The sequence below is a fragment of the Hibiscus syriacus genome, unplaced genomic scaffold (assembly GCF_006381635.1).
Source record: "Hibiscus syriacus cultivar Baekdansim isolate YM2019G1 unplaced genomic scaffold, ASM638163v2 tig00116959_pilon, whole genome shotgun sequence".
Taxonomy (NCBI): Eukaryota; Viridiplantae; Streptophyta; class Magnoliopsida; order Malvales; family Malvaceae; genus Hibiscus; species Hibiscus syriacus.
In genome coordinates, this window is record NW_024063485.1 from 2647453 (window position 1) to 2719541 (window position 72089).

The window sequence follows — 72089 nt, forward strand, 5'->3', positions numbered from 1 at the left end:
AAAAAAAAGGCATTTGTGGCAGCTTGGAGTGATGAAGATGACTCAAATGATGAAGATGAAGTAGTCAACCTATATCTCATATCAATCCAAGAATATTCAAAGGTATCATATAACTCAAATGAATTAAATTCATATTCTTTTGATGAGTTACAATATGCTTATAATGAGTTGTATTTGGAATTTGAGACCATGAATTCCAAATATAAGAAATTAATTTCAAAACTTAAAGTTGAAAATGATTTGGTTTTGAAAGAAAAAGTTGATTTTGAAAAACAAAATGAAACTTTGAAAAATGATTTAGAAAAAGAAAATTTTGATTTGAAATTTAAGCTTGAAAGCTTAACAAAAGAAAAATAATTAATTTCTAAAAACTACTCATTATGTTTAAAAATGGCAAAATGCTCACATTGCAATTTTCATGGTCATTTGGAACATACTTGTCCTTTAAAAAAAGGAAAACGTTTTTAAATTAAACAAGTATGGGTTCCAAAGGGAACAAGGGGCATTGAAACTAACGTCCAAGGATCCAAAGCGATTTGGATACCAAAATCTACTTAAATGTCTCTTGTAGGTGTGTGGGAGTAATGGTGATGAAAGTGAAGATATTCAAATGCTCTAGCCACACTTGAAAAGGAATGTGTAACCTCTAAGCTTAAAGTTTTTTAATTTTGTATAATTTGTTGCTCATTTAGTTTTAAGCATGCATGAGTTTTGATCTTAAATGATTATGTTTTGTTTTTCATGTCATGTATGTTGAAAATATGTAATGATGAACATTTTCTAAAGTTTTAATGATTTTTCATAAATGTTTGTTCATCATAATGAATTTTGGTCAAAATTGGTTTTAAATGCTTTGTTTTTACAAATTTTAATTTTTTGACCTTAATTGAAATGTTTATGCATATAATTTATTACAAATGATATCTCTCTAACAATTAATATGAAAATTTTCAAATGCATAACATTTTTATATAGCTTTATGCACAAGCACTTAATACAACAATTAATATTGCATAAAGTATCTCAGACTTGGATATATTGAATTTCATGTATTACTAACTTGTTTGTTCATCTTTGTTGAAATTCAATTTTGTTTAAGTGTCAAGCTTTTAAAGTAATTTTTAATGCATTTATCGAGGGGGAGCTTTTTGATTTTTTAAATGATTTTTTTAAATTTACCACTTACTCTCCATTGTTGTTTTGAATTTTAAAGATGAATTATTTTTTATATAACAGAAAGGGGGAGAAGTATGGGTTTGAAAAATTCAATTTCAAGAATGTAAAAGGGGGAGCTTTAACATTTTCCAAAATATGTCACTTTTTCATTAAATATTTTATTAAGGGGGAGTTTTTCGAAAACAATTTTCAAATGTTTTGTTATATCAAAAAGAGGGAGATTGTTAAACCACTTTTTATAATATTTTGATATAACAAATTAATGCAAAATGTTTTTGGACTTGAATTGAATTTGTTCAAAGTTTTTCAAAAATAATTCAAAGTCCATAAAACTAGAATTTGAGCACAAAATGTTTTTTTGTGTACGAAGTACCGATACTGTTCTTTCAGTATCGATACTGCATGAAATTACTGATATTGTTCCTGTGGTACCGATACCAGAGGTAAGAGAAGTATCGATATTCTCTAGGTAGTATCGATACTACCAGTGTTGCTCAAATTCCAGAATGCAAAATAGGCACTGATACCAATGAGGGTACCAATACTCTTTTACATAGTAGTATCGACACCAATAAGCATAATATCGATACTGTCATGCCCAACGGCTAGTAACAACTAATTTTAATTAAAAATAGTAAAGGAAGTACCAATACTCATTAAAGGAGTACCGATAGTCCCTGTACTGGACATTTTTATTTTGCATAGAAAACATCCCTAACGGCTCCAAATCATCCCAACGGTTAGAAACGACCACAAACACATTCCAACATATAAATACAAGTTCAGGACACTTGAAGAAGGGTTAAAACACCTATCCAAGCAATCAAACACAAGAGAAGAGCTTTTCACTCTTTATTTCTTTTCTCTTGTAAATAGTTGTGTTTTTGTGAGCTTAAAATTGTAAACAACTACCTTGTAAGGGTTTTCTTGTTTACACATTTTTCCTTTTTGTAAAAGGACTTTTGGTTCTATCTTAGCCAATTGGAAAGATAGGGAATTGTAAAGGTTACTCTTGATCGTTGAAAAAGAAAGAACAAATTAGTGGATTTGTTGGAAAATCCTTAGTGAGGAGCTAAGGTAGTGGATGTAGACTTAGTTGAGAAGTCAAACCATTAAAAATCTTTGTGCAAAATTGTCTATATTTTCTTTTTTCCTTACTCCCTAAACACAATTTGCCAATTCACCCCTCTTGGCATAATTTTCGGTTAATCTTTGAGCTTCGTAAATCCCAACACATACCTTAAAATTAGACTTAATATAAAAATAAATGCTTAAACTATACTCAAATTTAATTTTTGGTATCTAAAGAATTTTTCACTAAAATCTTATATGCAGATTTTATGTTATTTGTATCATCTGTTTCTTCTGCTTACAAGACAGAAAAAGGTAAACCCAAAATCTCCTTAAAAAGGCAACCATCCTCCCTAGATCTAAAGGGTTCCAGTGCTTACCTTCGATTGCCAGAGGATCAAGGAGGCTTTGAAGAAAAATCAGGTGGTTTATCTCCTTCCTCTCTATTTTCCTATTGGTCCTCGATTTGCTTTTGAGATTCAAATTTTACTTTGTGTGTTTGGGATTCAAATTTTAAACCAAATTTACCATTTTTATTAGAATTTTCTTGGTTAATTTGGATGTTACGTATCATTTGAAATTCTGGTTACTTGTTTTCCCCTCTTTACAGCAGTTTTGAGATCCAGATTTGTAGCTAATTGAAAATTTTGAAGATATTTTTTTGCTGACCTAATTCCCTTAGTGCTAATTGGATTTAGGGCTACTTGTTGTTTAATCTATTAGAAACAGACATTGGCAGTAAAGCAAATCTAAACCCTCCTCTATCTCTCTCACTTGTTTATAACCTTTGAAGTTGTCCAAAACCTGACACCCGTTTCACTATGGAGCATTGAGTAACCCGATTTTCATGATTTCTGGATTATTTAAGTAAGTTATAAATCCAATCATTGGTTTCTAGCTGTTGGCCTTAAGTTAAGTAAGATAATGTTAATTTGTCTTAAAATCCTATTAAGTAACCAACTAGGCTTCTTAGTACCCCTCAATTCTCTAGCGTTTTATTGGTGCATCTTCTGTCTTCTTTGGATTCCTTTTTCATAGTTCCTCATAGCTTCGGCTATATATGATTACTTGAGGTCATGTCCTTCTTTTAGATCCCATAGGGCGTATAAGGGGAGGGCTCGACAGAGTGGTGACAAGGAGATTAGACTTAGAGTTTGTTCGTTGAATGTAGGCACATTAAATGCTAGGCTGTTGGAGCTGACCGATGTACTTAGTAATAGGAAAATAGATTTTGCATGTATTCAGGAGACTACGTGGAAAGGAGCTCGCGCCAGAGAGTGTAATGGGTACAAGTTGTGGTATTCAGGCGTAGATAACGCTAGAAATATGGTGGGTATCTTGGTATCATCTAGGATCAAGGAAAATGTAGTTGAAGTTTGTAGATACCGGGATAGGATCATGATGTTTAAGGTTATTATAGAAGCAGAAGTGGTCAATGTCCTTTCAGTGTATGCCCACTCGTTGGCCTAGGGGAGGGGGAGAAACGTTGCTTCTGGGATCAGTTAGATGATGTACTTAGGAGCATTCTGGAGGACCAAAGAGTTTTCATAGGGGGAGACTTCAATGGTCATATAGGTAGTACAACCGATGGGTATGATGGTGTTCATGGGGGTTTCAGTTTTGGTAGTAGGAACGAGGAGGGGCGTACGTTGCTTGAATTTGTTACTGTACACGATATGGTGGTCATAAACTCCTTCTTTAACAAGAGAGATGTGAACTTGATTGGGTTCCATAGCGGGGGACATTGTACCCAAATCGACTACATCCTGGTTCAAAATCGGGATCGATGGGCTTGCATTGACTGTAAGGTGTTCCCTGAAGAGGCATGTGCATCACAACACAGATTGTTGGTTTTGGTGTTCCGCGTACGCCACGGGCGGAGCACTTATAGGAGGGCTAAACTTGGTAAACCTAGGATCCTTTAGAAGAACTTACATGGAGCGACAGCTGATGACTTTAGGAGTAAGGTTTTGTCTAAGGTTTTGGAACTACAAACTCAAATAATGCAGATATGTTATGAAAAAATATGGCAAATTTCATCAGAGATGTGGGAAAAAGCACCCTTGGATCGTAGACAGGGAAGGTCAAGGAACATAAAGAATCGTGGTAGTGGAACGACGAAGTCCAAACTAAGGTGAAGAAAAAGCAAACTTGCTTCAAGGAGTTTCTACAATGCAATGACGACGAAGAAAGATCGAGAGCTAAACAAAGATACAAGGAGGCAAAGCGGAAAGCCAAGAAAACGGTGGCTAAAGCAAATGATAAGGCATACGAGGAAATGTACAAGAGATTAGACACCAAGGAAGGACAAAACGACATCTTCAGGCTAGCAAAATCCAGGGAGAATAGGAAAAAGGATCTAGGTAGCTTTAGGTTTATTAAGGACAACAATGGTGTTCTTTTAGTGAAAGATTATGAGATTAAGAGGGTTTGGGGTAGTTACTTTTTTGGCTTATTTAATGATGGTGCCTCTCGCTGTAGAGATAGTACCGTTGATGGGACAACCAACCATCATACTACGGCCAATGATTGCCCTACAAGTATGATTGGGTTTGAGGAAGTCAAAATGGCTCTTAAAAAGATGGGGATGGACAAAGCAGTCGGTCCAGATCAAATTTCTACCACTGTGTGGTTGGCCCTAGGAGAAGAGGGAGTTAAGTGGTTGACCAACATCTTTAATATTACTTTTGAGACTTCCAAGATGCCAGAGGAGTGAAGAGAGTCTACGGTGATACCAATCTATAAGAATAAAGGATATCCCCAACATTGTGGCAACTACAGAGGTATTAAACTACTCAGCCATACCATGAAGCTATGGGAAATGATGATAGAGGCTAGGTTGAGACAGGTTACTAGGGTTTTGGAAAACCAATTTGGCTTTATGTCAGGCAGGTCTACTACGGAGGCGATCCATCTACTTCGACAGCTTATAGAGAAAAATAGGGAAAAAATAGAGATCTTCACATGGCGTTCATTGACCTTAAGAAGACGTATGATAACGTTCCCCGCGATACGATCTGGAAGACCTTGGAAACGAGATGGATCCCAGTTGCTTATATCCGGGTGATTCGTGATATGTACTGTAGATCTACTACATACGTCAGGACTACAGTTGGTGACACCAAGGCATTCTCGGTGGAAATCGGACTCCACCAGGGGTCGGCTCTTAGCCCTTACATCTACGCCTTATTTATGGACGACATCTATTGTGCGACACCAGACGGTGTTCCATGGTGTATGCTTTTCACTGATGACATTGTCCTAGTTGCTAAAACAAAAACTGAGCTGAATAGTAGACTGCTAACTGGAAGACTGCTTTGGAAGAAAAAGGTATAAGGATCAATATTGAAAAGACAGAGTATTTATGTTCAAACTTTAGTGGGAACCAAAATGATGTAGATGTAGAAGTATGCATAGAAGGACACGTTCTCCCCTCAAAGTGGAGGGTTGCTACTGGAGTTTTGTGTGATAAGAAGGTGCCTCTAAAACTTAAGGGAAAATTTTATAGAATGGCAATAAGACTAGCGCTGTTGTATGGATCAGAATGTTGGGTAATCAAGAAGGATCACGTAAGGAGGATGGAGGCCGTAGAAATGAGAATGATTCGATAGGCATGTGGTAGGACTCTGTGGGACATGACACCAAACACTGCTATTAGGATGTCCTTGGGGGTGGTGTCTATATCTGAAAAATTAAGGGAGGGAAGACTACGGTGGTTTGGACATGTCCTTAGGCGAAAACCGTCGGATGCGGTCAGGAGGGTAAAGTCGATTACAGTCGACGGTGCCAGAAGGAGATGACGACCAAGGCAGAAGTGAGAAGACTGCTTGAGATCTGATTTGAAGGATTTAGCCCTTACCGAGGACATGACCTCTGATAGGAAAGTATGGAGTCTTAAGACCATGGTAGCCGAGTAGTGCGGGTCACATTCATAGGGTGTATCATCTCTATCTTATTTTAATGCCTTTATAGAAATTTCCATGACTTCTACTTTTTATATGTTTATGTCATTGGAATTTATGAAGGCTTATAACTAGGGTAGCAGAGTAGTGTTGCCTTAGGTTAGGTTTTAACCCATTTGACTTTATTCTTTCTCGTAGCTTGCTATCGTTGACTTCTGCGTATACTGCTCTTCATGTTTCCTCTTTTTAAATTTAGTTGGGTCTTATGTTTCTGTCTATATGCAGAGATTTTTACTTAGAGATTTATTTGCAGGGATTACTTCCCATTACAGATGCACATATGAAGACTGCATATGAAAACTGTTCAACTATGTATTTATTTATTTATTTATTTATTTATGCATGCATTGCATTTTATCTTTATTTTTAATTTTCTGACTGCCGGAGGTCTTCCACGAAAGCTGCTCTCAACCTGGCGTTGGGGGTAGCCTACTACTCTACCTCCCCCTTACCCCATTGCATATGAGAATAGGGTTTTGTTGTTGTTGTAAAGAATTTTTCACTAAAAATAGGTGCATCAAGTTTTCTCTATTACGCTTTTAGGTGAATACCATTAAAAAAATCCATTAGGTGACAAATATGACGTCTAAATTTAAAAAAAAATATATATTTTTAAATAATATTTTAAGTATACGTTTAGGCATTAAAACGTTTTTCGAGACATTCTTTAGACAATTATTTTTATATTAAACCAAAAACTTATCATCTCATTCAATGATAAATCTAAATAATATTTGGATCGGAATTATAACAAAAATAAGAACCAAAGGATTTATCCATTAATTATGATTTATTTTTATGTTAATAAAATTTATTTTAACTTATATTCTACGTAAAATTTTTGTGTGCAAGTATAATAAATTTTTTGTTGACTCAAATGCCCCAACAATCGACTTTTAGGTGGGGTTTATTTTTACTGTACAAGCTCTTCAAACTACTTATGTCTGCGTCGCGCAGACCACGCCCAGACATTAGGCTTCGCAGACTGTTTGATTTTTAGAAGACATAAGCTCTTCAAACGTCAGCGCGAGCTCTTCTTGGTGCAGACTTGGTTTTATGTCTTCAAAGGTCTTCAAACCTCTTCAAGAACAATTATAAAATATAATTATTTATTAAAATAATTTTAAATAACTTAATAAGGTTATTTATTATAAAATAATTTATTTTAAAAATAATTTATTATAAAATAATTTATTTTAAAATAATTTATTATAAAATAATTTATTTTAAAATAATTTATTATAAAATAATTTATTATAAAATAATTTATTTTAAAATAAATTATTATAAAATAGGATTGATTTATTTTAAAAAATTTATTTTAAATAATTTATTAGTATGTGATTTATTTTAAAATAGGATTGATTTATTTTAAATAATTTATTAGTATGAATTGATTTATTTTAAAATATGGATTGATTTATTATTATAGTTGTATAAATTGATTAATTTTAAATAATTTATTAGTATGGATTGATTTACTTTAAAATATGGATTGATTTTTTAAATAATTTATTAGTATGGATTGATTTTTAAAATATTGATTTATTTTAAATAATTTATTAGTATGGATTGATTTATTTTAAATAATTTATTTGTATGGATTGATTTTTTAAAATATGGGATTTATTATTGTAGTTGTATGATTTATTTTAAAATATGGATTGATTTATTTTAAATAATTTATTAGTATGGATTGATTTATTTTAATAATTATTTGTATGGATGATTTATTTTAAAATATGGATTGATTTATTGTATTGTATGGATTGATTTAAAATATGGATTGATTTATTTTAAATAATTTATTTGTATGGATTGATTTATTTTAAATAATTTATTTATTTGTATGGATTGATTTATTTTAAAATATGGATTGATTTATTATTGTAGTTGTATGGATTGATTTATTTTAAATAATTTATTAGTATGAATTGATTTATTTTAAAATATAGATTGATTTATTTTAAATAATTTATTATTGTAGTTGTATGGATTATTTAAATTTCAGTATTGTAAAACTAAAATTATTTAAATCTCAGTATTGCAAAACTCTTTTAAGTTTAAAAAATCAGTTTATTTATATTTCAGTTCATTTTAGCAGTCTGCAGACATTAAAAAACAAACAATCTTCTTCTTGCAGACTGCAGACTTTTGGTCCACCTCTTCTACTGCAGATGCCTGCAGATGTGGTCCGCAGACTACAAACATTTTACCTCTGCAAAAACAAACACCACCTTAGTGATATTGAGGGCGACTATAACAAAAGTTAATCGGTCAATTAGACCAGGATCTTAGCTATTATTTGTTGATTTTTTTAACCCATTATTTGTTGATTCCATTGTGCATTTGTGGGACCAATTAAATGCTTCAAGATTAATAGAAACATCACAATTTTTTTTTTGATAGAAATTGGATAGGCCTCGTTAAAAACCCCCTTCTTAACCTCCATGTTACAACAATAACATGAAGGGCATAGGAAGGAGGAAAAGAGTGCCTAAAAATTCATTAATACCAGAATAATACATATTCATCCTAAGAAGTTTTGTTACAACATAAAACTTAAAAACCAAACACAGAACATAAAACCAACTCAATAATTGTGCAACCTAGCCAATAATCTAATATTCATCCTATTCCTTCTTTAGCTAGTTTATCCGCTTCACAATTAGCAGCTCTCAAAATATGCCTAACAATTACCCCTCTACTCCACTAATGCAGCAATGTCTTCACACCAACGGCTGGAACATAGTACATACACCCAGATTTTTAATCCATTTCAGTGCATTAAGGGAATCTGATTCCAATATGACCCTTGGAAATGAAACCAAAGATTTCTCCTCAATATATATCAGCCCTATTTTTATAGCTAATAGCTTTGAAAGTATAGGAGGAGCCCCCTAATCCTTTCGGAAAACGAACCCTGCTGCAACCCTTGAGCATCCCTTAATAATCCACCAATGCCTCCTTTATCCCACTCCTTAGACATCGCACCATCAACATTTAATTTAACGTAACCTAAGGGAGGAGCAGTCCAACACGAGGAAGAAATATAATCCTTCTTCATTCTTACCCCCAAATCAGCTATTTTAATATCACCCACTAGAGAATCAAAATTTATTTGCACATCATTGAATCTCGCGACAAACCATGATGCAATTCTAAAACGAACAAGGAAGAACAACAACGGGCCATCCACCTTTCCTTTCCCAAAAATAATATCATTTCTACATTTCCAAACCATCCAAAGCACCGCCCTAGGGATGAACTTCTAAATGGTGGATTTCGGGATTAAATCATTCCAAACGATTATGAAATCCAACAAAGTCTGAGGTGGCACAAAAGATACATTCCAAGATGACAAGAATCTATACCACAGGCCTCTGACAACCTCACAATGAACAAATAGGTGAGAAACCGACTCCACACACTTACCACACAAAGGACATAACGAGTCTTCAATCCTTGAAACTCCTCGCTTTATCAATTCCTCTCTAACTGCCACTCTCTGATGAGCAGCCTGCCAAACAAAAGTTTCGACTCGAGGAGGAGCAACCCCTGTCCATACAATATTGTCCCAAGTACCATCATCTTCCTCATTACCAGCCCAATCAAAATAGCACTTCACACAAGATTTAGCTGAAAAACAACCCTCACCATTCCCTGTCTAGACCCAACAGTCATCTTGCAAAGATGATAGAGAGGTAGAATTCAACAAGGACATAAGCTGCATCCACTATTCAACCTCCCAGTCCACCAAATTCCTCCTTGATTTAATGTCCCAGAAGCACCCTGAAGAAGAATTTTCCATGAATTCTGCAACTTTGCCCCCTTTATTCAGTGATAGAACAAAGATCCTTGGGAACCTAACTTTTAAAGGGAACGAACCCAACCAAGAATCATGCCAAAATTACACTGTCTCTCCATACCCCATCTTCAAACACAAATTCTTCCTTATACAGTCCCCGAAATAATCATTAGAAAAGAAATTATTAATTATTCCTTTCCAAATCCAAGATGCCCGATTAGACAAAGAATTCGTAATTAAGCATGTATTAAAGTCTAAATTATACACGCAACACACAACTTTTTTCCACCACGAATTCTTCTCTGATGCAAATTTCCATACCCATTTACCCAAAAGAGCTCTATTTAGAAGTGCCAAATTCGGAATTCCCAAACCCCCCAACCTCTTCGGCTTGCATACTAACTTCCAATTCAGCCAATGAATATTCCTCTTATCTGCCGAACCGCCCCAAAGAAAGGCTGCCATTATGGAATTCAATCTCTTAACCACACCAATTGGAATTCTAAAAGGGAGAGAAAATAAGTCGGAAGAGAGCACAAAACTGACTTCACTAAAACTGACCTACCAGCTAAAGATAAGGATTAGCCTTCCAACCAGCCAATTTAGAATAAAATCTCTGGACTATTGGTTCCCACAATACTGCAGAATTCCTCTTAGATCCCAAGGGTAATCCTAAATATTATGTTGGAAAAAATCCCACTGTGCAGCCAATTTCCACTGCCCAACTTGCTAACTCATCTAGATCCACATTAATACCAAAGATTTTACTCTTAGATAAATTCAATTGCAAACTTGTCATCAATTCAAAAATTAACAGCACCCTTCTGACATTCTTCAAGTCTCGAACAGTAGCCTTGCTAAAGATAATGAGGTCATCCGCAAATTGCAAATGTGATAGCATAAACAACCTCTATTGATTTCCTAACTCAAAGCCCGAAAACAGCCCTATCTCCACTGCTTTAGCCAACATCAAATGAAGCAACTCTCCAACCAAATTAAACAACATTGGAGATAATGAACATCCATGTCGGAGACCTCTTGCTGTTTTAAATTTTTCTGTCGGTGACCCATTAACGAGAAATGAAATTATGGCTGTTGAAATGCATTGATTAATCCACGAAGACCACTTATCCCTAAACCCCATTTTGCACATTATTTTCATCAATATAGCCCAATCCACATAATCATAAGCTCTTTTAAAATCTACTTTAAATACGACCCCCTTCAACCCCTTTTTCCTCCAATAATCGATACCCACATTTGCAATAAACGAGCAGTCCATAATCTGTCTTCCCGGTATAAACGCAAATTGCGAGGGGCTAATAATTTCATTTATACAAAGGCTTAACCTTATAGCTAGAACCTTAGAAAGAATTTTATATAATCCTCCAACAAGGCTAATTGGCCTAAAATCTTGTAGCTCCTCCGGATTCACCCTCTTTGGAATGAGAGAGATAAAAGAATGGTTTACCTCCGAGTCTCATACCTTCCCTTGATGAAAATCTCTAAAAAACAGCACCAAGTCTTCTTTCAAATTTCCCCAAAACTTCTTGAAAAATCCTAAATTCAGACCATCTGGGCCTGGTACTTTATTGCTGTCCAAATGCGCAATTGCTTACCAAATTTCTTCTTCAGAAAATGTATTTTCAAGAGCCCTGTTTTGATCTAATGAAAGTTTTAAAAACTCCAAATCCAATTCCTTCACAACCAAGGTATCTTTTTGGTTGAACACCCATTGGAAAAAATCCTTCACTGATTTTTTAAGTAAAATAGGATCCGAAATAACATTATTGTTCACAATTAGAGACTTGATCCTATTCATCCTTCCTCTCGCTCCTGCAATTTGGTGGAAAAATCTTGTGTTCTTATCTCCTTCCAAACCCCACTTCATTCTTGATTTCTGCAACCAAATCAATTCTTCTTTCTTGTACAAATCCCATAATTCTTTCTTCGCTTCCACTAAAACCTTCATAGAAACCAAAGAACTACCTTTTTGTAAATCCAATTCCATCTCCTGAATTTCATTCTCAAGGCTGTTAATCTTTGCAGGAAACTGAAGATAACTTTTACTAGACCATCTTTTGACTGCCCCTTTGACTCCCATCAACAGATTAGTAATGTCATTATTTTTTCCCTGTTTTCAAAAATTCTGCAATTCCTCCTCCATCATCTCGCTAAAACCAGCCTCTTCCACTACATAATTAAACAGCCTAAATGGTTTGTGACCCCAGTTAATTTCATAATTTTCCAGCAGAATCATATTGTGGTCCGAAATAGACCTCGGCTATAAGGTTTGAATAATCTTGGGAAACATTGATAGGAACCTGTGATTAACCAGAAAACGATCCAATCTGATATACGTAGGTTCTTCCCTGTTATTGCACCAAGTATAACGACCTCCTGACAACGGTAAATCAACCACATTTTCTTTATACACAAAATCTCTGAATAATCCCAATGAAACCGAATTTACAGCACCACCTACTTTCTCCTCATGTGCTAGAACTGCATTAAAATCCCCTCCTAAACAGACCTGGCCATTCACAGTCTCCACAAAGTCCAAAAGCTCTCTAAAAAATTGCTCCTTTTCTGACTCCACACTTGGACCATACACATTTATAAAACAGCAAGCCTCTGAATCCCCTTCAAAAGAGCCCATAATTGCCGTGAATCTCTGTTGTGTAAATTCTTGCTGCACTACAAACTCTTTCTCATTCCATAATGTTATTATTCCTCCAGCAGAACCTTCAGCTAGAGAAACTAACGAACCTGTTAAGAATTTTCCTCCCATTTTCCTCAGGACAGAATTCCTCACGACTTCCAATTTCGACTACTGTACAAATAAAATTAAAGGTTTCTTCTCATCAATAAACTTCCTAACAGCTCTAGCTTTTTACTCCTACCCAAACCCCTAACATTCTAAGACATTATCTTCCAATTAATCATCATTCTCAATCAACAACCTTATTAGGCTTATCCCCTTAACTTCCCCCATTCAACTCTCTCCCCTTTACTGAGGAAACTGCCTTTTTCATGAATGCTTTCCCCCCCCCTCTGAATGTAACTCCCATTAACTTACTCACATTCCAACACTCTAATGCCTCTACCTCTCCCTCAATCTCATCTTGACATACATGATCTGAAGTTGTACTAGCACAACTCTTCACTCCCCCCTTCTTGATCTCGAATAGACATGATTACATAATCCTCTTTCCGATTTACTGACGGCAACATTCTTGCTGGAAATTCTGGGTTGGAACGAGAGGACAGTCCCTGACTGAACAGCAGGCTGAAACTTCTCTGCTATATTATTTGATACTGAACCATGAGAAACAATACTAGTTCTAATACCCTCTTTATTCAGCCCATTCTTCCCCATAGTTTGCAGGCATGTTTGCAGCCCATTATCCCTGTCAACATTGTCAAGCTCTATAAATCACCTAACCTTCGTTGAATTCCTGGCTCAATCGGTGGGTGGGGACAACTCCTACAGTTTGTCAAACCCTCACATAAGTCAACAAAAGACATATTTTTTGAATCTTTATTCAAATTCAAACGCTCCTCAAAAGCTGAGCTTTTTCGTAGTGGGGAATCTTGTACCCATGCCTCCACCCTTTCTTGTGAATCTGACAAATCCTGAAATCCCACTTGTTCTGCCTGTCTCGAATGAATATTTTCCTGGCTCCGAAAGAATTATCTTTCCATGGATCTTCTTCAGAAATATCTCCACCAAGTCTGTTAATTCAGGGAAAAAATCCTCAGAATATTCAACCTTTATTTTGGTACAAAACTTCCTCCCATACGTATTAATAATAACATGTTCTGGAATATCAAATGGACTTTGGACCCTAAACAGTATCTGAGCAACTCTACAGTCCGCTCTTTGAGCAGTTTCTTCCTTAATCTTCACTAGCTTGCCCCATTTGGATGCCAAACTGGAAAAGAAAGGAACTGACCAATAGTTTAGAGGCACTCCTATCATGGAGATCGCACAATAAGCTAAGGGAATAATCCCATCATCCGAAACAGGTTCCAGTCTTTCAAACCAGAAAGACAAAGCATCCCACCTCTCTTCCAGCGCAGTTTTCATCTCCTTCTCCGACGGAAAAACTACCAGGCAAGCGTTCTTTGCAAAACCCCACCTTATCACCATATCTTTGAAACCATCATTCCAAATGACCTTTTGCACGAACTCCACTTTAAAAAGTTCCTTGTGAATCCCAGTCAGGGAAGATTTCAGCCAAACCCTTTCCTCCACCGTCATAAAAAATTCCAAAGGCTTTCTAACCTCCTTCAAGTTACTATGATTGTTCTGTTTAACACCCTCTTGATCTTTGTTCACCCCTACTAGCGTCTCTTTATATGTCCTTCCATCAAGAAACCTTTTTAACAGATCTGTCTTCCCCACCACTTCCACTGAAGATGGATGCATTCCTCCCTTCACCACTCCTCCTTCAGCACTATCAACACCCTCTCTTCTAACACCTACCCGACTCCTCGACCCAGATACCTTCTCATATTTTTCTACTACCACTGTTATTCTTCTCCCATCCAGCATAACATTGTTCATCTTATCCACTGCATTGTGCAGATCCTCCTTACTTGCAAAATGAACAAATGCAAAAGTACACACTTTATATTTTGGTCTCTTATTAATAAAAGGAATGAACACCTTAATAACTTTGCCATGATAACTAAAACATTTCCATAATGCAGTTCGATGCACTCTCCTACTGAGATTATCAACGAACGCTGACCATGGACCTCCTCCTTGGACTTCACTGACTTTGCCTACAGAAAACTTGCCTTTCGAAATCTCACTCTCTCTCTAACTAACTCTCTCTCTCATATTTCTAATATGACTACAATTAAATTGCTCGACGGATCACTTCAGAAACATCACAATTATATGCCCGTTCTATGCTTATCTACTTTACATAGTTATATATCACCAAAAAATATGAACTACGTAGTTATATAATTTTTCAATTAATTTTTTTTTTTTTGCAAAAAAATAACTCTTGAGTTTTTATAAAGATGTATTATGATTATAAAGTACTATGATAATAAATAGAAACAAACACAAAATTTAATATTAAAAAGTGAATTTATAAAGTTTTAAATGGTAAAATTAATTATTAATAAAAATATAATTAAAATATATAAAAATTTAAAAATTTTAAAAGAATCGGTTGTTTTTATCCATCCATTTGATCCATCGTTGATGTTGGAATACTTAGGCCAATATATATATGATTTACTAAACATATTTAATTTGAAATTAAACTCAAGTTTATCGACACCATATTACCAAAAAAATTGAATTAATTAGAATTATGTTATCTCCCATATTCATATAGATGTGAGAAATGAAGATTGCCAAACAACGTATTAATTATGTCTTTGACAAATAACATTGGAAAGGAATATTTCTGGTTGGTCAAATACAACCTGGGTTTTAGTCAAAGGAGGGAGGGATACAGATACAGTCAGACAGCAATTGCCAATTGATTTGGGATTGGTCGATTGGGTTGAAGAAAATTAACGGTCTTATCCACATCTTTCCTAATTTAATCCTTTTTAGCCATCAAATCTAATCCTAATCCACTTGAGATGTTAGGTTGTTCATGATTAAACTTATAAGAGCAATTAATTAGCTATATGACACTCAATATTATCAGAAAAATCTATTATTGTGTAATAAATACCAATACAATAAGACTTAACTAGAGTGTTAAAAAATACCCGATCCGACCCGACTATCCAATTTAAAATTACCGAATATTTATATTGAAAATACCTGAATTTACGGGTCGGGTGCCCGGCCCGATTAACAACTTGTGAGAAGTAAACAAGTTAATGCATTGGAGTTCTAGAAATCAATGATTTTGCATTGTGGTTCTTGGTAAATGTTGTGAATGGTTGATAGTAGTTTTTTTTTTTTTTGTGTGCTGTCAATCAATTAATTAATTAAATTGCAAGTTTATTCTTCAGTCTGTTGTGAAGTCTACTAATTCATGCAAAGTTTATTTTTTAAGTTTATAATTTGAATTTTATAATCGGGTATCCGGTTACTACGGGCCCAAAATTTAGTACAAAAAATTTCGGGTATCCAGAATTTCAGATACCTGAAAAGACGGGAGCCCAAAATTTCAAATAACCGAAAGTACGGTTGCCCGGATATGAACACCTAGCCATAACCCATGATTAGGGATGGCAAGCAGGTACAATTTCGTGGATTCCGCACCGTATCCGCTCTAATTGGGGCGGGATAGGTATAATTTTAGTGGGTAGTGGGCGGGTGTGGATTTAGAAAGTGGTACCCATCGCGGGTAGTGGGCGGGTAATGGGTTTGAGACCTTACCCGCCCCGCATCCACCCGCCCCGCATCCGCCCTCCCCACATCCGCCCGCCCAACTAAATATCCATTAAATTTTGGACCATTCTGAATTTAGGTGTAATTTTAAGAGACTAATTTATAAATCCTAATTTGTATAAGATATAACTTGTAATTTAACCAAGTATTAGGGATAAGTTTATGCATAATTTTTTTTCTTTCAAACCTCTTGTCTTCACTCTCCAGCTTTTTCATGTATGTTTCTTCCCTTTTACTTGAAATTTATTTTGTAAGAGTCATTTCCGTAGTATTTTCGTTTAAAAGCTCCTCTGCATTAGTTTTAAGAGTTTAATTTTTATTTGCTCATAGCAGGTACAATTTCGTGGATTCCGCACCGTATCCGCTCTAATTGGGGCGGGATAGGTATAATTTTAGTGGGTAGTGGGCGGGTGTGGATTTAGAAAGTGGTACCCATCGCGGGTAGTGGGCGGGTAATGGGTTTGAGACCTTACCCGCCCCGCATCCACCCGCCCCGCATCCGCCCTCCCCACATCCGCCCGCCCAACTAAATATCCATTAAATTTTGGACCATTCTGAATTTAGGTGTAATTTTAAGAGACTAATTTATAAATCCTAATATTGTATAAGATATAACTTGTAATTTAACCAAGTATTAGGGATAAGTTTATGCATAATTTTTTTTCTTTCAAACCTCTTGTCTTCACTCTCCAGCTTTTTCATGTATGTTTCTTCCCTTTTTACTTGAAATTTAATTTTTGTAAGAGTCATTTCCGTAGTCATTTCGTTTTAAGCTCCTCTGCATTTAGTTTTAAGAGTTTAATTTTTATTTGCTCATACTGATTTTATTTTTTTTAGATTCATCTTAATGTTTGTTTTAAGCTTAATTTCTTAATGTTCTACAAATCAATATCTTGTGACTGAGCACCCACGTTTTTGGCTAACAGAGTCAGATCGTTGCTTCTCAAATCTCTATTTTTAACGCCACTGAATAGAATTAAGTGTTTCACATGTGCTTCACAAACCTCCATTTTTAACGCCATTGAAACTGACTTTTTCAAATTCAAATTTCAACCGAGTATTTTGTAATACTGGTGTTTTATTATGGTGTTTTATGAGAATGATGATTGTAATACTGGAGTATCAGATGTCACAAGTATTGCTTGAAATTTTAGAATGTTGTGCCAAAGAACAAAAACATTATGTGTTTGTCATTTATGTTTCTAGACTTTAATTATGTCTTTTATTATGATGTTTTATGTACTTTAAGATCTATATTAACACTTAACTCAGATAATCATTAGTTTATTTTATTATGTTTCTTAATAGATGTGTTTGTTTTATGTTTGTTGCTTATGTATAACTTAAGTTTGTTGTCAGGCGGGTTTAGCCGGGTACTTCTCCAGTGGGTAGTGGGTGTGGGGATGGATTTGAGAATGTACCCGCGTGGACGGGTGTGGATTTGAAAATTTTTACCCATCATGGGTGGTGGGCGGGTGGTGGATTGAAAAATATTAGGTGGGTATGGGGATGGGAGGGAGTATCCGCACCCGACCCACCCGTTTGCCATCCCTACCCATGATTATGTAAACATTAAAGCTCCCATTTTACAGTAAAGTATACTCTGCTTCACTTGATCATGGAATTATTTATTTTTAACAAAGAAAACATGAACAGAAATAAACATAAAAATAAAGGGATTTCAAAACAACTAAAATGAGACACAGTCGGAGCAACCCATCAAAGCTCCTGCTCCATCACCACCGCTAGAATAATTCCAGTACTACACAACTCAAGGTGGTCCGGTGCGGCGGCGCCGTCCTGTAAACGTACGGGCTCGGTTCATACCCAGGGTGTTCCTCCTACCCAGATTCTGACAATTAAACCTTTCGAAAGCGTTCCTCATCTGAGGGTCATTTTCAACCTCCAAGAGACAATCAAGAACCCACAGATCATCGAGGGTATTGGCTAGAAACCGTAGCTCCAACTCTTCCCTAATCCTCCGGTTTTGCTCCTCCATCTCGGCAGCCGCAACTTGTGATGCTATCAGTGACTGCATCACGCGCCGGTTAACCCTTTCTCTTCCTTTCCAATCTAGCCCTCATAGCTCTCAGGCCACGACCCTGTTTGCACAATCCACAAGCATGCACGCTTTCAAGACTCATAAGTCATAAAAATAAGTTTAATTTTACAAGAAAAGCTTATATGTAAGCGAAAAGAGTTGTACTGACTTTCTTGAAGCAAAAACACTTGGCAAAAATCGAAATTTTAGCTCAAGTTTACGGCTTACGAGAACCATTGAAACTAAAGTGAAAAAGAAATTTGACCTTGGTGTACAGGCGACCCAGCCAAAAATGGTGAAACCGAAATCCCGTCATTGGAGAAATGTTCAATTAGAGTAAAGCTAAAACGTGGAAAGAGAGCTTCGAATTTTTGGGAGGGGAAAGGGTTTTGTGCTAGAGAGAGTGATGAGATAGAGGAAAGAGGAATGGCAAGGGCTGGAATTAGAGCTTGAAACCTCAGCCTTTTGCACTAATCTTGTTGAATGGAGAGAGGGGTCGTGCTTGTTCGGCTTAAGTGCAAGGGTGCTCGCTCTCCCTTTGTAACCACCGCTCTTTTTACTATTATCGAACGTACAATTGCGCGCGGGTTTGAAAGTCTTATCCCTTCATGTGGAAGGTTACAATTTCATTGGTCTAAAAAACAAAAAACAAAAAAACTAAATTTAAATCCTATAATTCTTGCTCAAAATTAGAATTTTTTTACTAAAAGATACCCCTGTCAAATAATTATTTTTTTAATGTAACACTATCAAAGATTAATTCTCAATCTGAAATTTATTTCTGCCAGTAATAAGATTTTTTTTATAAAAAGTGTTCTAACGAGGTGGCATTCGAGTCAGTAAAGACGTTTTCCATAAAAACATCTTTTTCTTAGGTGGTTATCCAACAACAAAAAATGTATTTTTAATGAAATACAATAAAATTATTAAATATAAAGTTACAAAATAAAATTTGGATATAAAATTAAATATTTAATTCAAAAATTTTAATTTCAAAATATTTATACATTTAATAAATTTTTGACATCAAACTTAATACAACATTAGAAAAAAATAAAATCGACCATGCCTTCTTTCCATACCGTCGTAACCGTTTTTCGCCCGGGTGGGGAAAAACCAGTACGATTTAGGGGTTTTTCTTTGAAAAGATTTTGAAATATGAGGAGTCGCCACCAATCATTTTAAGATACGATTGGAACACCATAAAAATCGGGTGATTTTAATAGATTATTTTATTTTACCAAAATATTGAGTTTTGGGGTCTGTAAAAATTCAGAAAATCAGGCTCGGGAGTCGGTTATGCGTGGGGAAGGGTTAGCACCCCCACAACGCCCATAAATTGGTACCTATTTGATTACCCTATTTTGAAATTTGGAAAATTTGAGTTAGAAGTTTTATTTAATTTAGAAGTTACTATGGATGCAAAGTTGAAGAGGATTTCATACCTCCCCCTTAGAGCGCAAGGTTCTTAACCTTGAGGTCGTGGGATCGAGTCTCACGGAGGGCATTTCATAATTCGGAGGTCTCTCACGGAAGTTGCTCTTAACCTGGTGTTGGGGGCAGCCTATTATCCTACCTCCCCCTTACCCCATTACATATGAGAATAAGGGTCAGCTAATTTATGGATGCAAAGTTGAAGAGGGTGCTTGTTTATTAAAGCCAATAGTGTTCGCCCCCTAGCATGAATGTGGGAGATCAACTATTATGCCCAATAACCATACATTGCCAAGATTTTAAGAAATCATGATGCGATATTAAAAAAGATGTCGACCTACTTCGGGAATCACTAGTAGTCACCCCCTGAGCATACTTGCGGGAGATATATCATTGATTCCTTGGTAAATCAACATTACCTTAGTTGTTAAATAGAAATGCAATCAAATAATCAATTATGTCAACCTAATTATGCTAGGTAATTAATTAAGGCTCTCCCGAACTTTATGTGTCAAATTATGAAGCTTAGAGAGCCTAAAGGTTTAGACCTAAAAAATGGAGGTTCTAATATTAACCCTAATTAATTTAAACTAATTATTGGATCGAATAATTGAGATGGTCCCTTGAGCATGAAGACTAGGGCCAACTCAAATTACTCCATAAATTAAAAGACTAGAGTGAAATCTAACCTAAAGTAGAGGTTCTAATTAAAAACCTAATCAATTACGTTAAGAGAACACCTAATTAAAAGTCTAAGGGCTCAAGTGAAAAGAATCTTGATATAAAGGGCTAAACCTGAAGTATAAGGTTCTAATTAATGAATATATTAAGAGAAACCTAAATCTAAAAGTTCAATCTGCAAAGTTAAAAATCTAGGATTAAATTAAAATAAAATAAGAAACATAAATTGAAAAAATTGCAAACATGGATAAATAAGAAATTAAAGGATTAATAAAAAATGGGAAATTAAAACAAATTATCAAATTTCCCATTAAGATGTAAATTAACAATAATTAAAGTCTCAAATTCAAAATAAAAAAATTAGTGGCTAAATTGATATGAAATAAAGTCAAACATCATATTCACTAAGGATAAAAACATGCAAACAGGGACTAACATGCAACGAAAATAAAATTCAATAGCCAAATAAACAAAAAAACAATAATCTTAAATTAGTGTCTAAATTAAAAAGTAGTTAAAATTAAGCATAAAAAATAAGAATTATGAAAGTGACCAGAATATAAAAACATGCCTAAATAAGAGGGACCAAAACACATTTTCCATTTTAAACCTAGAAAACTAAAGAATAAACATAAAAGGAAAAATAATACAATTAGGGCACCAAATTTAAAATAAAATAAACAAGCTTAAGATCAAGGACTATGATGCAAAAATACAGTACATGGGCTACAACACGAATAAACCATGAATGTAATTATGGAAAAACTAAAGAATAAACATAAAAGGAAAAATCATGCAATTAGGGCACCAAAATTTAAAATAAAATAAACAAGCTTAAGATCAAGGACTATAATACAAAAGTACAACAAAAGTACTGGGGCTACAACACGAATAAACCATGAATGAAATTATGGATAAACAATAAACAAAAAAGGTAAAATAACAACATAAGGACATGAATATCGAATTAAAATAAAAAAAATAGATGGGTGACCATTTTGTAAAAATGTGGATAACCATGGGGTACATGAAAGTAAAGAAACCAAATATTAATAATGAGAAATAAAAAGGGAAAAATATCAAAATCAGGATAAAGATCGAAATTAATTAACAAATTGATCACAAAACAAATGACCAAATTGAAAATGGGAGAAAATAGCGATGGCTACATGCGTGATTAGACCACCGAGTCCAAAACGCATGGGATTTGGGTAAAACGATATCGTTTGGATCTGGTTAAAAAACCCCCTTTTCCTTTCTTTTTCTTCATTTTTTCTTTTTCACTCTCTCTCCTCCCATAAAATACTATTCCATCTCTCTAGCAACTTGGGAAAGCACCGCCACCACCCATCGTCCGCTGCCGCGTCGGTCATCGTCATCAATGGTCAATTGGGCCTAAAAATTTAGGGATGTCTCTCCTTGACACGGTGGTCACAGATCCGGGATCGGTTTTGTGAAAAATAACCCCCAATGCCATGAAATAGGTCGAGAATCTCTCGGCTTCCAACTCTTCAATCTCTGACGTCTACCGTTGGATTGTGGTGATCTCAGAGTATGTTTTTCCCCTCGGTCTTCTCCTTCAGTTGACCATTCAGATTTATCGTCCGACCACCAGAGCTCCATAGTTGAACACTCGAAGGTAAGCTCTCTTTTTTAGTTTGGTTCTACTCCAGATTTGCTCTTTTTTTCCGATCTTTTTTGTTTATTGTTATGATTACTTCCTCTTTGTTTTTTTTTGGATCTGGTTTCCTTCCCTCTTGGTCTTCTTTTTTTCCTCAAATTTGCTTTCCTTTTTTTCTTCGTTTTCTCTCTCTCGATTGGTTTCAATATCTCTTTATCTTCTCTTGGCTGCTCCTGATTGATGGGTTTGGTGATGTTTGGTTAGGCAAAGATGACAGATCTGGATTTTTAGGTTGTTAGGTTGATTTTTTTTATTAAATTTGATTGATTGATTTTTTATTTGATTTTTTTTCTTTTTGGTTTGGTGAAATAGGGGATTCGGTCAGGCCGAGGTGATCGGCAGTGTAGCTTCTCGGTTGTGGGCGACGACAGTAGTGGCAGTGTAAGGTTAGGGTTAGCTAGGTTAGGGTTTAAGTTGGGCTTATAATTTGGTTTGGGCCTGGGTTGTTGGGTTTGTTTTGGTTGGGCCGGTTCTTAGGCCTATTTCCTTATAATGGGCTGCGTAAATATAATAATAATAATATATAGCCCGAAAAAATGGTGATTACAGTTGCCCCTCTTTGCTCATTGTTATGGAAAGGGAATGCAGCAAAGATATAAAGCACAATAATTTCGGCTTAGTCATTGTTCTTCTATCAGCAAGTTCTTCTCATTATGAACTCTTAGATGGGGATGCTAATCCACCTTCTTCTATGATGGATGAGATCCAATTGAAAAAATTATTCTCGTTATGAATTTCTTCTCTCGGAAACGTTAACCTAACTCCTTATGTGATGGAATTAAACATAGTGTTGGTGTTGATCCAACTCCTTATGCGATGGAATTGAGAGTGTTGAATAAGTTATTCTCATTATGAACTTATTCATTGGAATTATTAATCAATCTCGAGTGAGGTGTTGCCGATCCAACTCCATATGTGATGAATCGAGCAGGAAAAGTAATGCTTATCTAATTTCTTATGTGATGGAATCGAGTTAAGGTTGAACAAGTTCTTCTCATTATGAACTTTTTCTCCCTCATCAGATGAATTATTCTCATTACGAACTCTTCTATTGAAAATGTTGATCCACTCCTTCTGTGATGGAATCGAGTGAAATGGTGTACAAGTTTGTCTCATTAGGAACTTCTTCATTGGAAATATTGATCTACCTCATTCTGTGATGGAATCGAGCAAAGGTTGAAAAAGTTATTCTCATTATGAACTTCTTCTCCCTCATCGGATAAGTTTTTCTCATTACGAACCATTCCATTGGAAATATTGATCCACCTCTTTCTGTGATGGAATTGAGTGAAATGGTGATATTGATCCAACTTCTTATATGATGGAATCGAGAAAAGTGCTGGTACTGATCCAACTCATTATGTGATGAATCGAGATGAGGTTGAACAAATACTTCTCATTATGAACTTCTCCCTCATTAAATGAGTTCTTCTCATTACGAACCCTTCCTCAGAAATGTTTGATATGTCCTCTCTTTGAATAATTTTACCTGTAAAAGATCATTATGTGTTATTGATATGTATGCACAAAATCATGAGATAAAATCTTTTTTGACTCTTTTAATTTCTGTCAGATATTTAAAACTTGATGAAAAATAAATGTTTATGCTCTTATTTTGCAAATTCTTAAATATGCATACATGATTTCATTTTAGTGTTGCAAATTCTATTGTCTAGTGAATCTCTGCTCCTTTTTCTTCACTGAGTTTTGTCTTTGTTGGGTCCATCTAGGAAACAACACTATTTACTCGTATTGAAGCAAACTAGCCACTTCATGGTAAATGGTTGACTTCCCTACATGAAAAAATCAAGTTGAAGAAAGATATCACTAAAAAGGTTTATAGGGAGACAATCTTAAGAATGATTCGAACAACATTCCAGAGAAATGATCTTAAGAAGGACTCAAACAATTTTCTAGAAAATTGATCCTAAGAAGGAAAAAATAGTTTCTCACAATAGATTTTACATACATCCTCATGAAAGGTAAATCAAAATTTATCATGTTTATGAAATGATGAAATGCATGAATGGTTGTTTTATTGCTCTGTCGAGAATGGTTGCAAGAGCATTCTTTATTGCTAGAGCAATCTTCATTCTTTTCCTGGCTCGACTGTCTTCCTCATCCGCCACACCTGAGTGAATTTTTGCTAATCTTGACTTGTGAACGGACACATCTTGCCCCAGTAAATTTTGGCCCTTGATAAATTTGTTTTCTTCTGCCTTAACTTGTGTAGAAATCCAATAGGACTTTCATATTAGCCAGAAAGTTTTGAAAAGAGAATCTATCATTTCATGCTCTGGAGAACATGTACTCACTGCTACCATTTGATAAAAAATTAATAGCTATTGTATAGAACTAACCACTGCAAAAACTAATAAAACATTCACGTTCCCTAACAAGTCCTATGATACATCCATGCCAAGGATGATAGCTGGAACCTAAGAAACAACTGGAATTGAATGTGTTTGCTCAATTGCTAACATGAAATTTAACCCTCCAAGATTTTCATTGATTTAGTGGAAATAGAGCTTCCTGGTTATCCACTTTTAACCTTGACGCAGTCAGAGCATGACCTTCAAAATGGGTGAAATTAGAATTTATAGGAACCCCTTATGAACTCAACATTGGCTCAACATCATAACTGCTGGTATGAGAAGCATTCATCATTTCTCGTGGCCTCGACATTAATGTACAAAAAATCACCATAATAATGCACCTGTATGTTACAAGGCTCGAAGGACTCATCATCGAGAAACCTTTGAAAATCAAACTTGGCTTCTTCAAAAATATATTTACAGTTATCATCAAGAAACCCCTAAAAATTAAGCTTAGCTTCTTTAAAAATTCAATTTCAATTGAAGATATCAAGAAACCCCTTAAAATCATGCTTAGCTCCTTTAAAAATTCATTTGAAGACATCAAGAAACCCCTAAAAATCAGGCTTAGGCCATTTAAAAATTCATTTAAAGACATCAAGAAACCCATGAAAATCAGGCTTAGCTCCTTTAAAAATTCATTTGAAAATATCAAGAACCCCTAAAATTAGGCTTAGCTCCTTTAAAATTCATTTGAAAACATCAAGAAACCCCTAAAAATTAGGCTTAACTTCTTTGAAAATTCTTTTGAAAACATCAAGAAACCCCTAAAAATTAGGCTTAGTTTATTTGAAAAATCATTTGAAGAAATCATCAAGAAACTTCTGAAAATCGGACATAGCTCCTTTAAAAATTCATTTGAAAATATCATCAAGAAACCTTTGAAAATTGGGCTTAGCTTCTTTGAAAATTCATTTGAAAATATCATATTGGGTAGCATGCCCCACTTCAAAAATGATGATTGTTATATGTATTCGATTCCTCAATTCTTGAGGTTCTTCCACTCTTAACGTAATTCCCTCCATTTGGGGCTTAAATTCTGGTTTTTTCTTTTCCTTTCTCTTATTTCCCTGGAAAATCTGTAATAATTATGTATATGCGTATGAAAATATGAATGCACTTAAATGTATCAAAATGTAGTGCATGGCTTTCTTGTATGTAAAAATGTTGATTATTCTTCTTCTCATATCAAAGTGGAGACCTCAGTCTTCCTTCACTTGATCATTCTTTAATGAATCATGCCTCAATGGCAACTTGCCAACTTAAGCTTGCATATTATGAGGAGTAATATGATTACTTGTGCAATCATGTATTTTATGTCTTCTATCTTTGGTTTCTTCATTATAGTCTTAGAAGAAGTGCTCTCTTGTAGTCAGGCATATGGTCTTGATGCCTCTTCTGGTTCTAATTCAATAGTTCTATTGGAAACATTTCAAGGTAATCTCTTCTTGTCCTCATTCTGTCCTTGGCACTCCAAACGATGAGGCTCATTCACCATGTCTGCTTGATTTAAATCTTGTTATCTCAGTGGGATCTGGTTTTGGTGTACCCCACTATAGGTACTCATGGCTTTATTCGTTACAAAATCTTTAAACCGAATAGTTTTACTCCTGTGTCACTAATCAACAATCATATGCCATTAACATAAATGTTATCGAATAATTCGAGGGCTTCATCTTCATGATGTCATAATCAAATGGACACTTAAGAAGTGATAAATTCTTCTAATAGGAATGTCTTTAATCTTTTTATGAGCTGAGATATGTGCCCCTTTCGACTAAGGCGATCATCTGCTTCTTGATGGTTTACTAACAATATCACAAAGAAGTGTTAGAAGTTCTATCCTCCAGTCCTTCTGATCTCTCAGACTGTTTTTCTTTCAAGATTGTGAAATATATTTGTTACTCTGACATCATTTGTTCTTTTTCTCTAATTGAGGCGGAATGAGCCTCACCAACTTCAAGGCCCCTTTTCACTTGAAATTATCATGTTTTAAAATATTTTTCTTCATCTTTCAATTTTATAATTGTGAAAAAAAGTTTGATGAATAAGTTTTAAAAATGTTGTCAGTTTCTTCAGGCTCACAATAAAAACAAATTGCAAAGTAAGATTTCATTGAATATCAAGTAAGTCAAATTCTCTTTTAATCTTTCAAAAAGTATATCTATTTGACAAGTATAAAGTTTGATGTTGATATAAGGCTTAGGCTGACTTGGGAAGGTAGAGTGTTTCAGGTTAATTTGGGGGAGGTAATGTGTTTTAGGTTAATTTGGTTAAGATCTAGCTTTCTTGATTATGATGTTCATTGATCTGATAAAGTAGTCGTTATGCTTATCTTCCAAAAATGTTCACTGGTTCCCAACCCTCGTGAGCGCCTTTGGGTTGTGCATTGCCTTTCAAGAGATGTATAAGACCATCTTCTGTACAATAGTTGACAATCTTCGTATTCGAGCTGCATTTTCAGGTTTTCAATTAGAATTCTCTTTTAGTTTTAAGACGACAACTAAAATTTTACGTCTTGAGCCCTCATTTTGTTATTTTCCCTATCATGCATTAAGATTTTAGAAAACTATTTTTTGCAGATAAAATTAACCCTGAGGAGCGGAACAAAATTTGAAGATAGTCTCTCCACTTAGAAATCCATGCATGATTAGAAGGGACTTTTCAGGCACGTAATATAGGCTAGGGCTATGGTTATGAAAGAAAAGGATAAATAGGACCAAACAAGTGTTTAAGGGTGATCGAACCAAGGATCAACTTGTGCTGACATCTTCAATCTTGCTCTGTTATTTGAATATGCTTATAATCGTTTCATTTTCTTCATTTTCCTGGATCCCTCTAGACTACCCATTTTTGGGTTTTCACCCTAGAGTTCATCTCCATCTCGCTACCATCACATTCTTGGTCTTCTTATTGAATCTGGATCTTCAAACTAGTCGTACTTGATCAACCTTGTGGTTTGAGGATTATTAAGTCACTCATCTTGAAGTATTTGATTTGTTTTCTTTTTTTTTCTTTTTTCTTTTTTTGGTTTATTTTCTCTCTTTTGTTGCTTTATTTTCTCTCTTCTTTCTTTCTTTTCTCTCTTTTTATGTTTTTTTCTTCTTTTTTCTATATCTTCTCTTTTTTCTCTCCATGTTGTCAACTTGATTTAATTTTTGATCACTTTGAATTTTGTCCAGTTTGCGATATCTTGTTATTTTTCACTTTATTTCACCATGTTTTGCCTTTGTAAAAAATCTAGATTGATGGCTTTCATTTTTGCAAGAAGATTTTCTTCACCTTACCCCCGGTGTGGAGGGTGATCCTTGGTTAGGGTTGTATTAGAAGAAAAATACTATAGGCTCAAGTGGGGACAACAAGTGATGTATACATATATATAGGGATAAATGAAAGAAAGTTGTTCATCATTTCACAGACGGAGGTCCTTGTGAAAGAGGTATCCCCAGAGGATGAGTATTCAAGATTAACTTCATTCCTTGAAAACAATGTCATTAATGCATGATGGAATTATTTTCTACTTCTTCTTCTTGCTACAAGTATTCCCCAATTATCTGAGTTTTTTTCTTTCACAACTTGATCCAAAATACCTTATCTCATTCTCTTGTAGGAATAGTTTTAGTACATACGGACACCTTGCACTTTATGCCTTTAGGTCTTATCGAGGTTGGATATAAATGTCGATTTTATGTCTAGGAAGGGAAATGAGTGAATCTGAAGCCATCTATCTTGGAAAAGGCAGTGTTAAGGAAAGATCAGCTCTGTTTAGAAAGGTAAAAGTGTAGGTTTGGTGGCCTGGGGAGGATAAGGGTATAACTTCAGAGCTTCAAAGGGAGGTGATGTCGAGGTTTGATTTTTTTGGTAATGAGCACACGCCATGTAAGGAAACGAGTAAGGGTGTTCGGCTTTGGAGGGAACATGAAAGGTCTAATCTTGCCACTTGTTAAATATCGATAATTAATGAAGTAGTAAAAGAACCTTTAATTCATTTGATATTAAAATATTTACAAGATCAAAACTTGATTTATTGCTCATAACCTTAGAAAATGACATAAGTTCAATAATCAAACTATTTTAAGAAAATAAAGAAAGAACAAAAACACATTCAAACAAGACAAAGCCAGTGCAATAAGGTTTCATTGTGAATGGAAGAACTTCTTTTTTTATTCGCACCATAATATCTCATATATGTTAAAGGTCAATGCCCCTAGGTCAAACAAATTTTGGACATTTCTCTTCGGTGCCCCACGGATCTCAATGATATGTCTCAAACTTCAGACGATGCTAACATCACGTCCATAGTTCTCAATTTTTTTCTAGGTACGATTGGGGTGACTTCAATTTACCTCAAAAACTTCTATCACAAGATTCTCTGCGAGTTACTCACTAAATCCATGATTAATGCATGTTGAGATGCAATGCATATGATGTATATATGTGAATGCAAAGATGCATATACGAATGCAAAAGTACATAAATGGGTATGCAAAATGCGAGATACAAATACAACAAAGGAATTGCTCCTAAAAGTAACTATTCCTTGAACAATTCTTGAGAAACCGATAATATCTTGGTAAACTGTGGAAGTAAAAATATGGTCCATCTTCAAGTTGTCCAACTCTTGTGAGCGTTTAGGTTTTGCATCGTCTGTCATCAGATTTAGGCATATTGAAATCCTTCAAATCTTCTACTTCATCTCCTATTTTTAGAAATTTATTAAGCTGGTTCGTGACCTTCAACTATTGGCTTCAGCATTCAATCTTCTTGAGTCCAACTTGCTAACTCAATAGGTAGATGTCTGGTTTATCCCCTTAGTAGGTAGACTATCTCTTAACGCTACTCGATCTATGTATATAATATTCGAAATTCTATTTATCCCAATGAAAGGCATTGGTGTGGGCATTGTTTTTCAAGAACCTTTTAAAAGATCATTTATTCTAGGGACCAATACCTTTGAAGGATATGTCATGTTCATGCAAAAAATACAACAAAGCACAAGGCAAGACAAAATGAAATCAAGTTATTAGAAAAAAGACAAAAATAATCAAGTTAGTTAAAATGATTATTCAAAGAAATGTAAGCTTAGCAAAAATAATTAAATACGAATCAAAGTTGAGACTAAAAATAAAGCATACAAAGGAAATTAAGAGTCATAACCACATGCGTTCTAGTTCTCATAGGTTATTCACTTGACTCTAGTGGGGTAGGTTTACTAAGTTCTCAACATGAAGTCTGATTCTAGCAAAGGGCTCCCAAGCTTTCCTTATAACCTTCTAAGGTTGACTCTGATTCTGGCCCAATACAGACTTGCGAATCAGATTCGACTTAGGGTATTACACCACTAAAAGCGTGTCTCAGAACTGATATCCAGACAGGCTACTTAGGATGCTTTCTAAAGGTAATTTGTCAGACCTACATTAGGAAGCCCAATGCTCCCCATGAGGTGTGACATTTCCTCCTACTTAGTTAAATCGGGATTGAGCTCAGGTTTAGAGCTATAATATGCAACAGTCCTAAATATTCACAGAAGCGTAAGCATTAACGAGAGAGAAAATCTTTTTCCTTTTTTTGAAATAACATAATGCACTATAAATTAAATAAATTTAAATGAAATATTTCTAAATTCCAAATCTAGGGTAATCAACTCGTGGCTTGACTCTCTATTTGTTTTAGAAAAAAAAACTTCCCTAGCAGAGTCGCCAAGCTGTCGTCACCGTTTTTCACCCGGGTGGGGAAAACCAGTACGACTTAAGAGTTTTTCTTTGAAAATATTTTGAAATATGAGGAGTCACCATCAATCATTTTAAGGTACAATTGGAACACCATAAAAATAGGGTGATTTTAATAAAATATTTTATTTTACCAAAAATACTAGTTTTGGGGTCTGTAAAATATTCAGAAAATCAGACCCGAAAGTCAGTTACGTGTGGGGAAGGGTTAACACCGCCACAGCGCCAAAAAATTGGTACCTAGTTGATTACCCTATTTTGAAATTTGGAAATTTTGAGTTATAAGTTTTACTTAATTTAGAAGTCACTATGGATGCGAAGTTGAAGAGGGTGCTTGTTTATTAAAGCCAATAGTGTTCGCCCCTAGCATGAATGCGGGAGATCAACTATTGTGCCCAATAACCGGATATTGCCTTGATTTTAAGAAATCATGACGCAATCTTGAAAAGGAAGTCGACCTACTTCGGGAATCACTAGTAGTCTCCCTTGAGCATACTTGCGGGAGATATACCATTGATTCCTTGGTAAATCAACATTGCCTTAGTTGTGAAATAGAAATGCAATCAAATAATCAATTATGTCAACCTAATTATGCTAGGTAATTAATTAAGGCTTTCCCTAACCTAAAGTGTCAAATTATGAAGCTTAGAGAGTCTAAAGGTTTAGACCTTTAAAATGAAGGTTCAAATTTTAACCCTAATTGATTGAAACTAGTTATTAGATCGAATAATCGAGATAGTCCCTTAAGAAGGCGAGGGCCAACTCAAATTACACCCTAAATTAAAAGACTATAGTGAAATCTAACCTAATGTGGAGGTTCTAATTAAAAACCTAATCAATTATGTTAAGAGAAAATCTAATTAAAAGTATAAGGGCTAAAGTGAAAAGTATCTAGATATAAAGGGTTAAGCCGGAAGTCTAAGGTTCTAATTAATGACTAAATTAAGAGAAACCTAAATCTAAAGGTTTAATCTACAAAGTTAAAAATCTAGGATTAAAATAAAATAAGATACATAAATTGAAAAAATTGCAAACACGGATAAATAAGAAATTAAAGGATTAATAAAAAATGGGAAATTGAAATAAATAGATCAAATCACCCATTAAGATGATAATTAACAATAATTAAAGTATCACATTCAAAATAAAAAAATTAGTGGGTAAATTGATATGAAATAAAGTCAAACATCAAATTCACGAAGGATAAAAACATGAAAACGGAGACTAAAATGCAATGAAATAAAATTCAACAGCCAAATAAACAAAAAAACAGTAATGTTAAATTAGTGACTAAATTAAAAAGTAGTTAAATTTAAGCATAAAAATCAGAATTATGACATTGTCCAGAATATAAAAACATGCCAAAATAAGATGGACCAAAACACATTTTTCCATTTTAAACCTAGCAATCTTAAGAATAAACATAAAAGGAAAAATCATGCAATTAGGGACTAAAATTTAAAATAAAATAAACAAGCTTAAAATCAAGGACTATGATGCAAAAAATACATCAAAAGTACATGGACTACAACACGAATTAACCGTGAATGTAATTCTAAATAAATAATAAACAAAAAATGTTAAAATAACAACATAAGGATATGAATATCGAATTAAAATAAAAAAACAAATGGGTGACCATTTTGTAAAAATGCGGATAACCTTGGGGGACCTGAAAGTACATAAACCAAATATTAATACTTAGAAATAAAAAGGGAAAATATCAAAATAAGGATAAAAATCAAAATTAATTAACAAATTAATCAGAAAACAAGTGACCAAATTGAACACGAGATAAAACAATGATGGTTGTACGTGTGATTAGATCACTGGGTCTAAAACACGTAGGATTGGGGCAAAACAACGTCGTATGGATCGGGTTATAAAACCCTTTTTCCTTTATTTTTCTTCATTTTTCTTCTTCCCCTCTCTCATTCCATAAAATGTTCTCCCATTTCTTTAGCAACTGGGGACGAGCATCGCCATCGCCCGTTGTTGACTATCGCGTCGGTCACTGCTGGCTGCCATCGTCGGTGGTTAATCGGCCCAAAACTTTAGAGTTGGCTCTCCTTGACACTGTGGTCACGAATCTGGGCTTGGTTTTGCGAAAACGGCCTCTAATGCCAAAAAATAGGCTGAGAACCTCTCACATTCGACTCTTTGATCTCCGTCGTCCATCGTTGAATCATGCTGATCTAAGAGTATGTTGTTCCCCTCGGTCTCCTCCTTCAGTTGATCGTTCGGATCTATCATCTGGCCACTAGAGCTGTCGTCGTCAAAAACCCGAATGTAAGCTCTTCTATGTTTTTTAGTTTGGTTCTCCTCCGGATTTGCTCATATTTTTTTCGATCTTTTTCCATTTTTGTTCTGGTTACTTCCTCTTTGTTTTTTTTTTTTGGATTTGGTTTCCTTTCCTCTTAGTCTTCTTTTTTCCCCTCGAATCTGTTTTCCTCTTTTTTTTTTCTTTTTCCCCTCTCGATTGCTTCCGCTTCCCTCTTTATCTTCTTTTGCCTGATCCTGATTCATGGGTTTGGTGATATTTGGTGAGGCAAAGATGACAGAGGTATGGGGCTCTATATTTTTAGGGGGTTAGATTGAAATTTCTTTTATTAAATTTGATTGATTGGTTTTTGATTTGATTTTTTATTTTTGGTTTGGTGAAACAGGGGATTCGGTCAGGTTGACGTGACCGGTGACTTGTCTTATCGATGGTGTGCGGTAGTGGCGGTGTCGTGTTAGGGTTATCTAGTTTAGGGTTTAAGTTGGGTTTGTAATTTGGTTTGGGCTCGGGTTGCTGAGTTGGTTTTGGTTGGGCCGATTTTTGGCCATGTTTCCTTATAGTGGGATGAGTAAATATAATAATAATAATAATAATAATGATAATAATAATAATAATAATAATACAATATATATATATATATATAGGCCGAAAAAATGGTGATTACACGTACGAGTTTCATATGATAGTTTTCTGTTTTGAATGAGATTTTTTTCGTATAGATTGTTCTTCAATATGATTTTTATCCAAATTGCTCTCATCATTTTCACCAACATTAGTTTCAACTTTTCATGCTAGAGTTGTTAACAAAGAATGACGATTGTAGAATAACGAAATCAAAGGTGTATGATCAACAATCCTACTGTTGAATGAGAATTGTAAAAAATCCAAAAAAATATGACATCATCAACTAGACTGACTAGGTTAAATGTAGTGTTGTTGTTGGTGAAGAAGCACCACCCATCAAAATGATGCATATGAAATAATAATAGGGTCCATAAGCGCGTAATATCCTCAAATTGACTCGATAACCCAAAAGACTCGAGATATAACCTATCAGACTCAAAATATAACTCGATGAATATTGCATCATTCCATGGGGTAGAACGACTAGAGTGTTGTTACTTAGAGTTGAACTCGAGTCAGGTATCGGGCTAGCGAATAGTACAACCAGTGATCAGTAAACTTAGTAAACGTCGTTGAATCACGAAACGTATAGAGAATCTAATGAGTCAAGTGACCAAAATGCCCTTAAATAATGAATGACCATGATAGAGAAACTTAGTAAATACCAAAAGTAATAGACTAATAAACATTTGCATAATGTTCTAGATGAGTGAACGAGCAAATCATCAATTAGTGAAGGGATGACCTCACATTAGTGAGTCTAGGTATACTAGGGTATACGCAGGTTACTTTAGTTTCCCTAGTGGGGCATTATTAATGAGTGGGTTAGCGGTGTTAGTGTTGCTTGGCCTTTTGGGCCTTAGATATGCATGTATAGTTGCATCTGTCCAGTACTGCAGTTATGAGAAAAGCTTGGCTTGAGGCTATGTGATACCAAGCTAACGCTTTAGTTGAGTGACAATATCCAATACTATGTGACACAGGACTTCTCCCTCAATGTTCTACATGATTCTATGTTATACCAAGAGATCATTCAAGTGGACTTTACCAATACTATGTGATACTTGTACTCCCTTTTAGTAGGTTAGTAGCTGATGCTATGTGATACCAGATACTAACACAGTAGAGTTAATGTTGTATTTAGATGATACACAGTACAATCAAGTTTGCTTTCAGATACTGCAGATAAGTTTTAGAGTCATATTTAGATAATGTGTGGTAGTTACAATCATTAGGGTTAGAGACCCTTTAGAGGAGTACTCATGGTGAGGCCCTTACTAGAGGATTAAGGGAAATGTGAGACTCCTACTTCAGTGGTAGAACAGTAAAGCCTTAAGTAGGTAGCACTTGATCTAGATCATGCATGTACCTACTGCTTAATACCATGTCTTTAACATGCTTGCATTTATAAAATTCTTATGATGCTATAGATTAGCGATTATACTGCTGGGCTTTGTAAGCTCATCCTTCGGATGTTTTCTGTTGGCAGGTCAGTAGCTTGGATAGCTTCATGGAGCACCGTCACAGCATGAATTCCAGAATCTCCTTCAGAGTACTATATTGTAGCTTTAGTGGACATGTGTACCATAGAACCTTACTCATGTATTTAGCTTATTAAAATAAGAATTGTATTATTTTGGTTTTAAATTATGTGTCACAAAAGCTCCAGTTTTATAAAAATGTTTTTATAACAATTAGTTATGTTTTATTTATGATACCATTCAATATGTTTGAAAAGAAAACAAACAGGTTTTGAAAATTAGGGGTTGCCTCAATAGCCCAATATGGCACTCTAGGCCCATTCAGGGTTTAGGGTGTTACAATTAATTTGTAGCATTATTGTTTAGATTAGTTGCATTTCATGCATATACTTGATTGAGGATAAGCAGACACTTAGGTTTGGGGGTATCATAACTCTCTAAAAGAATATCATTTAGGATATTTTTACCTAATTTAAGCTTGAACTTTATCATCATTAAGATCATTATAAGTTTATTTTAGCATAATTTACATCATTTATGAATTGAGAGTAAGTTTATATCTTTTGGCATTATGTTATGAATTTTTCTATGATTTGATACGCTGATGCTATGACATTATTGATGTTGTATCCATTACTGTGCATTGATGTTGGACTAAAATGTTAGGCAGATCATGCAACAAGTATTGAGTCACTAGGCAATTATGGAAAATTATGGAATATGGACAATTGGTATGGCAAATATAAATTGTTGTGAATTAAAGAAAAATGAGGAATTTTATCATTGGTTGAAGGCTTGACTTTTTAGACCTATATATGGAGAAAGAAGACACAAATTTAGAACCTCTATTCTTTTAGATTTTTGTCCATATTTTACTCAACCAAGCATGCATAGCTTTCTAATTCCATCATTAGAGAGTGTAGCAATAGCAGTAGAGCAACTTCGTTGTAGCAACGGTGAACGACTGAATTTCTTCTAGCTTTGGTATTTATACCCAAGAAGGGGAAGATACTTTATGGTTTTTTAAATGTTGTTTTAAAAAAATGTTACTAGATTTGGATTTGCACTTAATATATTCGATAAAATGATTGTGATGTGATTTTGATTTAATAGTATAATTTTTGTTGCTTGAATTTAACTTGGGATACTTTTAGAAATAAAAATTGCTTTATATTTATTTGATTATTTTCTATTTTTAGAAATGAAAATTGCTTTGATTAATTACTATATTTGTACATCATCAGTCATTAGGAAAACAATGTTAATCGTAGATAAAGCCATGCTATTGATTGTTATAGTGTTTTCAACAACATTCAGTAAAGTTATAGAAATATAGTCTATTGTGTTTATGTTTTGAATACTTGAAAGGGGATAAACTATTGATTAATGCTTAACGCATAGATCTTCTGTCACAACATTATTACACTATTTGCTAATGTCTAACATCATCATCCTTGTTCCATCGGTTTAAATGCTCCATTGACTGTTTGTTACATTTCCTGAAACTTTTATCTTGATTCCAATACATTTTCTATAACTTCGTCCTCATTTAGTTCCAACCTATACCCTTTTCATATTTGATTCGATAATTCTAATTGTAACAATTGTTCTGTGTGAAATTCGACACTAGACATGATGATTCATGTCCACTTTATTATTTGATCAATACGTATGCTTGTGTTTAATTCCATAACAAAATTGGTAACACCAAAAATCTAATAGGTTTTAAAAGGGAACGCGACGATATGGAAAATCTAATAAATATTGTGTGGAGCTTTTTTGTATAGGTTAAGAAGGTTAATCTTTTAGGTAGAGTGTTTACAATTGTTCTGTGTGAAATTCGACACTAGACATGATGATTCATGTCCACTTTATTATTTGATCAATACGTATGCTTGTGTTTAATTCCATAACAAAATTGGTAACACCAAAAATCTAATAGGTTTTAAAAGGTGAACGCGACGATATGGAAAATCTAATAAATAATTGTGTGTGGAGCTTTTTTTGTATAGGTTAAGAAGGTTAATCTTTTATGGTAGAGTGTTTTACAAGAACCTTCAGAGAACAAATGATTATATTTTAAAGCTTAACATAGACAAAACAATGTATTTCTCATGAAACTAGGTTATCAATTGATAGTGAATACATATAAGCTATGAATGAAGGTTTTAAAGTCCAAATACAAATGGTGTGATATATTACCGCTAATGTTACATAATAAGAGTTGTTCTTGATTATGGAAAGGGCTTGAAAATATTTAGGAAGATGTCTATAGTGGTATTTGATGGAATGTACATTATGGTAAATGAACTGACTTTTGGTATTACACATGGATTTATAGAAAGGACCCATAGAAGGAATATTGTTAAAATGGCTTGTTAAACTATTCACCAATGTGTTCATATGTTATATTTTGGGCATTGGGATTGGAGAAGATTACAATCATTTCTTCTAAATGTTTTTTTATTAATCTAGAGTAAGTACAAGACAATATATGTTCAAAGATAACTCTCAACCCTTTGACATTGAACGCTCACACTCCTGACATCTATAGTGCTCGAACCCGGGCCCTCAAGGAATAACAACAATTTATTTAACATTGAGGCCACTTGATTCGTGCTTCTTGTAAATGTTATTTAGGTAAAATTGAGATAACCAAGATGGCAATGAGAGGATAAGAAGGTGTTCACCATTAATTTGAAGTATCATGTGCTACCAATAAGTGAGATTGTAGGATGATGGATTGATTGAAAGGATATTTAAAAGATAAATGCCCCTCGATGGATCTATATTTTCCTTTGATTAGTTTTATACGATTGTTTGTTGATGAATAAGGAAAGGGTATGATGTAAGGTATAGTACCCTTGATTGTGGATCTAGTGAATAAGCAAGTGCTTGCAAGAAGTTTGGCACAAATAAAGGGCTTGGTAGTTGATGTAATGGTGAAATAGTGGGTTGTTTGAATGATGATTAAAAGAGTATGGTTGCGGAAGTAGTTTGGGTGTGGTGATGGGCTTATAAAGGAAATGGATATGGCGTAGGATAGTATCTTGAACAACAAGGCAGAAACTAGAATATAGAAAGTCTAACACCAAACCTTAAGTGTTAAACAAGGGGTGGTAGCATCAGACTTTGACTACTTTATTATATGAAAACAAAGCAACTAGAAGTATCAATGGAAAGAGGGTTAACGCCACAAGAGCCTAAAGCCTTGATAAGTCGATAAAAGTTCAAAGAACTTAAGCAAGAGGAAAACCTCACAAAGTATATTAATAGTAATGAGAGTGATGCCTTACAAGAGCCAAAGGCATTGACTATTTATAGTTTTTCAAGGGGCATGGCTGAATAGAAAGGTAATGGTTCAGCTACGATGTACTCCTTTAAAGTTACATGTTTATTTAATATAAAAATAATTTCCCTAGGAGAATGGTGATGATGGTTTGGCTAGAAGAGCATTTGAATCCTCATGTTGGTTTGAAAAGCCTCATTAAATAGAGGGACTTCTCCTTTTTTGAATGGGGTGTTAGGTCGGCCTTGGTGCGTTCAAATGATTGGTGTAGCATGATTAGTAAAACGGTGAGATGCCTCTTTTCCCATGGCGCCTAAATGAGTGGTTGAGGATGCTTGGTTGAATGGTTATATGTCATTTGGAGTGGCGTCTAATTTGAATTCAAAGAAGAATGACACATGCTTCTTAATGAAGGTACATGACCCTTTATTGAATGTGCTTTTCCACACCTTCCTTATGGTGTTCCCTCGGCCATATGATGCACACATGGTTAGGTGCATGCTAGGAGGTGACATAGGTAGCTTGCTAGGTTAGTAAGCTATGGTACCTAGTGTCACTTCCGTTGCCTTTAGCTACCAAAGTCTTTAACTCAGCTACCCTTTAGCTCTCCTAGCTAAGCCTCAGCCATTTTTCACTTGTGTAGAGCCTCATTGAGCTGGCATGTATTGAGTGAGCTTTCCAAAGCTTTGACATATTGTGCCCTTAGGTCCTATACCTGCAAAAGGTATGGAATCAATGAATGGAGTTGTGTAACATATGTAAATAATGTAATTGAATAATGCAACATATAATAAGCTAAGTATAAGCGAAGAAATGTCATGTATACATAGGATAAGCTAGGAATGGAGGTATTTTCATGAAAAGTGCTAAGTAAAGATATGTGGTGTCATATATACTATGCCAAGATCATGAAATACTTTAAGCATAAAGACTAATTTGTATTATGGCAATGCTTAACATAATGAGCACTAAGTATAAACTTGTATTATTCATAACATGTAACATATGGTAAGCACATAATTTAACAAGTATCATATAACTATTATGCATAGTAATAACATAAGTATAATTATGAAAATGTGAGCAAAGGTGTAGAAAAACTCCCTGGTCCCTGAAGTATTCCATGCTTGAAGAAAAAAGAATTAAAAGTAGTTAGTATAGAGGTATGATCACATCATCCCTTGTTCTTTGAAGCTATTTGTCCTTAAATCTAAATCTTTGGACTATTTAAACTTATTTGTCATGGGAATGGTCGAAAATACTTCATCCTTAGAATATAATCCACTTTGTTTTCTTTATTCATGCAAAATATCCTCTAAAGGTTGGTTTGAAGCGATTATCTTCTTTAAAGGCCTTTCTTGGAATCTTTGTTATCAAAATGTACCTTATATGAAGAGTTCTCTTCCAAACGCTCGATTAGTTGACATTCTTCATTAACCTGCAATTGAAAACCATGTACCTTTGTGTAATTTTACTTAGGATCCTTTGTATTCGAAAACTTGACTCCTCTTGATTGCGTAGTTTTTGTAAATCTATATGTCTCTTAGTGAAAGAACAAATCTCCTTCTTTTAAACAATTTGACCCTTGCTGAATAGATACATCCCACTTCTTGGAACCAAGTATCCTTTGGTGCAAGCAGTCGTTCCTTTTCTTGAAAAGCTATGAACATCTTGAATTGGATGATTGTGCTCATTTTTAAACCAATGTTACTCTTCATTTGAATTAATCTCTTGCTTCAGAAAGATACTTTGCTCAGGTGACAAATCATCATACCTTTTGGTGAAAAGGATTTTTTATCCTTCTTGGTTCTAACTCTGTGTAACCAAACAAGCTTGCTTTCATTTTGTCTTCTTTGTTCTTGGATATAGACGGGTCTTTCTAAATGCTTCCACGCTTTCCTTCATGATAATAGCATTTTTCATGTTTCCCTGCATCACAAAGTTTATACTTTTCTCTAAAATCAAGGTCAGTAGTATATTGTTCCTTGATACAGGAGAAACCTAAAAGCTTTGAGTATAAGATAGAAAGAAGAACGTACCTCCTTGATAATGCATCAACAAAGACGTTGTCTTTATTTTTTTTGTAATAGATCACACAAGGAAAATATTCCAAATATTACATCCATTTGGCGTGCCATTTTTTTCAACTTATGTTGTCCACAGATATGCTTCAAGGTTTCATGATCTGTGAAGATGATAAACTTTTTGAGCTATAAGTAATGATGCCAAGTATTCACCGCTCGGATGAGGGCATACATATTTTTATCATATATCAGATAGTTCAGGGTTGCACCACTTAGTTTCTCACTGAAGTATGCAATGTGACGCCCTTCTTGTGTCAAAACAACACCTATACTGATCCCGGATGCATCACATTCAATCTCGAAGGTCTTATCAAAATTTGGTAAGGCTAAGAGATGTGCATTGGTTAAGCAATCTTTAACCTCTTGGAATGCTTCCTGGTGTTCCTTGAACCATATAAAACTTTTTTTTTCTTAACAATCCCCGTTAAGGGACAAAATTTCCTATAAAAGCTTGCCAATCCATGGAAACTTCTAACTTGGCTGATGTTGGATAGTGTTGGCCACTTTTGTATTGCCTTTATCTTTTTGGGATCTACATGCAAACCTTGAGAACTGAAAATAAATCCCAAGAACGTTAGTTGGCTAGTACAAAACACACATTTCTTAAGATTGGCATATAATATTTCCTGGCATATAATATTTCCTTCTTGTGGGTGTCAAGGATAGATTTCAAATTTTGTACATGATTCTACAATGTTGCACTATAAACCCGAATATCATCGAAGTATACCATACAAAACTTACCGATGTAAGGTTGAAGAACATGGTTCATCAAATGCATGAATATACTAGGTGCATTGGTTAAGCCAAAAGGCATGACCAACCATTCATACAAACCTTGTTTAGTCTTGAATGTTGTCTTTCATTCGTCTTATTCCCTCATTGAAATATAATGGTATCCCCTTTGAGACCAATTTTGGAGAAGACGTAAAAATCGTTTAATTCATCAAGCATATCATCCAAACGAGGTATAGGATTTCTATACTTGATTGTAATCCTATTCCAACCTGGCAATCTACATACATCCTCCATGTCCCATCTTTTTTTGACACCAAAAGAATCAGAACTGCCCATGGACTCAAGCTCTCTCGAATGTATCATTTATCCATTAGTTCTTTGATTTGTCGCTGTAACTTTTTAGTCTCCTCTAGGTTGCTTCTGTATGCTATCCTATTGGGAATGGTGGCACTAGGAATGAAATCAATTTTATGTTCAATCCCTCTAATTTGCGGCAAACCATTTGGGATTTCTTTGGGGAAAATTCTTGATAACTTGCTTTGTGATGTTACACGTTTGATTATGTTGAAGTGCTTCACCCTTGTTTTTCATTCTCTTTTGTTGGTACTTCATTTGCACTTTGGCCTTTGCTTTGTTTTGAACTCCTTTGTTGTTTATTTGGAGCCTTTAACTTTGATTTTCTTTATTTTTGGCCAAATTGCACCTTAATGTACCACTTAACGTATCTTTTTTTCTTTTTTTTCTGTTATTTTTGTTATAGGGATTCTTGCTTGCAAGTTCGCTCTTCACCCAAGGCTGAATAACGCTTGATATAGGGTAGAGTACCCTTGATTATTGATCTAGTGAATGAGCAAATTCCTGCAAGAAGATTGGCATAAATTGAGGGCTTGGTTGTTGATGTAATGGTGAAATGATGGGCTTTTTGAATGATAATGAAAGAGTATGGTTGCGAAAGTAGTTTGGGTGTAGTGATGTGCTTATAAAGGAAATAGATATGGTGTAGGATCGTATCTTGAACAACAAGCAAGAAACTAGACTATAGAAAGACTAACACCAAACCTTAAGTGTTGAAAAAGGGTTGGTAGCAATGAACATTGACCACTTTGGTATATGAACCCAAAGCAACCAGAAGTATCAATAGAAAGGGGGTTGATTCCATAAGAGCCTAAGCCCTAGATAAGTCGATAAAAGTTCAAAGAACTTAAGCAAGAAGAAAACCTCACAAAGTATATTGATAGTAATGGGAGTGATGCCTTACAAGATCCAAGGCATTGCCTATTTATAGTTTTTCAAGGGCCATGGTTGAATAACAAGGTAATGGTTTGGCTAGGATGCACCCCTTTGAAGTTACATGTTTGTTTAATTTAAAATTAATGTCCCTAGGTCTAACGGTCATGATGGTTTAATTATAAGAGCATTTGAATCCTTATGGTTGTTCGAAAAGCCTTGTGAAATGGAAGGACTTCTCCTTTGTCGAATAGGGGTGTTGGATCGACCTTGGTGTATTCAAATGAGTAGTGTAACATGCTTGGTCGAATGGTGAGATGCCTCTTCTCCCTTGGCGCCTAAATTAGTGGTTGAGGATGCATGGCCAAATGGTTATATGTCATTTAGAGTGGTGCCTAATTTGAATTCAAAGAGGAATGGCACATGCTTCCTAATGAAGGCACATGACCCTTGCTTGAATGTACTTCTCTACGCCTTCTTTATAGTGTTCCCTCGGCCATATCCTGCCCACATGGTTAGGTGCATGCTAGGAGGTGACTTAGGTAGCTAGCTAGGTTAGTAAGCTAGCTATAAGCTTAAGTAGCTAGCTAGGTAGTATAGGTAGCTAGCTAGGTACGTATTGTCACTCCAGATGCCTTCAGATTCCATAAGTCCTCAGCTCAGCTACTGTAGCCTTAGATGCCCTTCAGTTAATGTCAACTACCCTTCAGCTCCCTTAGCTAAGCCTCAGTTGCTTTCCACTTGTGTAAAGCTTCATTGATCTAGTTTGAGCTAGAATGTATTGAGTTAGCTTCCCAAAGCTTTGGCATATTATCTCCTTAGGTCCTATACACCTGTAAAAGGTATGAAATCAATGAGTGGAGCTGTGTAACATAGGTAAATAATGTAATTGAATAATCCAGTCTATAATAAGCTAAGTATAAGCTGAGAAATGTCATGTATGCATAGGATAAGCTAGGAATGGAGGTATTTTCATGAAATGTGTTAAGTAAGGATATGTGGTGTCATGTATTCTATGCCAAGTTCATGAAATACTTTAAGTATAAGGACTAATATGTGTTATGGAAATGCTTAACATAATGAGCACTAAGTATAAACTTGTATTATTCAAACATGTAACATATGGTATGCATATAATTTAACAAGTATCATATAACTATTATGCATAGAAATAACCTAAGTATAATTATGGAAATGTGAGAAAAAGTGTAGGAAAACTCCCTGGTCTCTGCAAACCTTGAGATCTAAAAATAAAGCCCAAGAACGTTAGTTGGTTAGTACAAAACAAACATTTCTTAAGATTGGCATATAATATTTCCTTCTTGTGGGTGTCAAGGATAAATTTCAAATGTTGTACATGATCCTTAATTGTAGCACTATAAACCAGAATATCATCGAAGTATACCATACAAACCGATGTAAGGATGAAGAACATGGTTCATCAAACGCATTAATATACTAGGTGCATTGGTTAACCCAAAAGGCATGACCAACCATTCATACAAACCTTGTTTAGTCTTGAATGTTATCTTTCATTCGTCTTCTTCCCTCATTCGAATATGATGATATCCACTTTGAGATCAATTTTGGAGATGATGTAAGTACCGCTTAATTCATCAAGCATGTCATCCAAATGGGGTATAGGATTTCTATACTTTACTACAATATGATTCCAGCTCCGTAATCTACACACATCCTCTATGTCCTTACTTTTTTGGCACCAAAAGAATCGGAACTACACATAGACTCAATCTCTCTCGAATGTATCCTTTATCCATTAGTTCATTGATTTGTCGCTGCAACTCTTTAGTCTCCTTTGGGTTGCTTCTGTATGATGGCCTATTGGGAATGGTGGCACCATGAATAAAATCAATTTGATGTTCAATCCCTCTAATAGGCAGCAAACCATATGGGATAGAGATAAAAGAAGAAATAAAAGAAGGCAAACCTTCAGGAGGGTTAGAGATAAGAAAGCTTTCCTTGTACATAAGTACAAGTAGAGTGTTTTCTGTTGAAAGATGCTTATTGATTCTCCTCATCGGGCATAGATGTTGCTTTTATTGGTTCCTTCTTTGGCCTTCATCATGGTCTCTATGCTTTGCTTTAATTCCCTTTGTCTTTCATAAACTTGGCTAGGTGAGAGGATATGTAGACATCTTACCGTGGAAGCACGATATCAGGTTTGTAAAAGTGAGGATTAAGATGTAAGACATGTTAAAGTGTTGTAATTTAGAGAGAAGGGTGTGAGACCAACTTGTAATTCCCATGAAACTACATGTATTTGTCTTTATCAATGTAAAGGATCGATTTGTTACAGGCCAATCTATCCCAAATTATGTCACTTGAAATGGCACTATATGAGACATTCTTTACACAATAATTTGTAGTTCTTTGGAACATGCAAAATCAATTGTATTTGATGAATCTTTTGTGGGATACAAGTATGTCCTTGAGAGTGGTTTAAGAATGTAGATTGCTATATTCATCAAGGTTGCTGTCGGACAAGAAAAGGAATGTTTCCAACTGCATATTACCTTGTAGTGGAGACGTCCTCCTTTAGGTTGGGTGAAGGTGAACATTGATGGGATGATTAGATGAGGTGAAGGAGTAGCCTCGTGTGGTAGTGTCATAGATGACGATATAGGAATATGACTGTTTAGTTTTTTGTGAATTTTAGGATTTTTTTTTTCAACGTTCCTATCGGAGTAATGGTTAGTGCATGATGCTTTAAAGCTTGCATGGAGTATAGGCTTTTAGAAGGTTGAATTAGAAGTGAATTTTGTTAATTTATATAATTCTTTAGTCCACAATCATTGGCGCTATGGGGGAATGCTACTGCGAATCCAATGAGATCTCTGATGAACTAATCCTGGGAGGTGCAAGTTTATCATGTGTGGCGTGAGCTAACGGTGTTGAATATTAAAGCTTCGAATAGTCGATAGCATGTTAATAGTTGTGTATAATAAAAAGATACATTTATCTCTATATATCAAATCAGTACTTTTTATTTTAAATTGAGTTCCTTTTAGTTCAATAATTTATATACGACTTATTAAGCAAACAATCTAAAAAATATATTATAAAACTCATTATAAGAATAACCCTCTCAAATTTCATTAAATTGACTTTTCTTTTGTATAAGATAAATTCCTTTGATAAGAATGTTTTGTAATTTAACCAAAAAAGAAAGGGTAATCTCTTTTGTAGGAAACAGCCAACAGAAATATGGGATAAAAACCGCTTTAGATCCTAGACTAGCCACAATTGAAAACCGCGGGGTGGGCCAATCTGTATGGTGCATTTGAATCAGGATTTTAAAACTGTTTCTCAAAAAAAGAAATTTTTAATATTTGATTAAATAATTACATGGATAAATAATGATAAAACCATAAATATGCATGCTCTTGAATTTATAATAATCTATATTTTCACGTTTGTAAACATAAGTTTTAAGATTGAATATATATCTCATTTGTTATAAAAATCATGAATTAATGAGTTGGCATTTGATGATATGTGTTTGACTTGTGGTGTGGACGTTTGGCCTAAGAACATAAAGTGCTATGTACTTTGGCAATCACCGCCCTTTCGTCTTATTGGATGATGAATGGCGCGTAGGATCAAACGACCACTTTATCTAGTTTTTTTTTTCAATAGGCACCTCATAAATTATTTTGGGATCTACGGTATTTTCTACAGTGCACTATAAGATATAATTTTTTATTTGTGGCCTGATATTTTAATATTTCCTTTGGAACTCTCCACCTCGAGATGACGAATTTCATTTAAAAATATTTTTTTCAAAATTATTAATTGAATTTATCTTTTCGAGGTTACGAGTTCCACGTATTTTTTCTCTCTCCAAAATATGGTAGACTATGCAAAAAAGAAAAAAAAACTACGAACTTACTACATTAACACGAGGACGTAAATATAACTAATCTTACGAACATCATAAATATTAAATAAAATCATTAACATAACAGTATTGATTAAGAAGTTTTAATCTTCGTAATTTGTAGACTCGTCAGAAGTAAGTTTAAGTTATCCAATTCCCTATCCTTTTTTCTGTTTTCGTTCACGTACGAATTGGAACCAAGCTTCTGGGTCTCCATCATCTATGTTTTTTCTTGGTCATTTGTTTGAGTTGGTGGGATATTTGAGATGGAAGTAACATCCTCATTGGTAAGAGGAAGGTCGAGTTCATCGAACTCTACAAATAAATTGACATTAGACAAAGAGTGATAGAAATATGTCTTAATCATGCCAACAAGGTCTATATCATCGGTTAGATGAAACATCATGCACGATACTGAAAATTTATAATTTATGGAAGTTACTCTTCTACTACTTATGAGTAGAACTCTTTTTTCTATACTGGACTTCAACTCCTCTAGTTGGAAATTTTTTTGGAAAATACATGGTTGTAGATTTGCAATAGTAAAAAAATAGTTGCACAAAGAGTTGATATGTTTGGAAAAAAAACTCAATCTTTGGAAGTGAAAGATTGAAAATGTAATAGTTTTTTTTTGCTTCAATATCAGAGTTAAATGGCTTTCAACTCACACATATTAATAGTTGCTGAAGATGTTAATGCACTACTATTTCACCCGTTTTCTAAACAGTTGCTTGAATTCTGCATTAAACTACCTATGAAAAGTAGCTGAAATGGTGCATTATTGCTGCAATAAATGACTTCTGAAAAGTGGCTTAAACGATGCATTATTGCTGCAATAAATGACATCTGAAAAGTAGTTGAAGCAGTGAATAATTTGGTATGATTAAAATACACATTTTTTATGATTTGAAGTGACAATTTAACACTGAAATGTTTTCTGATTTGAGTTGATATATCACTGAGAAGTTACAGAATATGATAATGCATCACTATTTTCACCCGTTTTCTAAATAGTTGCTTGAATTATGCATTAAATGACCTCTAAAAAGTAGCTAAAACAGTGCATTATTGTTGCAATAGATGACCTTTGTAAAGTAGTTGAAGCAGTGAATAATTTGGCCTGGTTAAAATACACATTTTTTATGATTTGAAGTAACAATTCAACACTGAAAAGTTTTCTTATTTGAGTTGATATATCACTGAGAAGTTGCAGAAGATGATAATGCAACACTATTTTAATTCGTTTTCTAAATAGATGTTTGAATTATACATTAAATGACCTCTGAAAAGTAGCTGAAACGGTGCATTATTGTTGCAATAAATGACCTCTGAAAAGTAGCTGAAAGATTGAAGATTTAGATGACATTTCACTGGAGAGTTATTGGATGGTAATTAATGATGGGTCATATTTGTTTTAAATTATCTCACTTCTGATGAATCTTCACAAGCCTTGTTATTTTGCTGCAATTATTCTAAACAAGTAAAAATTAATCTATCTTTGAAGCTATGGCAAACAAGCTTTTCACAATCATCCACCCAAATGGACAAGTTGTTAAAGCTGAAGATGGTGTTCGGTTCATGTCATAAAGTCCCATGAACATGATGTTCATGACAAATGTAACTCATGGGCAAATGAAGATGAAAATCAAAAAAATTAGAGCTTCTTTTTCAAGTTTGAGATAACAACACATCATTTAAAAGACTCCATTGAAATATGGAGCAATCATGCTCGATGATGATGAGGATATAACTATTATGGTTGATATTCATAAATCTTTTGATATTCAGATGATTGAGATTATTTTAAACTGTAGATGTTCCTACTTCCTCAACTGTTGCATTGATAACCATAAAAGTAGGAACATCATAAGAAGTAGATAACCTGGTCGGGCTATTCAGTAAAATCCTTACTGATTTTAGTGAGAGGAATATGAAACTTTTGTTCCACTTACGATGGACGATGACACACTAATAATAGATAAATTTGATATCGTTGAGGCTGCTTCATAGGGACAAGCCTTTCATATATAGGGTGATGTTTGGGAGACAGTTGTCTTTTATGGACAAGCAATACATAATTCTCTGCCAGTTTGGGCATATTCACCATCAACCATGCAAGTAGAAAGTTCGTAGCACCAGATGCCTCAATATCATCATGTAGTTGTAATGCATGAGATAAGTTGTAACACCCCAACCCGTACCCGACCCGAATACGAGTCCGAGATGTCACATTGACTTTTCAAACATTGACTCTTAAAGAAAAATAATAAATAATTTAAAACTATTATAACATATAACTTATTCAAAATGTTTACAAAACTATTCAGAGTTTATACAATACATTATTTTGAATACATGCCAACTAAAACTTTAGTTGTTAACATACATATTATTCATGTTTCTTCTGATCTGACCTTCGGTAAGGAGAACTGACCTGTCTTGCTCCATATTACTCTTTACTCTCCTCACTTCTGTAACCTACATGTGAAACAATCACACGCTAAGTCTATGACTTAGTGAGGCAAAGACATAACAATAATGCATTTACTATAAATATGAACATATAATCAAATCATTCAATCATATCACATGTACTTCAGTGTAGATAATAATAATACACTTACCTTTGATAACCATATATAAGTCTATCGTATACATATCACGTTCAGTATTTTTGTTTAATCTCTTTATTAACCTATGTACACTATTGAGAACTTAAGGTATGTGAGTACATTGAGGTTGTGCACCACTATGCTGTCACCACAGCTCATATAAATGTCCCGAATGACCTATCCAGAGGTCATAAAGATCCTCGGTAACTATCCAGAGGTCATAAAGATCCTCGGTAACTATCCATAGGTCCCGAAGAACCTAGGTAAACTGTCCATATGTTCCTTAGAACATAGGTATACTGCCCATATGTTTCTTAAAACATAGGTAAACCCTTGACTCTTGGCATACCAACTATACCACTAGCTCTCATATTATATATCATGGGCATTATAATTTATAACAGTTCACATCACTTATTCATATCATTTCCTTTCTGTCACGTACCACATGTACGTGTAACCATATATCTCATATGCATATAACTCATAACACTTTTATTTCATATCATGTAATACTCTTACAGAGTATCATATCCTCTTATCATGTACTTCACGTCACATGTTCTTGCTTTCATATAGTTACATAGCTCATGTCAATTAATCACTTATGTTCACATATCATATTCATATCACATGGTCACATTTCATATATTTCTGACATATCACATCACTTATATTACATATTCCTATAATTACTTATATCAATATCACATATCACATATACATGTAATTATGTAAATCATGTCATATATAATAACATATGCACCTCTACCAATTTTCATATACTCATACACACATAAGCATCACATCATTCACAAACCAATAACATAACAAGAGTCACTTCTTACCATAGGAACTTCGTCACTGGCTCATCGCAAGCCAATGTTTGATCAATAACATAAGTACAATTAAATTGCACTTACCTTAGCTTTGTTTTGATTCGATTCTAATTCTTCAATTGTTCTAGAACGGATCACGTTCTATCTCTACATAACAATACATAGATTCATATCAATATTCCAATTGCTATATTCTAAACTGTCACTTCTTAGGCTAAGAGAAAAGCCAATTTCATCTTTTAATGAAGGTATGCATCGATGCACTACTGATGCATCGGTGCATAAAAGTATTACTGCTGGGATGCATCGATGCACTCCTTATGCATCGATGCACAAATTGCATTCGATGTTTTTATTTTAAAAGAGTGCATCGATGCACTACCAATGCATCGATGCACATTCAAACAATTTCTGGGTTTTAACCTTGATGCATCGATGCACTATGAGTATGCATCGATGCACTCTACCCAGAATCCTCTTTTTGAACCTGAAAATTCATTCATTTTGGATTAAATCCTTCATGTTTAATCCTCTTTTTCATTCTTAACTCTAGTACACATACTTAAACCAATATATACTCATTTATTTCATCTTAAACTTCAAAGTCCCATTCTTTATATGTAATTAAATAATTACCTCAATTTTGCAACATGTTTCAAATCCAATTCTATTACTTCATATCTCTTACTTAGATTGATGACAAGTCAAATTCTTCAAAATTCACTTACTAACTCTTTCAGAATTTCCTTTAGAAACTCATTTTCTTTAATCTTTCATAACTTCTTTATCTTTTGATTTTAGGACAACCTAAGCTTTCCATAAGTTTAAGTATTACCTAAGGATCAAAGTACACTCTTAAAAATAACAAATAATCAGCTAACAAGGAATCTTACCTTTGCAAGCTTGGCTCTTTCTTTTTCTCGTACATGAAGAAGAAGAAGAAGATGAAGAGAATATCTCTTCATCCTTATCCCCTCTAACATATATATCCTTATCATATCTATTTTTAATTCATTTATTAGTCAAATGACCATTTTGCCCTCTACTTCATTTGATAATTACTAACAACTTTTAGGATTTATTTCCAGATAAATCATTCAACTAATCCCTTCTTCTACTTTAATCACCAAATTCTGAAACTTTACAATTTAGTCACTAACCCCTAGTTTGGGATATTACAATTCTCCCCTCCTTTTAAGAATATTTGTCCTCGAATTTTCACTTTATAACCATATGAAGAAATCCTTATAGCATAACTAAACCATATTTTTTTCTTCATGTTCTCATACTCTATTTAATCCACTATCTATTTCCAAAATTGCTTTAAATCTCTGAAAGAGTAACTACAAATCTTATTTACCTGAACAATATACCTTATTGGGTTCATATCAACAAAACTACTACAATTAACTTATAACTAAAATTATTACTTCTCCCATCAATTTACTATTCAAATATAATTATGCAAGCCTAAATCAACCAATCATATACATCCTACCTTTCATCATTTCTTAATCCTTGTTTGTACTTTAATATACATGATCTTTTCATATTACTTTTCTCTTTCAATCCTTACTTTCCCTCAACTATAAATCGTTATTCCTTTACTATATCTCATTCATATGATCAACATATTTTTCAGCATGTAATCTCGTTAGCCAACGCTAACTCTTCCTTTTAGAGTACAAACCCTTATCATATCCACACTCTTGCTTATACACCTTACTATTTCTTTGTTTCAAATCCATAACTTTGATTTCATTCATTTTATAAACGTATCACTGATGCACTTATTGTTAAACTCTTCTACAATTCTAACCACATCATTTGATATTTTAACGTTCTTATGGTGACATTTGTCCACCATACTCTAGCTTTCTCATAATAACGAAACTTCTCAATTTAACTTCTCCACTTGGAGAAATTAAACCATCTAACATTATCTTTATATCATTTATTCAAAGGTCTGTAACAACAGAACCTTTCTCGAATTCACCCTTGAACTCAGGTGCTCTTAACTCTTTTAACTATTTCTATACATTCATTCAACATCATGAAACATTCTCTAATATTATACAGGCATTCTCTGAGGTTTTCGCTCTTTTCCCTGCCTGGCCAGGGCAGGTGAATGCTATTACCTTCAGGTCTATCGCCTTATGCTTTACTTTGGAAGTTCTCATATATTCATGTGCTCATATTATTTCTTCTATCACATCTCACATTTGCATATTGATCATCCAATTCATATCATATAACATATGTCATTTGCATATTTTACATACATTGTATTCACTTATCTTATATAACATAACAATTTAACTCTATTAACAAGATAGCACACTCCTTACCCTATCAGATCAAAAAAATTTCCACTTTGTGTTGGCATGTATACTTTTTAAAATACTTTTGACTTTATTTTTAGCCTAGAATCGGCTAAACCTTAGCTCTGATACCATTAAATGTAACACCCCAACCCGTACCCGACCCGAATACTAGTCCGAGATGTCACATTGACTTTTCAAACTTTGACTCTTAAAGAAAAATAGTTAATAATTTAAAACTTTTATAACATATAACTTATTCAAAACGTTTACAAAACTATTCAGAGTTTATGCAATACATTATTTTGAATACATGTCAACTAAAACTTTAGTTGTTAACATACATATTATTCATGTTTCTTCTGATCTGACCTTCGATAAGGAGAACTGACCTGTCTTGCTCCACATTGCTCTTTACTCTCCTCACTTCTGTAACCTACGTGTAAAACAATCACACGCTAAGTCTATGACTTAGTGAGGCAAAGACATAACAATAATGCATTTACTATAAATATGAACATATAATCAAATCATTCAATCATATCACATGTACTTCAGTGTAGATAATAATAATACACTTACCTTTGATAACCATATATAAGTCCATCGTATACATATCACGTTCAGTATTTTTGTTTAATCTCTTTATTAACCCATGTACACTATTGAGACCTTAAGGTATGTGAGTACATTGAGGTTGTGCACCACTATGTTGTCACCACAGCTCATATAAATGTCCCGAAGGACCTATCCAGAGGTCATAAAGATCCTCGGTAACTATCCATAGGTCCCAAAGAACCTAGGTAAACTATCCATATGTTCCTTAGAACATAGGTATACTGTTCATATGTTTCTTAAAACATAGGCAAACCCTCGACTCTTGGCATGCCAACTATACCACTAGCTCTCATATTACATAACATGGGCATTATAATTTATAACAGTTCACATCACTTATTCATATCATTTCCTTTTTGTCACGTACCACATGTACGTGTAACCATATATCTCATATGCATATAACTCATAACACTTTTATTTCATATCATGTAATACTCTTACAGAGTATCATATCCTCTTATCATGTACTTCACGTCACATGTTCTTGCTTTCATATAGTTACATAGCTTATGTCAATTAATCACTTATGTTCACATATCATATTCATATCACATGGTCACATTTCATATATTTCTGACATATCACATCACTTATATTACATATTCCTATAATTACTTATATCAATATCACATATCACATATACATGTAATTATGTAAATCATGTCATGTATAATAACATATGACACCTCTACCAATTTTCATATACTCATACACACATAAGTATCACATCATTCACAAACCAATAACATAACAAGAGTCACTTCTTACCATAGTAACTCCGTCACTGGCTCATCGCAAGCCAATGTTTGATCAATAACATAAGTATAATTAAATTGCACTCACCTTAGCTTTGTTTTGATTCGATTCTAATTCTTCAATTGTTCTGGAACGGATCACGTTCTATCTCTACATAACAATACATAGATTCATATCAATATTCCAATTGCTATATTCTAAACTGTCACTTCTTAGGCTAAGAGAAAATCTAATTTCATCTTTTAATGAAGGTATGCATCGATGCACTACTGATGCATCGGTGCATAAAAGTATTACTGCTGGGATGCATCGATGCACTCCTTATGCATCGATGCACCAATTGCATTCGATGTTTTTATTTTAAAAGAGTGCATCGATGCACTACCAATGCATCGATGCACATTCAAACAATTTCTGGGTTTTAACCTTGATGCATCGATGCACTATGAGTATGCATCGATGCACTCTACCCAGAATCCTCTTTTTGAACCCGAAAATTCATTCATTTTGGATTAAATCCTTCATGTTTAATCCTCTTTTTCATCTTAACTCTAGTACACATACTTAAACCAATATATACTCATTTATTTCATCTTAAACCTCAAAGTCCCATTCTTTATATATAATTAAATAATTACCTCAATTTCACAACATGTTTCAAATCCAATTCTATTACTTCATATCTCTTACTTAGATTGATGACAAGTCAAATTCCTTCTCAAAATTCACTTACTAACTCTTTTCCAGAATTTCCTTTAGAAACTCATTTTCTTTAATCTTTCATAACTTCTTTATCTTTTGATTTTAGGACAACCTAAGCTTTCCATAAGTTTAAGTATTACCTAAGGATCAAAGTACACTCTTAAAAATAACAAATAATAAGCTAACAAGGAATCTTACCTTTGCAAGCTTGGCTCTTTCTTTCTCTCGTACATGAAGAAGAAGAAGAAGATGAAGAGAATATCTCTTCATCATTATCCCCTCTAACATATATATCTTTATCATATCTATTTTTAATTCATTTATTAGCCAAATGACCATTTTGCCCTCTACTTCATTTGATAATTACTAACAACTTTTAGGATTTATTTCCAGATAAATCATTCAACTAATCCCTTCTTCTACTTTAATCACCAAATTCTGAAACTTTACAATTTAGTCACTAACCCCTAGTTTGGGATATTTCATAAGCTATGATGCCATAAGGGATCCTGAGATTCCTTATATGTCCGATATATGTGTAGCCTACTAGGGGAACTCGAATCAAGGATCGATGGAGCTTGGAGTTGGGTCACAGTTTGGGAGTAAAAAGGATGCACACCTGGCTGTGAAGGATTTTTGTATAAAAGCTCATATAGAATTCACAATTATGGACTCTGACCAGAAGACATATTTTGTCAGATTTATTAACAACAACGTTGGTTGTAAATGGTGGATACATGTCTCATACCTATAGCGAAAGATGTTGTGAGAAGTAACAAGGTTCCAAAACCAGTATAATTGCACGTTAAGCTCCTACACTCAAGACCATAAACACTTAGACTCCAATGTCATATGTGCTTACTTGAATCTACTGGTCGAGAAAAATTTGAAGATCATGGTATCAATGATCGTGGAATCAATACAAAATACATTTGGTTATATTTCGTCTTATTACAAGTCCTGGATGGCCAAACGGAAAGCTATGACACTATTCTACGGTGATTGGGATCAATCGTACAATGAGCTACCCCATCTGTTACATGCGATGGAATATTTTATCACATGGACCATTGTTCAGTCCTATACTTATCCTACAACCACATTTGATGGACACATTATCCCTAGGAAGAGAGTTTTCAGAGGCTTTTTCTGGGATTTCAAGTCACAAATTTAAGGCTTCCGTTACTACAAATAGATGGTTCAAGTGGATGGCACTTTTCTGTATGACTTATACAAACACGTCCTTATGGTAGATATTCCACAAGATGGTCACAGAAACATCTTCCCCATTACCTTCGCCATTGTAAAAAATTAGCCTGAGGAAACGTGGAATTTCTTTCTGTCAAACTTGTGCTTCCATGTTGTCACCTAAGATGGGGTTTGTATGATCTCAGACTATTCGCTTGGGTTGTTGGCCACGATTAACAGAACATGAAGTAGGTTGTCGTCTCCTCATGCATTCCTTGTGTATTGCTTACACCATATTGTTTCAAATGCAATGAAGAGGTTTAAGAATTAAAAAAATAAAGAAAGACATTATTAGCATGGGTAACTTATTCGGTTTCACCTTTCATTTTTTGGTCTTGGTATTCGTTTAAAATTATTATACTTACACCTAACTATTCCAGGCTATGCATTACTGTAATCAATCTTTCGTGCAAGACTGGAAAATTTGAGAAAGTATGGAGAAGAGGTGTATGGCTTTGCAGTTGAGATACCTCGGGAGATATGGGTACAGTCATATAACGATAAAGGTCAACGTTACAATCATATGACAACTAATCTTGTTGAGTGTATCAATTCAATGCTAAAAGGGACTAGACATTTTCTGGGGGCAAGTATTATTCGGGGGACATACTTTAGGTTGGGTAAAGTTTAGGCAAACAAAAGTGTCTAGGTAGAGGCAATGCTCAACGAAGGTAGAAATTGGGCTCCAGATCTAGAGAAAGCAATGAACAAAAATCAACATCATGCAACATCAATGAATGTTTGTAATTTCTCCATACTGGAATCTCATTATATTGTCCAAGAACTTGATCGATCACATGAGGATGAGACTTCTACCACCTACTGGTAATCTGAATAGAAGATGGTGTGATTATGGTCGATTTCATGCCTTCACATACCCATGTGCTCACTCTGTTGCTGCATGTATCCAAGTGAATGTAGATCCATACATTTACGCTGATAATTGTTATAGTTTACATATTATGCGCAACATATATAGCTGCGAGTTCAAGTACCTCCAAAACGATGCATATTGGTCACATATTATCTCTGAAGAATGGCTAACCAATCCTCGATAACACAGGAAGTTAAGGGGTCATCCTGAATATACTCGAATTCATACTGATATGGATGACCCTTAAAGAGAGCATGGTCTGCCAAAGGTATGTGGCCAATGTAGAGGTGAAGGCCATAATATGAAGCACTGTCCACATCTCCCAAGATATCGAACAGGCCGATAAATCCTTTGTAATCGTATTTGTATCGATTTTACAAATATCAATGATAATTTTTTAGTTTTTTACGTTTCATATATAATTGCAAACTATAACGCTTAACTAAAGTCAAATTCGTACATTTATTTAAAACATTTTCTCAACAAAATAAACATCCTTTCCTCTTAATTTCTACATTATTTTTCTTATTGTCATTCCTTTCGATGAGTCGTTTGTTGCATCGCCTTGCTAACTCTTCATTCTTCTTCTACTTATCCTTCTTCTTCTCGTCTTTATTCTCCTCTTTCTCCCATCACTTCAACTCCTTATGTTGATCAAGAATAGACTTTATTGATTATTTCACCCACTCCTCATCTAAATACGAGCTTAAATCTGAAGAGTAATCAGACCAAAGATGAAATTCTGAAAATTACTTGAAATATTCTTACCACAAGTGCATTTTTTGCTTCTCCTATAACTCTATCAACTAACCCAACTCCTATTTATAGTTAAAATTTTAGAAAATGAACGTTGAAACTCGTCACCTCGAGGTGACGACTTCCAATGGTTCTTTTTCAAATCTTAAACGGCTATCAAATTTTAAACCTAAGGAACTCGTCACCTCCATGTATATTTTTTTTTTGAAAATTCACGTAATAATTTTGAAAAAAAATAATTTTTTAATAGAACTGGTTACCTCAAGGTGACGAGTTCCAAAGGAAATGTTAAAATATTGGGTATGGAATAAAAAAATTGCATCCCATGGAACTCGTCACCTTGAGGTGACCAGTTTACCCTGCACTGTAGAAAATACAGTAGATCCCAAAATAATTTTTGGGGTGCCCTATTGGGCCAAATAACCCGCCCGCCTACCGTATTGGGCCAAATATCCCTTTATCTATAATAGTAGCATTAAAAAGTTAGGTTGAGTTTGGTTATTTAATATAGTCGTTTTTAGTTATTAAATATAATTAAGTGTAATTGTATAGGTTTATCATTATTTTGTAATATAAATATATTTAATTATATATATATATATGCTTCAGTTGGTTATAAATATTAATGCATATAAATACTCATATTTTTTTTTATAATTTTGCGTGTCCCAAAAATGCTACAAGTATACACATTTGAAGTCTAAACAGTCAAATGCCATTATAATCCAAAGATCCAATCATCAAAGGCCCAATAGTAACCCATACATGCTAACCAAATCAATAATTAGGGTTTACTTCTTAACTTCAGCGTCGTTAAACATACACCATTAGATCTGGACTCATTTAATGGTTCAGATTATAAGCAAATCTAGGGTTTTGTAACCCTTTCAGTGTAGCATCATTAGGATCATCCGATCTGTATCCATCCAACGGTCCAGATCATGTGAAAATTAGATTTCACCCTAATATGATACTAATCATCACCGTCGAGGTTCTTCAACCGTTGATATACTGGTGCGCGTGATACAACCATCGTATTTAGACCCATCCAATGGTTCAAATAAAAAAAATCTATAGTTTTGTAACCCTTCTAATGTTGCATCATTAGGATTGTCTGATATGGATGCATCCAATAGGCCAGATCATGTAAAAGTTAGGGCTAACCCTAATGTGACATCAACTGTCACCGCTGAGGATATCCAATCGTCGATCTATTGGCACGTGTGATACACACGCGCTTACCTTTGAGCTCTCCAATGTGCCGATAGTGACATTTCTAATAATGACGCATCCATGCGCCCTCTACAAAGGCCTCCTCTGTAACTGTCATATCATAGGATGAAACGACCCTTAATATGAAGATGTCAGAAGGTCATTCTAGAATGATCCTAACCTTCAATCTATACACAATGGATAAATCGAGGGTAAAGGTCGCTCCTTTTGATTCCCATCATAACATGCAACCAAAAAACTCAGCAAAAAAATTAAGCCAAGCCCTTTGATGAGCCATACAGACAAATGGAATAGGGAAAAGTGTACCTTTCCCATTTTCTCTTACACATGTAAAAATGAAAAAAAGAAAATGAGAGATTTTAATAAATAAAAAAAACCAAATGGAGAAAGATATATAACCACACAACAACCAAAAGAAAAGGGAAGAGAAATCAAAGAACAAAAACAAAAAATCAGAGAAATTTGAAAAAAAATATTAAAATTCGACTAACCTATAGAAGACCACCGAAAACCTAAAGTGCCCTTACAAGGGTTATTTGAATAAAAAAATTGTCTTTTTATATTTTATAGTTTTTTAAAATATATATAAATGTATTTTATTAAATTTTAAATAAATTTACCTTTTTTATATACAAATATGTTTTTCACAATAAAATTATTTTAATAAAATAAATTGTATTTATGATATGGTAAATGTCTCAAACAAAGGGTGGTCTATGGAAAAACATCCAAAAACATGGACTGCAAATTCCTATGACGCACGAGTGAAATACATACTTTCAATTTTTGAATTTTAATAAATATGAATATTGCGTGTCACTAAAATATAACTAAAAGAGCATATAGAAAATATACAGCAGTTGAAAGGAGAAAGAGTCGTTCATCCTGATGCCAAGTTTACTAGTCTATTGCCTGGTAATATATGAAAGGTTAAAAAAATAAATAGCGAGCTAAAAAGCCTAGTGTGCTCTTTATGGTGTATACAGAAAAATACAGATAAAATACTTTAGTAAAAATATATTTATAAAACATGCTTTTAAAACATGAACACTACCCCATCCGAACAATAAAATTTGTAGGTTCCCCTGAACCATAGACCCACCTATACACCCGGTGAGGACCTTATACTTATAGCATAAGGACATACAATAAGGACTTACATTGTGTACAAAGTAGAGGGGCATGTGGTAAGGTTTAACAAGTCATAGACTAAGCCTGAAGTAAATCCTCTAACAATACCCCAATGACAATAAATATGCATATATTTCAATTAAAACAATAATTTAATATCAAAACATGAAAATAATTCATGATTTAAAATCATATCTAAAAGAATACAAAAACCATAGATCATGCCAGAATCATACGAACATCAAAAATATAATCAACGGTATTCAATAAACCAAATATCATGTCAAAATAAATATTTGGTATCATTAAAAGTTCATGACAGTGAAAATAAATAAATCAAAATAGAATTTAACACCATCAAGAACACATCTATATCGGTCTAAGAAGTCTGATAGGGTAGCCTACTACTTGGTCTGTCTATCACAAGCAACGACAGTCCTAGATCCTACAATCGAGAGAAACCATATCACTAACCTAATATAATATTTAATAAACTTGATTTAAACAATTTACGAAAACCTACGATTAACTCTTGAAGTACGTGGATTATGCAGATTTGCTAGATGAGAAGTGTTGAATCTAATCGACCTTCAATTGGAGAAAACATGAGTACTTTTATAAAAATATATTCTCAAATCAATTCTATATTCAATAATCAAATAATCATTTAGAAGTATTAAAATACTAAGAATTTTAAGGTTAATGGTCTTATTTTTGGGCTTTCAAGTTAAAATTTGGTAAAACAGACTGTAAAATCGGACTTAAGACGTCAAAAATGTTAAGAGAAAGGTTTTCGAAAAGGTCAACACAGGTTAACGATCAAAGTCAACAACAGTCAACAGTTAACAATTCGACTCAATGTAGCTCGGCTCGACTGGATCGGTTTGGTTCGACTAGATCATTTCAATTAGATTTGGATATACCGATTCAGTCTGATTCAATTGGGTCGGTTCGTATTAGGCCAAAGGTTGGTCCATATGGTTTGGGCTGGATAGTACATGGATCAGGTCAAATATGGGTCAAGCTAACTCCTTCCAGAAGCTCCACCAGACGATGGAGTATCCCAACACGCATGTATGGCGCGTGAGGGTACGCACGAAGGGATAAGCATCAGAAAAATTTGAAAAAAAAAATCTAAAATTCTTAAAACAGGGTTTTGTGTCATTTACAAAGTTCAATTCACGATGGTGAACAGTGAAGAGCTCGGTTTTACAATGTTGGAAACTTGTTTTTCTAGACTCCTAAACATGTTGGTTATGATGACTATAAAACGGACACTGCTGGACTCGAGATAACTCTAGGAATGCAATGGTATAGGTGGCGTAGCAAACAAAGCTATGATCAATGATAAAATGGAGAAAAGAGCGAAAAGTCACCTTTTAAGCCCTCAGATTTTTCCCAAGTCAAAAAATTGATTTATATTGAATTAAAAATTTAATTTAATCCTTGAATTTAACTAATTGAAAATTTTAGGCCCTAAATTGGGGTGAGACAACTCTCTCCTTTAAAAGAATTTTCGTCCTTGAAATTTACCTAAATAAAAAAGATATGGAAATTGAGCCTCCATCAACTCTACTGTCTCCCAGGTAGCTTCTTCGAGACTGCGAGACTCAACTTACCCTTGTGTCCAAATATCAGCATCTTTTTTCTATGGAGATACCAAAAAAATCCTAAACATCAACTTCATACTCGATGTCCTTCCTCTTCTAAATAATATATGATTTCTATCTATCAAGTGCCTCTCTCAAGCGATTACAGATTAGTCTGAAAGTATCTTTAGTCTCTCGAACCAACTCAGAACCCAAAGTTTTCCTATCATGCAACTTAGTCAAACATATAGGAGTACGATATTTACGCTTATACGAGCCTCATATGGTGCCATACAAATATTTACCTGATAATTATCATTATAAGAAAACTCAACCAAATGAAGGAAGTCTAACTAACTAGCATGAAAGTTAAACATACAACCCCGTAACATGTCCTTTAGAACATGAATCATTTGCTCAGACTGACCACTAGTCTGTGGATGGAAAGCTACTGAAATTTAGATAAGTACCTAAGGCCTCATGCAGAGCCTTCCATAATTTAGAAGTAAATTTCGAATCTTAGTTGGAAATGATCTCAAAGATATAGAATCTAGCCAACTTGTCTAGGGAATAATTAACTCAAACATGATTAAAGTGTACTAACTTGGCTAGTCTATCAACAATCACCCAAACATAATTATTTTTAGAAAGAGTCATAGGCAGACCAGTAACAAAGTCCACCATAATACGCTCCCACTTTCACTCTGAAATCTTAATAGACTGTAACAGAGCAAACATATGCTGATGTTTTACCTTAATCTGTTGACAAGTCAGACACCTCAACACGAAATCATAAATATCCTTCTTCATACCAACTCAATAGTAACACTTCTTGAGTTTCTTTTACATTTTATCTCCACCAAGATGCACATCATAAGGGTACTATAAGCCTCATAAAAATTAGTTTTCCTCAACTTACCATCCCTAAAAACATAGTGACGACTATAAAAGTATAGAATATCATTCTGAGCAAAAGTGAAATCCAATCTTGATCCCTACCCAACCTACTTAATAATCTCCTCGGCTAAGGTTAGCTTAACATGTAACTCTGCTAACAGACTGTCATCATCATATAAACTCAACCTGGTAAACAATTCTCTCAGATTAGATACCACCTACAGCTCAAGGCATCGACCACCACATTGGCGTTACCCGATGATACTTTATCTTACAATCATAGTCATTCAAAAGCTCCAAACAGGAGAAGTTGTCTCAGATTCAACTCTTTCTGAGTGAGCATATACTTTAAACTCTTATGGTAAGTATAGATATAACACTTCTCTCTGTAGACATAATGTCTCCAGATCTTCAAAGCAAATACCACTGTAGCTAACTCCATATCGTGGGTGAGATAATTACGTTCATGAAAATTTAACTGACGGGATGCATAAGCTACAACCTTCTCATATTGCACCAGAACACATCCAGTCTAGTCTCCAGATCTTCAAAGCAAATACCACTGTAGCTAACTCCATATCGTGGGTGAGATAATTACGTTCATGAAAATTTAACTGACGGGATGCATAAGCTACAACCTTCTCATATTGCACCAGAACACATCCAGTCTAGAGTGAAAAGGATCATTGTATACAAAAAATCCTTTATAGACTAAGGCTGGCCAACATTGGGGCTTCAGTCAGAACAATCTTCAATTTATCAAACCTTGATTATTGATCTTCAAACAAGACAAACGAAACATCCTTCCTCAACAACTTTGTTAGAGGATCTGTAATGATGAAAACCCCCTCAATAAAATTATAGTAATAACCAGCTAAGCCTAAGAAGCTATAAATCTCCTAGACGCTCTTGGGTTACTTTTAGTTCAAAATAGCCTCCATTTTACTCGGGTCCACCTGAATACCCTCAGTAGATACAATATACCCTATAAAGGTCACATCACTAAGCCAAAACCCATACTTGCTAAGCTTGGCATATAACTTATGCTCCCCCAAAACTGTAAAGCAATTCTCAAATGCTCATCATGTTTTGCATCAGTCTTAGAATACACCAATATGTCATCAATGAACACGACCACAAACTGATCTAGATATGGTCAAAACACCCAATTTATCATATCTATAAAGGCATCAGGGGCATTAGTTAACATTAATAACATCACTAAAAACTCATAATGCCCATATCGAGTATGGAAAATAGTCTTTGGTATGTCGAAATCTTTCAGTTTGAATTAGTAGTAGATAGATCTTAAATCTATCTTTGAAAAGATATTAGCCCTATAAAACTGGTCAAACAGGTCATCGATCTTTGATAGAAGATATTTTTTTCACCGTGAGCTTGTTCAACTTTCGGTAGTCGATAAGTGTTACAGATTGAAGTTATTTACTCATTGATTATTTTGTGTTATCAATTTATTATTGTTGTTTTGGTTCTGTTTTGCTTATTTTCGTGCAAGGATCCATTTTCCAGAATTAGCAGTAAGAAGGGCATAATATGTATATTTTATTATCCAATCATAGTTGGCAACATGGGCATGACATTGGGCACAACTCAGTCTGACGTGGCAGTTACTAGAAAACCCAATTAGCATTAGCAGTTTCTAGAAGCAGTTCAGTCAGCATTATATGGGAAGAGGATGGAAGGAAATCTCTTGGGATTTAAGTTTGAATTCAAAAAAACACTTGGGATTTATCTTTTAATGTTTAAGATAATTATCTTTGAATTTTTGTATTATCTTTAGGATTTAGAAAGATATAAATACCCCTTTGGCTAAAGCTTGAAATGTACTTGGATTTTATTTTTGTTACCTCGTTTTTATTTTATAAAAGTTCTTTTTCTTTTTCATCTTATTTTACTTTAAAGCTTTTACTTTATTTTCATTTAAAACATGCTAAGTATGATTTCTATCGTACTTAGCTAATTTTCCCATTTAGCCGATGGCTTAACAAAGACTCAATTCGTATTGTGAGAATTGAAAAGCGCTTAAGATCTTCAGATTTACATTTACAATTTTATGCAAAATTAGTTTGGCAATTAGCCTTATAAAATCAAAACACTTTCATTTCAAAAAGTCGACGTTAGTTTGGATGTTCTTCTAATTTAATGTTGGGAGGAATAATTAGCTGGTAGTAAGTTCGAATTCCTGAGAACACACTTAGCGACGATCCGCTAAGGGAAATTGAGATCACATTTGATTCTTATTAAGATAACATAATCCGAGTCGAGCTTTTCCAAAACTTTAAATTGTTTTATTCTAACGACAATAGCCGTAGTTAGTCTAATCAAGGACTAATTTTGAAAGATTGTATTGGGAAAGTTAAAATAAAAACAAGTTACAAGATTTGGGCCCTGTATCCTTTAACTGGCATGTCCCCCAAAGTAAAATCTATTTCGATGATCGAAACGAATTAAGAAAAAATCGAAGCTTGAGGCTATATTCTATCATTATTATTTTCAACTCTTTTACTCTCGTTCTAGTTATTATCACTTAGTTAATTTTTATGTTTATTTCACCATACCCTATTTCATTTTATTGCAATTATTAGTTATCTGGATCAGAATCGAATCAATTATACGTTGAAAATTTATATGTCCCTGTGGATTGACTCTTTTTTCTCTATACTACGCTCATTTCTTTTTTATTTATTTTGAGACTAAAGAAATTTTATTTGATAGTATAACGACGATTGTTAAATTGGCACCATTACCGGAGACTATAATAAATTACTAATTTATTTGTTTTTGAATTATTAATAGGTGAAACCCTAGCGAATTAGTATATGGTGACCCAAAAATCGAAGTTTAAACACGTAGAATTCATGAACAAACACTTTGATGGAAGAGACAACAACAACATCAAAGCTAATAATTAGATTCGATATCTGACACCACCTCTAACGTAGAAGATCATTTCAAGCCTAAAGAACCCATTCTGATGGCATACCAAACTAATAACCTGTAGTTCAACATTTGTTGTGCATCGCCTTTCCCCACGGTGAAACTCAATTCCAGTTGAAAACTTGACTCATTCATCTTCTCCCTACCTTTCACGGATTACAAAGTGAAAATCCTTATAAACATGTCATAGAATTTTACATGGTTCGTTTGAGCATGAAACCTTAGGGAGTATCTGAAGATCAAATTAAACTACAAGCATTTCCTTTTTCATTAGCTGAATCAACTAAGGAATGGTTATTTTATTTACCTCCCAATTCTATGACAAGTTAGAATCTCATGACTCATATTTTTCTTGATAGGTTCTTTCCTGCGACGAAGACGAGCGAGATGAGAAAAAATATCCTAGGAATGTGATAGAAGGATAGAGAGTCATTATACTACTATTGGGATAGATTTAAGAAGATATGCGCCAACTGACCACAACATGGACTTTGGGAATAAACACTCCTCCAATACTTTTACGAAGGTCTACTCCCGTTATAAATGAAGATAATTGATGCATCCAGTGGAGGGGTACTTATGAATATGACCCCAAATACGACTAGAAACTTGAATTATACTATGGTCGTTAACTCCCAACAGTTTCACCTATCTAGTGAACCCATTCGACGGGTTCACGAGATAAATACACCTTCTTTAGAAAGTAAAATTGATAGGTTTGTTGACTTGGTTAACTCTTTTGTTTTAGGTAAAATCAACATATCAAGTCTTTGAGGAATTTGTACCATGTTGGAGCATCCGACGGATTGCTAACTGATGTTACAAGAGGATGCTCAAATGGTTGTAGTGGGTACTTTCCTAGGATCTTCTTAAAGGCCTTACAACCCATACAATAATACTTACAATCTAGGGTGGAAGGACCATCCAAACTTTAGTTATAGAGAAAACCTGAGGCCCAATCAAACCTATCAACCGAGGTCACCTCCACCACAACAATACCAACCATTGAAATCATCATTGGAGTTTATGATTGAGTAGCTAGCCATATCCCAAGAGAAATTTCATACTCAAATCGAAGATCATTTACAAGAGCTGGATAAACAAATGACTCAATTGGCTCAAATAGTAGGGAGATTGGAGTTACAAGGGAGGTTAACATCTCAAACTGAGCCAAACCATATGGAAAATGTCAGTGCCATTACTCTTCGGAGTGGAACCGTTTTCACACCCGAGATCCCAGGGAAGGAGGTCGCACAATCGTAAAAAAATAAGAAAGATGGAACATCATCTTCCACCATTCAAGTGCCTTCCACGTTAATCCCTGCACCATCCCCATATAAAGTTCTACCTCATTTTCTGTCAAGACTAACAAAACGTGATAAACAAGCGGAGGAGAAGGAGATCCTTTATGTCTTCCAAAAAGTGGAAATAAACATACCACTCCTTGAAGTAATCCAAAAAGTTTCGAAGTACGATATATTTCTTAAAGGTCTTTATATCAATAAAATGCGACTTACCAGAAGTAAGAAGGTGAATTTAGGAAAAAATGCATCAGTCAAATTCCAACGCATGCTCCTTTTAAAATTAAAGGACCAACATATGTTCGCAATACCTTGTAAAATCGAAAAAGTTGAAATCAAGCGAGCTATGCATGATTTAGACACCTCTATCAATGTGATGCTTCTATCTGCCAACAATTTGATTACAACTAAGCCTTTAAAGGAAACGAGAGTTACGATCTAGCTCGCCAATAGATTTGTAATCTATCAATAAGTAATCCTAGAGAATGTACTGGTTAAGGTAAAAGATTTCATTTTTTCAGCTGATTTCTATGTTATCGACATGGAAAATGACCATACAGTACTACCTCTGAAATTCTCCTTGGTCGTCCTTTTCTGAGCACGACACATACGAAAATTAATGTTCGAAGCGGTATTCTTACCATGAAGTTTGAAGGTCAGATCATTAAATTTGACATGTATAAGGCTATGAAATACTCGGATAATGTGGTGAGCGTTAATTTTTTTATATTTTTATCCCTTGGTGAATGAATTTGTAGAAACTAACTTAACCGATCATCTTTGTAGGGAATTGAAGAACGACAACGAGGATAACATAGAGTTAGAAGAAATTTTTTCTATTCAATTTGATATGCGCCTAGTCCCATCTAAGTCTAAACTTCTACCTTTTATTTTGTAGGATCCACAAATAAAACTGAAGCAATTACCGGAACACCTAAAGTATACATTTTTAGGGGAAACTTCATTTTACCATGATCATATCTAATAAACTATCGAAAGAATAGGAAGAATATTTAGTCACTATTTTACGTGCACACAAGAACGTGATAGGATAAATCATAGCCGATATCAAATGGCTTAGTCCATCAATGTGTATGCACAAAATTAAAATTGAAGAAGACGCAAAACCATCACGAGAAGGCCAACGACGGTTAAATCCACCAATGATGGAGGTAGTGAATACAAGAATTCAGAAACTTCTCAATTATGAAAAATTCCATTTTACAGTATATGGTAATTCCTTTAATGAATGCCTTTTGAATTTAACTGATGTGCTTAAGCAATGTCTTGAATTCAACCTCGTACTCAATTATGAAAAATGCCATTTTATGGTTGATAAGAGATTGATATTGTCTCTTTCAATGGGGTTGTGGTTGACAAAGCAAAAAATGATATTATACACTCACTTATTTACCCCACAGCTGTGAGGGAAGTTCGTTCTTTTCTTGGTCATGCAAGGTTTTACCACAAGTTTATTAAAGACTTTTTGAAGGTGGCGTAACTGCTGTGCAATTTGTTGAAAAAAGATAAAGCTTTTGAATTCAATCCAGAGTCTAAGGAATCATTCAATTTTTTGAAGGAAAAGCTACTTTTGACTCCAATTGTTCAACCGTCCATTTGGGACTTCCTTTTTGAAATCATGTGTGATGCATTAGACACAAGTGTGGGAGTCATTATTGGGTAGAAAAGCAATAAAGAACCTCATGTTATCGCCTATGCATCAAGAACCTTAGTTATGGTTCAGCAAAATTATTCCACAACAGAAAAAGAACTCTTCGCCATTGTTTTTTCTTTAGAAAAGTTTTGATCATATCTTCTTGGTACTAAAATAATTATTTTTTTCTGATCATATAACTTTAAGTACCTGATGAGCAAAAAGAAGGTGCAGTTGAGATTGATCCAGTGGATTTTGCTCTAGCAATAATTCATAAAATGTTATGAATATATATAAGAAATACGGTTGCGCCCAATAATGTTACGGTTCACTAAGAAATATGATGTGATATGTAATATTAATATTTTTATTAATAAAATAAGTTGCTCCAAAGAATGTCATGGATCACTAAGAAATCATGTTGCAATATGAAATCTTAATATTTTTAATAATAAAATGGGTTGTGCCTAAAATGTTATCAGAGTTTAAGCTGATGGATCTTTGGATTTTCCCACGATAAAAATAAGTTAAAAGCTTAAAATGTTATGAATATATATATATATATAAAATACAGTTGCGCCTAAAAATGACATGGTTCACTAGGAAACAGGTTGCGATCTGGAATGTTAATATTTTTATTAATAAAATGGGTTGAGCCCAAGAATGTCATGGTTCACTAAAAAAATAGGTTGTGATTTGTAATGTAATATTAATATTTTTTAATAAAATAGGTTGCGCCCAAGAATATCATGGTTCATTAAGAAATGGGTTGCAAACTGGAATGTTAATAATTTTATTAATAAAATGGGTTTCGCTCAAGAATGTCATGGTTCATTAAGAAATAGGTTGCGATCTGGAATGTTAATATTTTTATTAATAAAATGGGTTGCGCACAAGAATGTTAACCTTAACATTCTAGATCGACTATTATAATTTGTTAACCTTAACATTATATGAGTTCAACTATTACAATTTGTTAAACTTAACATTAAACTCATATCTAAACCCTGAAACAATTTGAACAAGTAACCATAAAATGATTTCAATCCGAGTGTTAAACACGAATAACAAAACTCAAAGTGACTTGAAATTATTTAGTTATTTGAAGACACAATGACTCCAACTTTATATGATTTGATATTAAAATTGTTTAAATTCAAATTATCTAAATTCAAAATAATTCACCTAAAATGAAAAAATAAAATAAAATCAAGATTGACTTAAACTACATAAATAAATCTAAACCTGAAAATGATCTAAACTAGAAAGTGATCTAAAAGTAACTTGAAACAATCCAAATATAAAATAGTTTAAAATTATAATAAATCAAATTTAAAATAAATCAAGCAAATAAGTTCACACTTTTAAAATTCGAATAAATATGACCTAACTAGACCCGACATACCACTTTTAATAAGTCTAATCACGAGAAATGTTGGTGATGAAACACTAGAATATCACAGAAACAATGGAAATGATGAGTATATGCTCTTTGTTTTACATAAAAGAAATGTTGACAGACACTTGATTATTAATAATACTCATGATTAGAATATCAATACTTAAAATAAATATCAATATTTATTATCACCAATCAATATTTTTAATGATTTAAATATTAATATTTAAAATCAGAAATTGATATTAAAATATAAAAAGTGTTGGAATAATATTTTGGGAGAGTAGAGCAAGCCTTGCACGCACTCATGTAAAAGCTTTAAAAAATATCTATACTTTCGAATTTAAAAAAATAAAAAAAAAATAAAATTTTAACTTTCAAATTTAAAAGTATCGATACTTTCAAATTTTTTTAAAAAAAGGAAAATGCTATTTTAACTTTCGAAGTTAAAAGTATCTATACTTTTACAAACGTATCAATATTTTGCCGCTTTCTCATTTTCTATATTTTTCTTTAAATTCGAGTGTATCGATACTTTTGGAAAAGAATCTATACTTTCGATTTTTTATAATAGAAAAATTAACATTCTAGATTGCAACTTGCTTTCTTAGTGAACCATAACATTTTTGTGTGCAAGTCATTTTATTAATAAAAATATTAACATTCCAAATCATAACATATTTATTAGTGAATCATGACATTCTTGGGCACAACTCATTTTATTAATAAAAATAGGGTAAAGTATAGTAATGGTCACTGAACATTTCTAAAGCTTGCATTTAGGTCCCTCAACTTTTAAAACTTGCAATACAGTCCCCCAACATTTATTCCGTTTGCAATATGGTCCCTCAACTTTAACCACAGTTAGAAAATTAGGGTAAATTATATAAATGGTCATTGAACTTTTTAGGCACTTGAATTTAGGTCCCCCAACTTTTAAAACTTGCAAAATAGTCCTCAATTTCATTCTAAACCCCAAATTCCAAAGTAATTCAATTTTATTCTAAACCCTAAATTCCAAAATAATTCAATTAAATTCTAAACCCCAAATTCTAAAATACTTCAATTTAAGGTTTAGAATGTAATTGAATTATTTTGGAATTTAGGGTTTAGAATGAAATTGAATTACTTTTGAATTTTGAACATGAATTTACTATTTAGAATAAAATTGAATTACTTTGGAATTTGGGGTTTAGAATGAAATTGAGGATTGTTTTGCAAGTTTTAAAGTTGGGGGACCTAAATTCATGTGCCTAAAAAGTTCAATGACCATTTATATAATTTACCCTAATTTTCTAACGGTGGTTTAAGTTGGGGGACCATATTGTAAACAGAATAAATGTTGGAGGACTGTATTGCAAGTTTTAAAAGTTAGGGGACCTAAATGCAAGCTTCAGAAATGTTCAGCGACCATTACTATACTTTACCCATAAAAATATTAACACTCCATATCACAACCTATTTATTAGTGAACCGTGACATTCTTGGGCGCAACCCATTTTATTAATAAAAATATTAACATTCCAGATCTCAAACTGTTACTTTGTGAACCGTGACATTTTTTGGCGTAACCGTGTGTATATATATATATATATATATATATATATATATATATATATATATATATTCATAATATTTTCAGCTTTTAACTTATTTTCTTATGTAGGAAAATCCAATATCCCATCAGCTTAAACTCTGGTAACATTTTAGGCGAACCTAGAATGTTAATAATATTCATAACATTTATTGTTTATAACTTTTTTTTTACCTTTATAACATTTTAGGTGTAACTTATTATGTTACTACATTGATAACTTTTCCAGTTCCGCTTTATAACATTTTGTGTTCCGCTTTTAACTTGTAAGATAAGTTTCTCGGTTACACCATTTTATGTTATTTTAAAATAGTTACAACTCAATATATTACAAATAAGTTAACTTTTCCAGTGCCGCTAGACCTATTTTTTTTAAGGGTTTTTTTTCTTCATATTTTCGGTTGCGCTTTTTTTGTTTCATATTAGTATGTCGTTCTTTAGAATAACTTAAGAAGGGAAAATCACCCTTTTAGCCATCCGATTTTCCAAGTTAAAAATTGGTTTGTATTTAATTAAAAGTTCAATTTAATCCTGAATTTAAGTAATTGAAAATTTTAGATCCTAAATTTGGGTGTGACAATAAGTGTTAGTTTTTTTAATTGTTTTAATATATTTGATATTTCACTCGCTCTGAACATGTCATTTATTATTGTTGCATCCATGAATCATGAATTTGTTTTTAAAATAATTGAAGGCAATGTTATTTTGCATTGTGAGTTAATGGAATTGTGTCCAACATAATTGGATTTCAATTTGCGTTAATTTACGTAGTAAGAGGACACCATTTTAAAAATAAAACTAAATAAACCAAGCACGTTTTAGAGTCAAATATTTTATAAAAATGTTCATTCCATTTTCAAAGTCATCCATCAAAATAAAAGGATCGTAATTTAAATTTTAGATTCAAATATGTAAAATTCCATTATTTTAGACAACATGTAATCGAAATGTTCCAATTTTGGGCATTGTGTGGTGCTTACACTTCCCCATGCGTAATCGACTCCCGAATCCTCAAAAATGAATTTCTAGAAATATGCAGAACATTTTAAGCCTTGTAAACGATTTTTCTAAATTTTTTTACAAATACATTTTTAGATATTCGACCTACCTAACCTAAAGGTCGATGTCGTCTTCAAAATTGTTTTCAAAATAAAACCCAAATGTTTTAAAATATAGTCGAATGTTGTTCTTGAGCTTAAGGACCTTTCTAACAATACTAATTGGAATAAGATAGTTGTTTGAGGTTCTGAAATCATATTTTATCATGTCTCAGTTAACATGTTAACGTTAAAATTAGATTATCGTCAATTTTAAACAAAAAATAATGAGTTTAGAACATATGAATAGTCTGATCACCATTTTTATAAATTTTAATAGACGGGAGACTCAAAAAACAACACCCTATAATCGGGTTTATAACTTTTGATAATAAGAAGACTCAATAAAACATAATCCAATAGACACTAGACATTGTACTTTATCCTAAAAGTTATCCCCTCTCATTTATGCTCCTTAATTTAGGATTTCACTAAATTCAAAAAAGTACTTATAATATATTATTTTTATTTAAATATTTAATTTTTTAATTAAAACAAATATTTAAAATAGTATTTTATTAAAAAAACTATTTCAATTAAAATTAAAATAT

General features: G+C 33.8%; 1 long non-coding RNA gene across 1 annotated transcript; it reads right to left on the minus strand.

The window, feature by feature from the left end:
- Positions 1 to 2972: 2972 nt before the first annotated feature.
- Positions 2973 to 23683, minus strand: LOC120189720. The gene is made up of 4 exons (XR_005522550.1): positions 23674 to 23683; positions 19966 to 19975; positions 14855 to 14857; positions 2973 to 3101 (listed from the first exon to the last, which is right to left on the minus strand). It is a non-coding gene; the product is annotated as an uncharacterized LOC120189720 (long non-coding RNA).
- Between the last annotated feature and the right edge of the window lie 48406 nt (positions 23684 to 72089).